At 38.5% G+C, this 72,089-nt stretch overlaps 1 protein-coding gene across 1 annotated transcript; it reads left to right on the top strand.

The window, feature by feature from the left end:
• The first annotated feature begins 13,763 nt into the window (after window positions 1-13,763).
• On the top strand, window positions 13,764-58,749 carry ITGB8 (integrin subunit beta 8). The gene is made up of 14 exons (XM_053467579.1): window positions 13,764-14,408; window positions 27,685-27,770; window positions 33,460-33,634; window positions 40,321-40,567; window positions 41,963-42,128; window positions 43,502-43,660; window positions 44,588-44,683; window positions 44,962-45,051; window positions 46,797-46,931; window positions 50,770-51,172; window positions 51,606-51,828; window positions 53,406-53,509; window positions 57,748-57,911; window positions 58,380-58,749. The coding sequence occupies exons 1-14, from the start codon at window positions 14,123-14,125 to the stop codon at window positions 58,506-58,508; spliced, it is 2,463 nt and encodes an 820-aa protein (XP_053323554.1). The 5' UTR covers window positions 13,764-14,122; the 3' UTR covers window positions 58,509-58,749.
• The last annotated feature ends 13,340 nt before the right edge of the window (window positions 58,750-72,089 follow it).

Below are 72,089 nucleotides of genomic sequence, written 5' to 3' on the forward strand. Positions count from 1 at the left end.
GCCTTAAATTTACTGGGTCAGCCTACTTCTTAACTTAGACTGTGTGATTCCTATGTAGATTTAGAACATTTTATTATGATGTGCCCTTTGTAGTCACAGGAAATATTTCATGGGCAGGAACTCATGTTATATGATGTTTGGGGCAATTTCCTCTTCCACTGGTTTGTTACCAAAATTGTACACGTAACCATTTAAAGACTTGATTACTGGTAAAATTTGTCAGGTTACCATATTGGAGAGCAGAGATACATCTCAGGGGCAGGTGGAAGCAATAACCTGGTTCAGATCATAAGGAAATTGATGTATAACTTAGACTGTGTAAATAAAACATATTATTATTGTCAATATCTTACAAAATTATCCATCAGTAGGTCACAAAGTCACATAAAAAATATTGGTAAAGACCTGGCCCATAAAAAAGAAAAATTGTCCAAAGGGGGGCACGCTAGGGGTCAACCCAACCTTAATTAACACTGGAATGTGTCCCCCATAAAATATAACTTTTAAAGGTAATGTTAATCAATAAAACTTGGCTTAGAAACATCCAAAATTAAGATGAAAATATGTAGAAACATGCAATTGCCCTATACCAAGAGTTCCCAGAAAGGAAAATAAAACATTACTAGCCTCCGCGTGACCTGCTCAAGAAGTTAATATGCTAACGATAGTAGCATTTCCTACTACTGCGGCAGGTCCAGCTCCGGAGCCGACCTTCCTCACTGACGGACATTAGAGGTAGCACGTTAATGACCCAAATGACCCTGTCTGACCTTAATTTCCTAGTTTTTGGCCATGACAGTCTATTAGCACAGGACCTTCAGATTCCAACTGCCCATGGTTGATGTAATAATCTAACATTCATGCGCTATTTTGGTTGACTTTCATGTTTTGACCCAGGCTTAACTTGATCTTGCTCGCGATTTCCTGATTTAGCTTGTTTAAAGTGTTCTTCTGGTTCTGACCCAGCTATGTTTGACCTCAGCTATTCAGTGGAGTTTGGCCCTTGCCTCCCGCTTGCTTCGGTTTCAAGTCCTTGTCCCTTGTGTCCTGGCCTATTCGGCTTCACAGTATCCTCTGCTGTAGTACCATTACAGCTCATTTATCTTAAATATCTGCTGCATATGCAACCCACTTAGACAAAGTGATCTCTTCCTCATGATATTTGAGTGAGTGATGGTGCACTCTATTTCTGCTGCAGTCACATTGTATCCAGTATCATTGAATTCGAATGATGGCTCGCTATTCTAGTCATCTGTTAGCTACTGATCACTTCTAGGTTTTGTATTAGTGAACTGTATTTGGATTCTCTGATGCTGTTGTGGCTGACACATGTCTCTTAGGCCTTCCGGTAAGTGACCACTTGTTGATTATTTGGTAGATTACAGCTACTATGATGTTGAGCCCGCCAAAAAGCTGTTCTTGAGATGGGAGAGAGAAAAAACTGTCTATCCAATTCAGAATAAAAGGTGTGTTCACTGGGAATACATAATCATCTCATTAGGGAAGCAATCAAGACCCAGGATGAATCTTCTCGTTACATGAAGCAGTTCATTATTTGCCCTAAAACACTAATCTCATGTATATAGTACGGGGTCCTAAGCAGCTGATAGTAAAGGAAGTCTTGTAAGTTTATTATTTTGCAAAGAAGATAATTCCTCGAATGATCCCACGACCTCATAGATTTGTGGTCCAATTCCATTGTTCTAAAAAATATTATTTTTGTAAAATGAAGGGCCAATAGTTTAGAAAATCAGAGACCCAGGAATAACCAATGCGAAATGTTTAGCCTAAGGTGCCAAGTCAAAAGTGTTTTAAATAATAATTATTCTAATTATAATATAACAATTTTTAACCATTTTTTCAACCTATTGAGCAACCTGCCCCCATACATTGATAATAGTGAATGAATAATGAATAATAGTGTCACTATAAACTTTTTATTGACCAAAACGGGATCTTGTCTAGCTGAACAGAAAAGCAACTCATTCTATTGAACTACCTTATGTTCCAACAGCTTCTCAGTACAGATCCCAGACCATGGCTTTTAGTTTGTGCTTTCAAGAGGTCAGATTCTTACCCTGGTTTCAGTACGACACGAGCCATATAAGCCGCATAGAAAATATTTTGGGAGACATAGTCTGAGTCTGTTACTTCTACTATATATGGAAATAGGTTTAAACGACGTAGTGAATATTAAGTTGTGAATGTAGCTGAAGGAACAAGCTTTCCACAAATAGGGCAATGCTCTAAGGAGCTGACTAAACACATTACTCGATTTTATTACTCAGAAAAATGCAAAGATTTTAAGATAGAAGTTCCAACAGCTGCCGTCAGAGGAGAAAAAGCTAAATTATACATTAAGTACCATCTAGAAAATACTATCATCTGAGAAAACTATATGACTTTTTCCATTTGGGAATGAAGACTAATGTATTCAAGAAAGAAATCCTTTCCAAAAACGTGTTTTTTTTTTTCTTTTGCAACAGCACATGTAACATATTAAATAGAAAAAGCATAACTTTGCAAGTCACACGCTTTCCATTAAATATTTAATGCACGGAATTTAAATTGCTATTTTCCATGGGTAATAAAGATAGTTGTAAGTGAACTTAATTTTATGTCACAGGTCACAGAGCTAGTGAACACTAAAAGTCTTATTGACAGGTTGAGTTTCTATGGAAATTGTAACCAAAATGCAAGTTTTTTTCTGTATGAAGGAATATTTTCATAAAATGTATACATTTATAACTGTTATTATTATTTATTGTTTTATACATTATACCGCTATCATATTCAGAAGTGCTGTCCAATGGGTAGACAGGACATAACAAGTTGTATATAACATAACAGTTTGACTTACAGAGACAACAGGTGAGGCGGGCCCTGCTCAAACCAGCTTACAATTTAGAGGGAGTTGGGTGTATTACACAATAGGTACAAGTGATGTTGTTAGGGATGGAGCAGCCACACTAGTAAAAGTATTTCAGGAGAGGGACTAGGAAAGGTGAGGTAAAGGAATATTGCCTGTGCCATCTTTGCCATCAAATATCTTCTCAGTGCCCCTAGATTGTATGTACTATATGTGCCACAAAACAGCTTGTCTGTGGCATCTTTGTGGCTAAACAGCTTGTCAGGGCCCCCAACTAGCTTGTCTGTACCATCTTTGCAGCAAACAGCTTTCCTCTGCCATCTTTGCCCTCAAACAGCCTGCATGTGCCGTCTTTGCTACCAAAAATATGAGTAGAAAATCCTAGTTGTGTGGGGAGGGGGTCATTTTGGGAGAGGTAGATAGACCGTTTGTTCTGTAAAAGGGCCCAACATTTTGGATTGGTGGTCCTGGTAGTATTCTCAATAGGTGGTGCCCTAGGCCTAACCCAAGGCAGTACCCCCTCTGTGGATACTGAGTAAAGCACTATGCGTCACCTTGGCACAGTCCTCCATAGTGTAAATCATTGATCTCCCTTGTAATTGACCCACCGAGCAGCCCTAGGCCTATGACAGAATACATTACAGGCTATGGATAGTTAGAAATAAGTAATAATAAATAACAGTGATAAACACATAGTAGTTTTTGAGTTGCAGGTTGTAGAAGATCTACTTACCTTTTGATATTGAGAATTTGGGCAAACAAGAGATAATGATATCTTAGGACAAACCATCTACTGCTGCAAATAGCACAGGTAAAATGATCCCTGCAGAGCTCCGTAAATTACTAATGTTTATAACCTTCTTTGTGATCAGAGTTTATGGAAATGGTATCAACGACTGCCCCTTCTAACAACAGGAAAGGATTATAAATATTATTTATAAGCCTTCAGTTCATACTCAGTTATCTCATTAGTATGCAATATTTCATTTTTAAAAGAGCTCATTAACAGCTTTAACGGTTTAAATGAAACATTGCAACAGAGTTCCAACTGTTGAAAACAGTTTGTAATGCAGTAAAGCTTGGAGGTAATTCTAACAAATACAATGAACTGAGAACCTGAGAACTGATGAAGAAGAAAAGTTTTTTTGGAGCTTGGCTGTTAAAGCTAGTTAATGGGGACCTTTTTGATGAAAGTCTTTCAGAAGGGACTATTGAAATCCCAGAGAATTTCATTTGTAATGGATGTTTGGTAGAGGAAATATTTGGCTCCTTCTTTGCGCCTGTGCTGCTGTTCTCAGACCGTGCAATACTTTGCCCAAATATTTGTAGCGGTAACAAAAACTTTTGTATTTTTCCATGATATTAACCATTATTAACAGGAAATGTTGATTCCCATTTTAAACCTAAACTTGCTTCACAGCATCTGGGCCATTTTTTACCAAAAAAGTATTTTCAATTTTTATATTGTTCTGTGTAGCTGATTTATTTCATCTTATTGCTTTACAAATCAGTTATATTTATCAACAGGAATTAGAGAACATTTCCCACTGCTTGTTAAATATAAACCATGATGTTAAACTATTTCATTGTGTCTACAGAATTCCTCGTTTAATTTATTAGCATGATGATTCCAGAATAATATATAACAATTTTTGTATCTACCATAAGCAGCCATGAACATTCGGGGGAAATTATATTGTTATTATATATTTCCAACTGAGAGTTGTAGAATTGGAGAGATGTGCTTTTGTACTTTCAGGTACCCCGTTACTAACATTTATTTGTTTTCTAGTTCATTTATATTATTTTGTAGATAGCAATAGCTCAAAATCTTGTATTTCTAAGACCCCTATCCATAAAAGAAATCTATGTAAAAATCCAACATAGCTTTTTTTCTTCAAGGGTTTGTCATACCGTACATGAAAAAGGAGCAAAATATCATAATACATGGCCTTAAAGGAATGGTAAACCTTATATTTTCTTTTCAAAGGAAATGATGCAGAACGTTTAAAACACTTGGAAATAAGGAAAGCCTTTGTGATGGATTCAACATTCCATCACAGATAGTACTGGTGTTAACGCTACTCAGTTTACCCAGTCTTATTAGTATTTTTATCTAGCTATAACATACAAGACCTACGAAGCAAGCTATCAAACACCTTCATTTATTTTAGTCTCTGTTCAAAATTATTTTCTACTCACAAATTAAATGATATTTATTAAGACATCATATACAGGCCAGACTTTAGGCAGTCATTGTGCTTGGTGGGGGCTGCTGTTAGTGGCTGGCAAATATGGGTAATCTTTATAATTGTTGCCCCCACTGTAAAATTGTTTATCTGGACAAAAGTTATATTTTTGGCGGGAAGTTTGGGGGCTCTGATAAAGTGACCATATTTCTGTCTGACATTTCTTATTTGCTTCCATTTTTAAGACTACATATCAGGAGTAATATTCACTCTATTTATTTATCAGGAGTCAATTTGACTACTGTATCGATTACTCAATTATTTAGGAAACCGTCTGTAACTAGCAGATATTTCATTCCACTAATTATACGTAAGACACATAACACTTTCTTCATTTACAGGCTGAATATAATAGGAGGACTCCATCTAGTGAATCAAAAAGGGATTTCTTAAATGGTGACGGTAGAAAATATTTTAGCACATTCCATGTTTACTAAGGGTTAAATAGTATTTCTGGTTGAACTATGGTTTGGTTTTCTGATAACTGTATGGCTCCAGTAAAAGGCAAACGTGATGCCGATCAATACCTAACCAAAATATTCACATTTCAAAAAAAAATGAAACAATGTGGATGCATTTAATCACTCTTTTCTTTGTTTGATCAGAAGAAATCATTACCACGTGTACTGAAAATATTCCAACTTGTTTTTTTACTTTTATTTTTTAAAAAGTACAAGACCGAATATAAAAAAAAATCAAAAATGACTGCCAACATTCCGTATGTAATATGCCTTTCATTACATATTTTCACAAGTATCCCATTATGTCATATACGTTTGTAAACCTTGCTTTTGATCAGTAAAAACATAAAATTGGATTATACGTGGGAAAAAACTCATCCAGAAATTTCACTGAATATCTGTAAACTATGGCCAAAATTGGTTGGATGCTTGGCATGCTTTCATAATTACAACATTTTACTGTAAATCACTGAACTGTTTAAATATTAAAATGCTTACTTTGATTTTTTTAATAAAAGGTCACTCAATTTTGGGCCATAAACCAGGGATCTGGCTTATATTCCCTCCCTATTCAATACTATCCTAAAGGGCCAGGCTAAGCAAGCACTGGCTTACAAACAAATGATTGTCCCTGTAGGTGGCATCCCCTATAAGCTTGGCATACTAGGCAGAGCCTTATGTTGCCTTTATCAAAAGGCCAACCCTGAGTCATCATATGTGCATTAAAGTAAATTCCACATGGAAACATATCTTCAACTTAATCTTTTTTGCCAGCCATTCTTTTAAAGGAAACAGGTGGTCAACCTGGCATGACCCTTGTATAAAAAAACCTCAATATATACCTAGGTCTTCTCCATAGTCCAGTATGGTTAAAATCCCAGCTTAAGACTAGTTTTTGGCACCTTACCTGGACTGTTTATTATGACTATAAAAGTTGATGACTTTGGTACTGTGGTGCTACACTGAGAATGTAGACTGTTTCTAGTGTGCAAGGCTGCAGTTCCCTGCAAGTGGGCCCAACTTGGGTGGTCAGACCAGCAAAGTTAGGTTTTGCAGAGTAGCACAGGTGAAAGCTAGGAAGAAAGTCATATGGGTGTAGTTTGCTTTCTGAAAGACTCTATACCTGGTTTCTAGTGATCATGCACTAGTTATTATCGTTAAAATTTAGAGATATAAAAAGATGCTTATTCTTCAATATATAGATTTACTATTAATTCATGCAAAGTAATTGCATACACTAGATGCATCACTCTACTTGAAGCTTCCCAACATCCCAAGAGTAAAAAGAGCGATATGTTATGTTAGTCAACATTTTGGATATTAAGCAACATTAACATGTGTAAAGTACATTATACTTTTATATACTATTATTGTACTTAATGAGGGTAAAAACCTTTGCATAAATTTCTACCCAGAACTTCTGCTGACAATTACCCCACATGAATCATGACCATTATGTCACACAACGCATCCAATGTTTCAGGAAGTAAATAAACCTGTCATGTGCATTGTGATGTCAGCAAGTCAATCTTCCGCATAACACAATACATTCGCTGGAGTGGCATTGGTCGCAGACATGAACAAGCGGAACAGAAGAAACTGGGTTCCAGAGTTGATTTTTGTATGTAAAGTGAATATTTGTTGAGTATATAATTTTTTTCTCCAACAAACATCTTACGCACATTTCAGAGCTGGGGAATTTGGATGCCTATCTTGTTCTCTAATGACCTTCAAACCAATGAGTGGGATTTAGCCTTCTAAATCTGTAACAACAGTAAATAAAGTGTTCAGTGTTCTAATTGGCATTGCAGTTCCTGTTAAATTTTCACTTTCATCTTCTGTGCTTACACATTTTTTAATAAGATTAAATTTGGTCTAGCAGACTCCTAAGAAATTTTGATCTCATGAGTATCCCTCATATATTTAACTATCTAATTAAAGGAAAAAATTCCCTATGCTGCTGCAGTAAGATATTCAAGGCCACTTAATCTTTTACTTTCAGAAGCAGCGTACTTTCCCAAAAAATTAAGCAACTAAGAGGTTTACATACCTAAATGTATGTAATTGGAAACATATAACATACAATTGTGTCTATTAGTTTGCCATATGTCCTATCAGAACATTCATTACATTATACTGTGTAGCTTTTTGTGCCATGTATTACTTGACAGGAGCAGGCTGGCCCCTCAGGCCGTCTCAAAATTCTTCAAACAGGGCCTACTCATAGAGTCAGGAACACGGTCATGTAATGTGACATTTTGTGATTCCACAGTAATAGTGTGCAACTCGAGCGAAGAGAAAAAAAAGACTCCACTGAAGGCAAGGTATGATGATGCTGTGATTTATGTAATAGTGTGAGTGTTAGTGTGTGCATTAGCATGTGTGTTAGGGTGAGTGCATATGTTAGTGTTTGTATAAGTTATCATGAGGGTGTATGCGTTAGCATGATTGTATATGTGAGAGGAGAGAGATGATAGAAACACCTTAATACAAAAAGTGAATTAACAATGAACAGGTGGGACGTTTATTTCAAAGGAGAAGAAATGGAAGGCCATAATTTAAAACTAGAGGGTCAGAGGCTCATGTGTAATGTAAGATAGGTGGAACAGTCTCCCAGCAGGGATGGTATCAGCTAATACAGTGAGGGACTTTATACATGCATGGGATAGGCTTATGGCTACCCTGAATCTTAGATCATACCAAGGACTGAACCTGAGCAGACTAGACAGAACAAATCATTATCTTCTATGTTTCTATAAACCATGCTAAATACATGAATAGAATGAATGAGATATCTGACCACATGCTTCATATGTGCAGGACACATGCTTTGTGTATTTTACATCGTACATATTTTGGCCTGTGTGTATGACTTTAAAATGCATCAACATATTTTAAATGTTTACTTGAATTCTCAATAAAAGAATTTATTAAACTGAAATGGGTCAAAATGACCTTTTGCAATGCCAACATCATATTTATAAAGGCTTTAAATGTGTAGCTGCAGTATAGCTGGAAACATAAGACAATCGCAAGTGTCTGTTTCTGCCATCCAATGTCATTGTGTCATGATGCCCAGAGTTAGTGTTTCTTTAGTCCTATAATTTGTATCAAAATATTTGCACAATGGCATTTCACAAAGAACTAGCTTTATCATACTTCTGAGTTTTGCAGCCCTGCATTGCGGTGCTGATCCCATCCTAAGTGTGTTCAGAAGCATTGGGGCGATGTCACAGAGGAGGATCCCACCAACAGTGTCATCACTCATCCCACAAGAAGAGAATGCCTGAAAAGAGACTGGGCACTTAACTGTTAATCCACTTAACTGTAACAATTCTTTGTGCAGCCCCGCTGTTCTCATTATGATTAGTGATGTTAACCGATGGCTCTTAGAGCTATGATGTTTTTCCTTTTCCACCTAGCCAAAGCCAGCCCTGTCATATAGGTTCTTCTGCCATGAGGTTCTCAACCAGGATTGCTAAACATATCCCAGTTTAGTTAAATACCTGTAAGTGGGGCACATCCACCTTTAGCATTAATGAACTGTGGTGTAGTGAACTGTACACCTATTTAACTACAACTTCTTGTATGTAATAATACATTTGGTCAATTTTCTTAAATATGGCATATTAATGGAGATAATAAACAATGACAGTTAGAAGTGGGACAGCTCTTCAATATGAAAGGCAGGCCTTGAGCCATTCCCTGGTTATTCTATGGAGCCCATTCATCAAAGTGTCTAAACTTTCTCACTATTTAATGGAAAAGTCCTGGGGTCAGGTTCAGGAATTTTAGGGTCCATTATATTGATTGATCGCTTCCATAAATGTTGGCCTGGCACATCACAAATGAGAAGCAGGTTTCAGCAATGCCCATTTGTCTATGTATATAAGGTCACCATTCAATCTGTTAATGCTGCCTAAATTGTTGGCGCTATATAAATAAAAGATAATAATAATAATGAATCTGCTTGTATGGGTACATGCAACCACCATATATCCTCTAGTATAACAATTTCTTAGGTTCCACTGAATGTAGACCACATAGCAACAAAGTAATTCCATGTATAAAATATACCACTGATAAAGCTCCATAGGAAGATATATTAAGACATCATCATCCTTGTCTCACAGGATAAAATGACCTTTGATCACTACACAATGCTTTATACTTGAGGCTCCTATCTCACTAAGCAAAGCATACTTGGTGATAGTATAACAAACCATGTTGTTATCCAGAAGTTTCTGATTCTTTCTTTCAACACCTACCCAAACAATGACCTTGAGTTCCAGATTTTTTTGGTGAGCTGGCATCAATTTAAAATGTCAGAAAGTATGTGAACCTTTACCCTGTAATTTGAGGCTTCCCAACACGTTCCCAGCTTTAAATACATTTTAGCTTATATTACAATACTGAGCTCAGGTTAAATCAGGAATATCAAGGAAGCAAAGATTCCCCAACCACCCTAACAAGAAAAAGTATGAAGAGAGACAAAATGTCAACACCACGGGTTTACTGAATTAACCAATAGTTTAATGAGGCTGAATAAAGAAACAGCATTTTTCAAGAGGATGCTCCTGATTTCTCACCGAGAGATGGTGATGCAATCATAGTTGTTCAGTGACAGCCATTTGAAAGGTATTAGTCAATTTAGCCAAATCCATGTACAGAGTCCCTGTTCACTTCTTCAAAAAGTCCAACTTCAGGGAGTGAGGACCTTATATTATGGGCTGGTAACTACACAACATACTTCTTTCTTTTAGTTATTAGAGTTCTTTTCTGGTTGAATGTATATTTTCTAGTCAGTTATGCTTGCAAAAGGACACATAATGGGTGCCATCATAAGCATCCCTCAAGATTGTAAGCTTGCAAGTGGGGCTTTCTCCACCTAATGTATCGGTTTGTCTTAGCCTGTCAATTTCCATCTTGTCATAACCCTTGAATATATGTATTGTATTAAGCGCTGCATAACTTGTTGGCACTTTATAAATAAAAGATAATAATAATAATAATAATAATAATAATAATAATAATGCTTAATTATGTTTACTAGAAGTAGCATTACTGTGCAAGCCAACACATTTCATCTAAGAGAAGTGTCTAATGCTTCATGACTAATGCTATCAGAATACCGTAAAGTCATTGCCTTTCCAACCATGATGTAAACCAAAATAATAATCTCAACAAATGCAAAGAGTTGCTTTTTCTATTTGTATATCACAGATCATCACCAATTCCTATAACCTTGTTTTAGTTTACGGAATCTTATTTTTCCTGCTTCTTTTCTTTTGGTTTCACTTTCCTTTCAACCTCTTATTTAAATTCCATCCTACCCTTGTCTCACTTTCAATCACATACATCTAGCCCATTATATAATGCACTTAACCCAACAATTATGACATTAATACATGTCTCCTATATACTTTGTTACTTCCCCCCAGGGCTTGACTGAAAATGACTGAAAAAAAAGATATCGGCACTTTAAGGCCATGGCCTCGAAATGCCATATGCCGACTGGATACGTACAGCGTTCTACTCTTCCGCACGGTGTCTGGGCACACATTAGAAAACCTGATAAGGGAAAGTAAGCATAAGTTCGGACCAGCTTTCACCCAATTTTGTATATGTTCTTTGGTTGTTGACCAAAATAATCTTATCTATTTTTTTCAGGCTCCATAGACACCTGAGCAAAATGTCAAGTTTAGCTAGATATAATGTACGTTCTTGGCTTCTTGTTTGATCACGTGTGCCAAAACAAGTGAGTTACTGATACAGTGATAGACAGTATAGCATCAGATAGCAGATCTTGGTGTAAAGCCCAACCAGACTAATTTATATAAGAGAATTATGCCTTCTGCAGAGAATTGTCCGTGTAAATGTTCAGTGAGTTTCTCCTACACTATTCCTTTGTGATAGTAAACTTGTTCCAAGCTATCATGCTCAGATGACCAACAAGAGGTACTGTTATAATCTGCTGGAGACTGTGTATTTTTCTTTGTATTAATATCCATCACAATTGTTGGACATTAAAACACACATTAAATGGAAACTCATGTAAGTGACCTAGATTTTAAATTTGATTAGCTAATCATACCTCTCCATGTTTATGGATAAATGGTGACACCTGTGTTTATTCAGAGACATCAATGTCATCTATGCATCCTGGATTAGCAGAGAGGAATGTCCTAACACTCCTTCTCAGTAGCTGAAATATTAGATATTTACCATTTATTGTGTTAGCTACTCAAGAGTGTACGTTACAGTATTCAGTGTAACATAAACTGTGTTGGTTTTGCAACCTTAGCCAGTTCTGAAAGCGTGTGCATGACCCATAAAACCTAAGGTAGTAGAGTATGCAGGGGCAGGGAATTGATGGAATGAAAGTTGTGTTAAGCGGTCCAGGTCGGAAGGGCCCTTTCTAAACTATTTGGAACTGGTACGAGGAGATAGGAATAAGGGGTCGCACCTAGCCCCCTAGAGAAACGTGAAAAATGTTGGACATGCCTGGGGTGGAATTTCCCCTTCCAGGCCAGCCAGCTTCTGCCCACAGAAGAGGTGGATAAAAATATAAAGTGCGATCAATGGAACACCAGCAGATCTATGTTCATTCCCTTTGGAAAATATGTCTCTGAGTGATATGTCTATCTAAGTCAAGTTCTCATAAAGTCAAACTAATGTTTATTTAACATTCTTCTCCTAGCTGACCAGTTCTACTGACTGGGAGAGTAAGGAGACATAGAAGAGGAATGGTTGAGTGTCACCTTTCGATTAACCCTTTTCCCCCTTGCAGAAGAGATTCATCGAAATCCCATTTTGTGCATTTGCACTGTGACCTAGTCCCCCAACTCCTTGGCTTGCAGGAGATGCGTCTGGCCGAACACGGCTCCAGTGCTAGTTTACACAGGGTTTCCAGGGGGTCTAATAAGCCCCTTCCATGTGCATGTGGATTTCAGTGCTCTTTCCTGACAGTGATTGCAGTACTGGGTACACAATGTATATCATTTAAAACCTGTGGGGATGTTCTGGAGCGTTAAGTCACAGTAAAAAGTTGGACCCTTTTAAGGAAAGCCCGGCAAGGGTTGCAGTTGAAGGACACTAGTGTCTTTTTCTAAAGCCTCATATGAGGAGAATACATCTTGCCTTACAGTAGATGCAACATCAGTGAGCAAGATGGGTACCTAATGAGACCTGGTACAAGAGATGGGCAAAATCTCCAAAATCCCTTTTGCAGGAATTAAAGAGAATTTTTTTTTTTGCCAGCTCCCACTTTACTTCTTGCCGGCTGATGACAAGTGTCATAAGTGTGATAGTGGGTACAAACCGGCTGATGACACTTTCTGCCCATGTTCTGCGAGATGGGCACACTATGAGCCCAGCTTTACTTGAAACCTCTTGTATTAGAGAGCTTGGAGAGCTTGAAGCTCTTCAGTGTATAACTTCATGAGCATCTAAATGTCAAGGCTGCCATTACTGAACATGAGGATAACCTTCTTGCAGTCAAAGAGTGAAATAAAGATTAACTCCTAGAATACCAGCAGTGTGTTCAATGCTTTGCAGGCTCAGCAGAACTCCAAGGAGTCACATGAGTTTGAACACTTTACAATGTATATGAACAAGAACCATTCAGCCACTTCACCGTATATGTATGTATGGTGGGGCATTGCCCAGTAAGCATCCATACCATAGGCATGGGTAACTTAATGTGGAAGGGAAGGTAAGAGCTTGGGCACACTTAAGGGTCACATTATCTGGAAGTGTTAAGTGGAGCCACACACGATGATATTAGGGGAGAAGTATGCCACTGCCCCCCTCTGCGGTGATGAAGGGGTTTCCACGAACAAGAGGCTCAGTGAGAACTAGCCAGAGAGAGACAAAGAAAAGTGGGAGAGCTTTGTGTGACATCATGCTGCACCAATGTCCCGCCTACGCTAACTCAGGCTCTACGGATTTGGACAGATTGCGATCCGGGTCTCTTAGCAACGTCCGAACCCGGAGAGGTAGAGTCGCAATAGGACGAGCGGGTTCTGGAATCCCGAGGACCACTCTGACCAGGACAGTGGTCTCTAGGTGGCAGCGAGACCCAGCGCGGGACAGCCAGGAAACCCCCGATCTAGAGGAAGAAGAGGCTGCTGGAGAAAGAGAACGTCCAGAAAACACTCCAGAAGAGTGCGAGACGTTCGGGACTCGCTGACCTCTTTGTGAATGGACAGGGCGCGTATGCTAATCGCACATGACATTGGCTGGGGTGTTGCGGCATGTGCCCTCCCATTTCTAGGACATGTGTGGGAGATGTTGTTCATGTTCAGGGAAATCCATGCATTCGCCTGCTTTATAAACCCACCTGTGTGATCTGCTAGAGCTCCAGACACAGATCTCCTGCAGCCAGTGCCCCGGGTGAAGCATGCAGCAGCACACACAGCACTGGAGACAAGCGCACAGCTCCTGAATAATAGGCTCTTTGTGTAAAGAGGGCAAGGAATGAAAGCTGGGCTGAGCCGCTTAGCCTAGTACCTACTTCAGATGCACCGGTTACTGAGAGGCAAATGCTGGCCATAGAAGTGCACATCTTGGATACCGATCGTCTTCACGAGGCGATATGCAAGTCGGCTTATCTCCGGAAAATCGTGACTCTGGAGACAGTAACCGGGGACCTTGTTACCGTTATACACATTCTGATTTCCCCCTTCAAACCTTGCTTGATCTGCACTATGCTGAGCTCGGCAAATGTTTCTAATTTTGCTGCTAGCACCAGTTGCCCGTGGAGCAGGACACCCTACAGCCTGCGGGCCCTGTGCTTTCTCTCTCTGCTGCTGGGACTCTGTCAGTCCGGTGAGTTACCGACATCGCTTTATTCTGTACATGGGGCGAGTTAGTATGTGCCAATGGAGCAGGTGCCAAGTGCCAGGCAGCGCATCCCTCCTAGGAATAGTTTGGCTGGGATGATCAGAACTTTGCTTGGGCACCATTTCAATGCTATATATATGTGTAAAGAAATTGGTGTTACTAGAATAGGTTTTCTGATCTGAAATATCTACACGATTTGGGCATCTACAGTAATGCAGATGGAGCAAAAGTCTTTTTCACCATTTAAACAACCCAGATGGGGCACTGGGTAGTCATCACACTCTTCCGAACCTTCATCAGGTGCAGATGTACCAGGTGCCCTACACCTGGAAATGCTGTGTTGGTAACAGAATATAATGTATACATTATGCTAGGGCAGGTATATTAGGTACATCATAGGGTGGAGATCTCTTATTCTGCCCTTACGCAAATATAAACAAGACATTGAAAACCATTAATTATGTTGGAACAAAGGAAGCTACTGTGTTGGAGAAGTGACATTATCCACTTCTGCCACATCACGGTTTTTACTGTAACTTAAGCCTGTGATCTTGTAAGAGCAGCTCTGGATCTTGTTAGCTGGGGTTTTAAAGACTTCTTAGAACTCAGGTGACTGGCCTGGGTCTGCATCACTACCTCTTTTGTTCAGTCTCTTGTGTTAAACCACTGAGTGACAGACAAGTTCGCAGAGTATTTCATGTTGGCACAAGTGGCTCTTAACACCTTACATGTCTCATCTCAATGTGTCTCTCAAGCACCTACAGTCTACCGATAACCTTTATTATTATTACTACCTAAAAGATCCAGTAAGTCTATCGGCCAGCTTAGGTGTATCACTGGGCTACTATGGTCCTTACTGATGCATTTTAACCCTCGTTTTAGTAATCCCGTATGTCCAGGAATATACCTTCTGTGGCATAAAGTTTTCAGCTCTTGCGATAAATAATGTCTGTTCGATGCATATCTAATATTAAGAGGCAAATACAAAAGTACACATACAACCACATCTTACACAGTAGATTCTGCACCTGTTATTGTGCTATTTAGGGTTAACACTAGCAGGGCTCTTTTCAGATGAGCACTGATGGATAAGGAGAGAGATGCTGAGTGCAGTAAAATAATTACAAAGACACTTGCAAATAGTTCACAAGTAATGTATAGATGGCCATTCCACCATTATCTTTATGGCAAAGTTTGTAATCTTCAGATAGACTTTGTGTAGAAGAACAGAGTAGGGTGTACCTAGCTATAGAAGCTATAGTCCATAAAAACTCATTTTTATTTAATCTGTGCTTGAGCTAGCTATGGCCAGAGTCCACCTAGTTGTGTGCAGGTGGTCGTGGATGGACACTCTACCTAACTTTTTCCAGAGTCTCTTAGTCCTGGCAGGACACTCTACCGAGTTCTGTCTGGAGACTGAGTCCTGGCTAGAGACTTTATCCAGTTATATCTAGAGACTGAGTCCTGGCTGGAAAACCTACTTAGTTCTATCTAGAGATTCGGTTCTGACTTGAGACTGTACCTAGGTCTGTCTCGGTAGTACTAGACATAGCATACTGAGTAATATTATAAAATAATAGTATTTTTATACAAATCTTCTTTTGGAAAATGTAAATTTCCTGATGCTTGTCTTTTACATTTTATTTTTTAAAAGCAGTATAACCATATCCATATTTTTGTATCTTAACACAATTGTGAACCGAGTGTATAAGTTACCAAACTTTATTGGAAACATTCAAATGTGTTTTCTTGTTTTGACATGCGAGAATATGTGTACCACTATTATGATGTCATAGCAACTGATAATCATATAGTCAATTTTTGTGGCATCACTGGAGTGTTTTTCTGTTCAGTATACCTTTGACATTTTTTTACATTTACATGTTCAACTATGTAACTAGATGTGATGTGATGTAGCCAAAACCTATTTTATATTGCAAATATTGAATAGGTTGTAGACACGGTCTTGATACCATCTCATATAACTGTTTAAAATGTTCTCAAGAATGATTTTCACACCAGGTAGACAACATCCACCATAACAAAAGCTGAAGTGGTCTTTCCTTGGAAAACCATGTAGAGATCCCCATGTTCTCCTCCATGTGCATTAGACCTTACTGTCTGCATGGGACATCAGTGAGCAAGGTGGAAGCCTAAGTATGCACTACGCGGCTCTGATTGATGGCCCCATGGCAGGCAATATCTTGAGGTTAGCCCTTATTTAAAATATAATCCATTTATATAACCTGATACTTCAGTTTATCTTGGGGCAGATAAAGCCTGATATGCTCTTATATCGTTCCTCTCAGTGGTCCTATACATTCTGATACTCTTATGTAGCTCTAGTCCATGGGCAGATGCCTCCTGTATTGGCACATGTAAACTCTCCCCTGCGCCCCAAACTCCCATATGCCCCTTAATACTTTAGTCACAAATTGTTAAAACATGTAGGTACGTACTCAATGTTTGAGTGTTGATGAATCATAATACAAATTGCAGACACGATAAAAGTGAACACATGAATGCAGCCTGAACTTCCGTGAAGAGCCTGCCAGTAGTTTATTTTTGATTACAACAGATTATGTATCATTTTATAATCGTGGTAGAGATTCATATGCAGCACTAGCCAAACATTCAGTTCTTCCTGTGAAACAAACCCTGTGAGTCTCCATGTGGGGTGGTGTTTGTGGAGAGAGAACATTATTAAAATATCAGGTCATCATGCTGAGAATTTGGCAGCAAATTACCCTCTGTATGTGTGTGAGCCCCTTCTGATTGATACCTCTGGGAAATTTGGGATATGAAGCATCCATGAATACGTGTTACATGCATATCTGGGAAGTCACAGGCTTACATCCTGACTCTTAGGGCTTTTAATCCGGTCTACAGATCTTCTGGTAAATGGGCAGATTTCCAGGGACTAGAAAGTCTATCTCAATGAGACTATAAACCCCATCTCTAGAAGTCTATCTAGAATTTTAATGAGGAGTGTTAAGGGAGGGCAAGAAAACCACAGCCTTTAGACAGACCCTGGTTGGGGATAACAATAAGTGATGATTAAGGAGTCTCGTAATAGAATCTTTGTGATAGGCAGTTAAACGTTAAATATTTTACAGACCTCAGGATAAGGTTTTTTTATGAGTATGGCTATTTGTCCAAAACCCTCAGCTGCGTATAGTCACTTTGCTGTGACCCGGGTTGCAATTATAATAACAGCCACTTGGGAACAGTCCAGACAAGAATGTTTCTAAGAATTTTGTCAGCTGATTGAATAAATATTGCAGCCTGCTGGTCGCAGAACGAACAGGGCAACTTGCTTTGTTCCTCATTTTTATAGGTGATCAGTGTGTATACATCATTTCTAAAAGGATGTTTGCAGGAACAAACAGTATTTAAGTGGAACCACAGCTTTAAAGAGCTATTCGACACCACTTCATAAATAACATTGTTGTTCTTGTAAATACCATCTGTCCGTCAGGTGTGTCGGGAAGGTTGGGTGCTTTCTGTAAGCCGCGGAGAACTTTAATTACTTTAGTAAATGAGGCACATGCATTCATGGCATTTATGATCCGTGTTACTTGTAAATCGTATTTTATGGTTTCATCTTAAATCTCTGTTGGAGTCAAGGGCAGGTTGAAAGGCTGTCTATACGCTTCCGTATTGACCGCAATGTGTCAATACGCAATTTATATAATTGGGTATTGGTTGCTATTGAGATTTTTGTCACATTAGTGTCTCTGGAGCCCAGGGTTATGTAGTTTGCTTTCTCTTTCATTCCTGCTTTTAGGACAATAAAGAAAGAACCAAACACATTACGGAGTTGTGTACACAATATGTTATTTAACATATGAAGTCCAAATCAAATATTATTATTGCGTGATGTTTACACTGTGAACAGAATATTCTTAAATATTTCTGATGACGTGACCCTTACATCCTGGAACTAAAGCAGGTTGAATGCATGTGAGTGGATTTACACTGCATCAGTATTCCTATATCACTTCAGCCCATGTGTTTTAGAATGCTTGTCAGCTTTCTATATGCATCCCCCTTTAACCCGTTTGGGAGCCAATGGGGTGAGCATTTTTAACCCAGGTAAACAGGCATGGATAATTGGTTATTTTATGAGTTGACTTAAGAACGTGAAAACTCAACTGGATTTCAACTTTTGGCAGAGTAGTTGAAAGTAACACCAAAAGATGCTATGTTCTACTGATGTTCTGTAACAGATAACACTTGGCTATTGCTAATCTAAACTCTGCGCTGGCTAAGTGTCGCCAATGAAAGTCAGCAACAGGTTGGGAGCCATTCATTGCCCTTGGTGACACCAGACATCAAGGGTCGTAAGCAAACACAGGGTTGTTCTGTATATGTTTGCAAGTGAACAAGCAGCTTGATGGATTGCAAGCTTTGTCACTAAGCAGCCCTGATTTTAGAACTGGGATGTCCAGCAATCCTGTTTGCAGTCATCGAAGCCTGGAGCCCGACATTTCTTTCCTTAGTTTAAGGTTTGCATTTTGACTTTTTGCTCTTTTGCAAAATGCAGATTAGGCGAGGAATGGCACCACCGAGGAGCTACTATAGAGGCATGGAAATTGTATATTCTACAGTAAAGTTCACAGTGTATTTTTACTCCGGTTACAAGATTGATTTGTGGCAATAAAGGGTTAAATGAGTGTGTGTGTGTGTGCATATATATATATATATATATATATTTATTGTTTAACCCTCTAACGATCCATATAAGTGTTTCACGTTTTCAAGCTACCACAGCGCTCCCTAAAAATAATGATGGATACATAAATGGATGGACAAGCAGAGCAACCTTCTGTTATCTCATGTCCTCCTTGCAGTGAGATTTGCCTTAAAGTATTATGTATTATAATTATACTCACCTTTGATCCCTATCCAAAGGTGAAACCAGCACTAAGGAATTTTGAAGTGAAACCAAAACTGCATGTGATCACTTTATTTTCAGGTAGAAGTCAGCAATGATAAAGCTGTTTGTTCCTTGTGTGATATCACCTGGTGGAAAGTACTATGTTTTCGAAAAGTCCCCACTCTTAGATGCATCACCTTGAGCTTATTACAGAGGGGAAATATATTTCTGGGCATGCCATATTATATAGTCAGAGCCTGAATGCCCATTAAAGGGCCGGAAGAAAAGGACCAGTTTCACCCCAGGAGTTAAAGGGGCAGTTTACAATACATGCAGCATGTTTTACAGTAGATTTTTCTTATTTCAGAACAAGGGCTAATCATGCAGTCCACATCTTCTTTGAAGGATTGCTGGACACCAAGGTCCTACATGTGGATCTGAGAACTTTAATTCCGGTCAATACAGTGTCCACAACAACATCTGTACACATGCTGTCAACACAATGAGCACATGAAATAGAGCACCCAAGGGGTGTGGGCTGGGTAAAGGAAACCATGCCAAGGAAAGACCCCCATGTTAAGCGCTTTAGCCGATTATAAGGATTCTCCAACCCGAAGACATGAGATCCACTTCTCTTCATTAGGTCAAACTGTACCGAGGCTGTTTTTAATATTAGCTAAAAGATAACAATCTGAGAAGTCACGGGGAAAGTTAGGAAAATAGAACAAAATAATGAAATAGAGTAATAAATAACATAAAATGGAGAAGACATAAGGGGGATGCGAGTAGTGGGAGGCTATATAAATATTTGCCAGTGTTTTAAAAATCACAGGCTATATTAAATCTCCCTATATTAACTATTAAAGAGAACAGTCTTTTTAATGCTGTGTAACTTGTGATAACAGACATTAGTAAGTACCTCGGCATGCACAGCCAAAAAAGCATCTATACATTCATCCTGAAAAGGACTCCAGGGGTTAGATATCCTTTAACTATAAATTAGGGGGGGGGCAATGTATTGCGATACAATGCAAGAAGCCACCTGAGCCACTTTACACTCTCCTTATGCGAATAAAAAATATGGTGCTGTCCAGCGATGTGTATTACTAATCATATGCGTCCTTAGGAAAACCCATGATTAATTCATAAATTTCCTTAACTATGAGAAATCCTGAATGGCACTTTTCTTGTATAGGAAATTAAAATAAGTGTTGCCACCTGGCCATTAAGTATTGGCTGTAACTGAAGGCTTTTATGCAATGGACTGGAAGCCCTCTAGCAAATTGAGAGTTCAGTGTCATTTATTGACTCATCAAGTAGCGAGAGTTCCCAGGGATCAGCCCCAATCATGCCTACAAAAAGCTCAGTTGTATTGCCCCATTCATTCATGGTGGACCTGTCATCTGCAGAGACGGATTTACACTTCAGGTGCCACTAAGGTCATTGACCCCATACAGGCTTAAAAAACAGAAAAAAATAACATGTCATGATGTGAAAGGCACAATATCGGGAGGTCAACAAATGTAGTGTCCTTAGGCGCACAGTTCCTTTTAATGCAATCTGCGCTGGCTCAGTGTAAATGGACCGGTTAGGGAGATCAGAGATTAATCCTGTAACCGGCTCATTGAGCAGCAGCATACTGGGAGCCAGATCACCCAAGAGGGTGAAATAGTAGGGACTGCTGCCCCCAGGTACTTAAACTAGGAGGGACTGAAGGTCAAGTAGAGGTGGACAGAGTCAGGACTAAATGAGTGGAGTGAGGAGTGCTCTCACAGCACTCCTAAAACACATCAGTTCCCCTCTACTCTATGATATGGTTGATATAAATCACCAGATCTAACCAGACAAATTGTGAATACAAGTTGAAGATCTGTTGAATATTAAACAAAAAACTTTGTTAAAAGGTGCAGGTAACTTTATTTTTGTTTTAGAAACACAACAGGTACTTGCATTCTATAAAATCACAGATGTTTACCTATTGCTTAAAATATAGCTTTCTGTTAACTTTAATTTAGCTCTTTACAGAAGCTTGGAGATAATTAAAGGGCATCTTTCTTGAAAATTGTGTATAATTATGTTTTCATTTAAATAAAGCATTTAGTTTCACAGAAGTGCCTGTTTATATAAAACTCTGTTTTTGGCCGTTGCTTTCCTGGAACAGAGTTCTTCTGTAAATTTTCAGCTCTAAGCTCTCCATCCCACCACATCATATAATTTATTAACCTCATTTATGTTTAGCATGGTTAACATTATTAATATGGATCATGGATAGGCGAAGTGTCCGTACAACGACTCTAGTGTCAGTGGCAAGGTTTGTGAAGGTCCATGGAACGTCATTAAATTGTCCACCACAGACCCCAGTAATTGTCCTCCATAAGCAATGTTGGTGCCTACCCGTGGATAGATTGATAAATTCTATACTTTTGGGCACTTTCGTATTGTATAATGGATATCTTCTATATATTTTTTCCACTTCCCTCATTTTGTGACCCAGTGTGCTCACTTAATGTGTGAAATGGTCATTCAAATATGCAGTAATTACAAAGCCACCTTCTGTCTTAAATTAATTGGCTAGTCACCTTTTACAAAATCTGTGATACAGATGTTAAATAGGCATGCAAATTAAAGTGCTATCCCTGTAAATTTCGCAGAATCCGTGCCTCCCAAGAGGATAGTCCTGATTTTTGGGCACTGTCCCACCAAGCTGCCTCACTGGCCTAGTTTAGTAGGCATTGGGGATCATGGGCCATTAAGGAGATCAGAAGACTTCCCCTGACTGCACACTGAACTATGAAATCTATCAAGGAGTGTGATGTTGTAGTAAAGACTGCTGGGATATCATATAATATACCAGTGCTCTGCTTCGCAACATCGCACGCGTCCTTTCTAGATTTCTGCCTCTACGTGTCTGTAGTCCTGCGCCCAATGAAGGTGTCCCAAAGAATGTTAGGTATTATAGCAGCCAATATTCCTTCTCTTCTTGTAGCTCAACAGACAGCACATATGAGTTACAACGACATTTTTAGAATAAATTTCAAAGATGGCCACAGCTAGGAGTAGGCTGCCCTATATGCATCAATAACGACACTTTACCTATCCAGGGCTTTCAAGCTACAGGTAGTTTCCAGCTGCTAACGAGCAGCAATCTCTGCTCCTCCACCATAATATTCAGCAGCATATACTATAAAATTCTAAAACGTAAGGAACTTTTGGAATTGTTTACATCAGCTTCAAGTCACTATAATTGAAGGGTGTCTGGTACGTATTGAAGTTTGCAGTGCATCAGTTCTGAGCCATTTGGTTTTCCGCATAATACAGGCTCTGCATTGTTCACTAAAAATGTGCTATTTAGAGAGGGGGCTTATGTTACAAGTGGAAGGGTCTGTTTATAAAACTGCACTTATTTATTTTACGTATGCCATTGCAGATATGAATCAGCCACCCACCAGCTCCCAATAGTATCTTTCAGGCTTCTGGCTAAAAATAATCTCCTTCTTTTTAAAAGAAATGGAAAAAATGGTCTGTTTATATGTATTTCATTTTTTTTTAAAAGCTCATCTTTTTTTCTCACACATATTTTTTTTAATCATAGGGTTTTTGAGCCAGGCAGATATGGTTATCTTCAGAAAAAGTAAGAGGAGAAAAGCTGAGATCACAGCAATAAATATTTCTGCCTCCCATGTTCACCCGCATTTATTTCACCGTTCTATCATTTCTTTTTCATTGTAACTCACTCCTCCTTTCAGTTTGGCCTTTCTTGATCAACGAAGCAACCAGTCACTGCCTGGACAAAAATATTTTATTATATTTTACTCACATTAATGATATATAATATGATTTTTTATTTAATTAGAAATATACAAAAATACTTAAAACCCCCCTTGTCCTTAAAGTATAGAATAATATGTGTGGGTATGCCAGATAAGAACAGGGGAAATTACAGTTGAGCAAAGACAAGACAAAAGTGTGAAATTGCTCTTGTCCTCCAGCGTAAAATAACCTTCTTTCCGAAAAAGGTTAAGCATGATGAGAAAGACTGTTACAGTAATGAAAAATACATTGAAATCCTTTTTCCCACTGCGATTATGTATCAAATATAGAGAAGATTTAATAAGTGCTGCCTGGGCTAACAATTCGGAGAGTTTAATTTTCTTCTTACAGCTTGATAAGCCCAGGCTTTACATTTAATAAAACAAGAAATGCTATATAAAATCAATCTTTTTTGTAAGCTGTTTCTGAAAAGTCTTTTTTTTTTAATATATAAAAAATAGTCTATATACGTGCGCAGCTGGCAAAATAGTTGACAATTCACTCTTTACAAATCAGCATCTAGTGCATATGAGATAAATTACTGCTTTCAGTTACTGGGGGTTTTAATGTGGTTTAATAGAGCGGTGGATAGTTGCTATGGTTACTTTATTTGGTTGAGATATAAAAACCCCATATACAATAAACCTAAAGTAAATGAATGCGTAGCCGATTGGTTGGATCATGTTAAATCGTCGTCGATGTATCTTATTTTTGCCATATATCCTGAAGGATCTTTCTTTCCTTACTCAGGTTTTATTGCGCCCTCTGTAGAGTGACAGGGGTGTTGTATTATCTTCCTCTTGGGAATAATCATTGATTTTATTCTGCTATAATAGTATATACTATTTGCAGTAAACTTTATAGCTTTTAGGTCACTTAAGGCAAACTGCTGCCCTTTAGGTGTAGTTGAATTATAAACCCCTTAAATTTCAACCAGCCTCCAAGATTGGCGGCCAGTCCGAAGCACTTAAAGGCGAAAACGTGTCTCGGCTTGGTTCTCTTGTGTGGAAGAAATCTGCTTTGCATAAATCTCAGCAAAAATGGATCTTAAAAGCAGGATGATAATATAGACTTTTTTTCTCCAGTTCTGTCACAAGCAAGCCTAAAAAAATGTCAGATACCGTAGGACGAGACCTTAAGTTTGCCTGACCTTCTGCCCTGGGAGAAGGGGGGGGAGTGAGTGGGACTCAGTGGATTGTGTCTTTTTGACCTTCATAGACACGTATTTATTTTTTCAAGCATTGAGATCAAGTCCGCATTGACTTGCCCAAATATAGTGTCTGGAATATACATGTCTTAACTTTATGTGTGGGATCAGTGTGAAATATTTCTCTGTAATGATATAAGCAACAGTAAACATGTCCAGACCAGAGTGTTTCTTAGTAGGACCTCACCGAAGAGCAAGCTTTGTCCATTCGATAAACATGTTATCACTATATATTGTCACCATACTTTTAACTAACATCGGGAAATGAGGACAGCATTGTGCTAGATGCCAAAACGCTAGTAATAATTATGATAATGGCAATTTAACCTTTGGCTGCAGTATGGTACATGCAGTTAAATAGAGTCACCATGTGTTTTTTATATGTGATATGTGAAATGTCAGGCCTCTAGAAAAGACCTTTAAAAATAAATGTCATTTAAAAAAAAGTTTCCATATTTCTCAAATATTTATTATTTTGTTTTGTTCAAGTGGAAACTGATTTCCATGCAGCAATATTTCATTTTGCAATGTAGGTGGGACTTCCCACATTCCACAAATTATATGGTAACTGCTTTCCACTTGTTTTTCCACATCAAACATATATTACAATGTTAAAAGTTCCATGGATACTCTAATACTGTGTGAACGAAAAAAAGATATTTACCCCCTGAAAACGCCATGTTTTTTTTTATAACCAACCCTGAAAATATTAGAGGGACAGTCTACAGTCCCAAACAGCTTCTCCAACCTTTGTGTAAGGACAGTGGCTTTATTTTTTCTTACAGGTAAAGAATGCATATTAAAGTATTTAATAAGGACTTTAATATGCATTTTTTACTGAATGTACTGTATAGGACCCTAGACTATATCTTTAATCATCAGAAAAAGCCATGACCCCCAACATCTCAGGTGTCCAAATGGAGACCCTTGTGTTGGGGTGTGTGGTAGGTAGGAAGCTGGAGTCATAGCCAACTGCCCACCTTTTCTTGATATCCACCTCATGAGACCACGTGGGAGCGGCAGTGAAGCACAGTTCTCCATTGACTTCACAGCTCTCTGGGCTGGTCAAGGGAAATCAGAGGATCTCCCCAATCTACTGCCCGCTAAAGTGGGATGGTATGTGGGCCAGTGGGACAATGTCTGGAAATCTGGGAATGTTGCCTACATCGCATGAATACCATGACAGGCAAGCAAATACTGGGGTATTTTCATAATATCTGACTGTTTTCCCAAGTGTCATGTTCAAGGCCTAAGAAACTGATATATTCCTGGCAGATAACATCTGGTAAAATACATTATTATGATAAGGCATCTGGCAGCACTTACCCTTCTCCTGAGCACCATTTCTTGTTACTGAAAATGTGTGCTGCATGATATCCCCAGTGAACGTTTTAGCAGAACTATTCTAGAACAAGCACACATCAGGCCATGTAACAATACTAGTACTATATCCACGTTATGACATCACCGTATTCTGGTGACTCCCATTTAATTATTTTATTCTAAATTATCTAAACAATAATGTAATAATGAACATAAAGGGACAGTCTAAGCTTCCATATAGCCCAACCACAGACCACAGAATACATATCAAAGTACTTACCTGTTGAAAATGGTGCAACTTCTCCACCACCTCCACTGTCCACGTTTTACTCCAGTTTTAGTTTCTTGAAGCAATCAATCAATATCAGGAAAGCTACCCCTTTGAAATCATTGAGAGCATTTTCTGCGCATGTACGTTGAGGGATCTCATTAGACAGCCTAGCTGCCGTTGAGTTTGTATGCATGCTGAAATGTAAATAGCTGAGGGGCATCGAAAGAAAGCAAATCTGTAGAGGGATTCTCATGAAAACATGCAAAAAGTGTTATTTTAAGGCGACGCTCAGCTGCCATATGAACTAAAACTCATGTGTTCCATGGAGTGTCTCCTTAATAGTTTGGTCCATTACAAGGTCTCATACAAAAGCAAGCTGGCTGCACTATATCACTTTCTGTACTCTACAACAGAATTTTAGCATAGCATTTTGGTCTCAGTGTGCAGTTCTTTAATCTGCATTGTACATAGTCCCCAATGCTGAGATAACGCTTGTAACACCAAAAACTATATTGAGGACAAGAATTTTCCATGATCAGTGCACTTATTGTCCAGTCTCACTATGTGTCCCATTTAATACCAGACATGGAGTAGCAGAGTAGTGACGATTGTGATGGCATATGTGGACACTTTGGACTATGTGAGCAATATTGTCATTAAAGCCCAGTCTTTTGTGAGTAGACAACTGTAGACAACCAATTTTTATCCAGTAGTGGTAAATCACACGGGTGGTGACCCAGGCCTGACCCATTGCACCACCCCCAGCCAACCCCTCCAGAGCTATGAGGTCATATCCCGTGCTGTGCCCCTAAAGCATGTGCATCATTGGATTAAGCATTTAAGACTAAGCCAGAAAACGTCATTGCTCAAGCCAGCAGAGATTCCAGTAGTAGGTTGTCTAGGGCAACGGAACTAAGGTAAGTTGATGTGGCCGTGATCGGGCTCCCAGATGGGCTGTAGCCCAATCGACTTGTTTGGGAAGATCAGAGATTTAAGTAAAAGTAGCCTTCTCATTTTCCTATCTCACACAACCTTCTCAGGCAGTTTACTGGGTTATTACATTTCATCCCCACCAAGTAGGATGCATAGCATGAGCCAGTTATATTTTATAGATAACAATTACCATATAGGACAAGGCAATTATAATGGATACAGGTGGATAGTTATCCATGTGAAATAGGCGAGATGTGGTAGTACCCAGGCCTGGACTGGCCTCAGTGGGCAGTGTACTTTTTGACTCTCATCACACTTACCATAAGCGCTGCTTTGCAACTGATCAAGTGGTTTAGTGCGTGGCCTCCCTCAAATAAATGCAATAGTCTAGCCAGGCGTGTAAGACTGTAGTGCCTGGCGGGTGTATGTACATGTTTAATTGGCCACTGGCTTTAAAGTGCCAAGGTTTTTTCCATTCCTTTACCAGCTGCAGTATTTAATAGAAATGCTGCAGCCACTTGCCTCAAATTTCATTCAGTGTTCCTTTAAAAACTTAATAAAACTTTCATGCTGCCAAAATACCATTGTACTTTCACTGCTCTATTTTTAGAATATTACAATACTTTTCTTTCCTTTATACCTTTTATATTCTGTTAATTGGATCCTCAAGCACCCATTTGCTTGGTTAATTGCAATTTTGGAGTATATTTTTGGAAGGACTTTAGTGGCAGCTGGAAAGTTGCTTCATGTGACTCTTACATCACTTGTGTATAAATGTTTTATAATGCTGTGTATTTGTCTAAAGCTCTGCTTAACTGGTTCACTTTCTATCTTGCAGCGGAGAACAGGTGTTCCTCTTCGAATGCAGCTACGTGTACAAAATGCCTTGCTCTTGGCCCAGAATGTGGATGGTGTACTCAAGAGGTGCGCACTTTTATGTCTCTTGGCTGAAACATACGTTATGCTGTGTATGATCATGTACTTTCCAATAGTGTTGTCGTTTTACCTAACTACACAATTAAAATGGTACTATAATACGTCTTCTAAGGGAGAGACTTCTTGTGGGGATGGGGCTATCACCAGAGTGTCGTTGTGGGAGGAAATCTTGGCAGCATCAGGGAAAGTGGGAGTTGAGTATCCTGGACATAGATAGATGGGTGGGCATGGTCACACACAACGCTGTCCTGGCCAGAGAAAGAAGAATCTGGAGACTCCAGGTCAGACCTGGAGGATGGGGCAATAAGGCCCATCTATCACGCACCCCTTTCACACATTTGAAGCCAGATCCATCTCCTCACCTTTATCAGCTGCTATATTCAGAAGCAAGTGTACTCCTTGCAGCCAGCATATTCAGGAAGCTTCCAAGTGCGATTCTACCTTATCTCTTACAGTAGTAAGCCCTCCCCAGGTCCTGCAAGGATGGTCTTCTGGGTAGACGTAGCCCAAAAATTCCCAGGTATGGTTATGGTGATTGCAGGAGAAACTGTAAAAGAGCCATGAGATGTAAGGTTATCAGGTTGATGGCGTACATACAACTCGCAGGCTTTTGAATCATAAAAATGTAAGCGTAATGAATATGTGCTGCATATTTCCACTAAAGAAAACTGTTGAAATGATTGTTCTTTTGATTCTAATCACAGTTTAGCTCCGGTTCTCTTACATATTATTTCTTCCATCTCGTGGAAAAAATTCTGCTATTTTTTGGCCACATAACACCACTTTTTGTATGTGTGCTATCTTCTAATTTAAGAATTCGTTGGTAATCTTTTTTTAAAAAGTGATGTCATGTTTTGGAACGTTTTCACCACTTGAAATGTTGTTACTGATCATGTATCATTAGCAGTGTTTTAAAGCCAGTCAACCTATTACGTAATGGGCCTAGCTGTCTATGCTTTGTTAAGTACACTTCCTAGGAACTTTGTTTTTTTTTTATTTTAGGTCCATTCTTTTTGGGGTTCTGCAGTTAATTATATTGCATTCAGCAACATGTCAACCTCCACTACCTCTTAGTTGTTATTCGTCCAAAGCACAAACATAAAACTTTGGGGCCCATTTCTCTAGAAGCTGAGATTGTTTACTGCATATAAGTGTATCACAAGGTTCTACAGCCATAAAAGTCACAATGTGTATAGAAACAGTAAAAATTGGCTTTATAGATTTTATTAAATAACAAAACTACACGGTTCTTGTTCAAGATGCTGTCATTGCGTCATGATGTCACATAAAGCCCTGCTTCCATGGTAATGCTTCTAACCACATCCCTTGAAATAAGTACCCTTTCTTGGCCAATACCAGGAGGTATGGTACAAATGCTTGCATATAAACATTCACTATTTGGACACCAACAGGGACTTTATTGGCATTGCATTCTAAATACATACACCTTAAAATGCAGTTGGTCCCCCCTTTGCAGCTATAACAGCTTCCACCCTTCTGGGAGGGCTCTCCACAAGATTTTGGAGTATTTCTGTGGAAATGTCCCCCCATTCATCCAGTAGTGAAGGCCTGGCTCACAATCTCCGTTCCAGTTCATCCTAAATGTGTTCGATGGGATTGAGGTCAGGGCTCTGTGTGGCCAGTCCACACCAGACTCATCCAAATGTGTCTTTACGGACCTTGCTTTGTACACCACTATATGGACAAACGTAATCGGGCACACTTCTTGTTTATTGAAATCAGGGTTTGGGCTAGGCCCCTTACTTCTAGTGGAGGAAAATCTTAATGCTTCAGCATTCCATGATTCCAAGAAATGCTATGCTTCCAGTTTGAGGAAGGCCCTTTTCTATTCCAACATGACTGTGATTACTGCGTACAGTTCTGGAGACCCCATCTTCAGAAGGATATTGACGCATTGAGGAGAGTTCAGGGGAGAGATACACAAATACTAAGTGGTGTGCAGGACAGAAATTATCAGGAAAAGTTAAAGCATCTTAATATGTATAACTTGGAGGAAAGAGGAGAGTGGGGGATGCTATAGAAACATTTAAACACTTAAAGGGATTTAACAAATGACAGGAGGCAAGCTTATTTGAAAGGAGGAGCAATGGTCAAAACTAGAGGATGAGATGCTTAGATGTAATATTAGGAAGTTGTACTTTACTCAGATGGTAGTAGATAAATGTAACGGGTTCCCACCAGACATGGTGGAGGGTAATACAGTGAGGGAATTTAAAGAGGCATGGCATAAACACAAAAGCTATCCTGACCAAAGACTGATAAGGGTTTGATCCACTTACATCAGGAAGAAATGTAAGTAGCTGTGGAGTAGATAGTAGTGGGTTTGGTGTCGCTGGGAAGTAGACAAAATATGAGAAGGGAGTGCATTATCCCATTCCCAGGGATTGAAGAAAGTCCCAGGTCTGGTGATCACCCTAATGTGAAGTCATTTCCAGATTAATTTACCCCAAAAATCTTCACTTTCACTTTGAAAACCTGGCATTGTTGCAACAACTGTGAGAGTTATATTAAAGCTTTTAGCCTGAGTTTGGAGTTAGTTCAAGAACTTGCCTATTACAAAATCCCAGCTCCCAGTATCCTAAAAAAGAAAGGACTCTTCAAGTCTTAGTTCTTGGACTGCATGATTTTGAGACTTGAACTCCCAGTAAGTATGATAATAATGAGTGTTATATTCCAGCAACAACTGGACAGCTGCAGGTTGACCAACCCTACATTAAGGCATTTATTTAAATAGATGTTTTTTTCACACCTTTCAGTTTCTGAAAATTCCCATATGGCCCTTTCTCATGGATGGCCTGTCACTCGTACTGTGCTGCTGTGGATGGAGTATCGCTAGTTAAATACAACCACAAAACCGGGAAGCGGTTTAAAAAAGGACGCACAGAGGCCAGTCCTGTAATTATACTTAACAGCTGTTTACATCATAACTTGACTTTCAGATGGTCAAATGTGAAGCAGGTGTAAAATCTGGAAACGCTTCCACTTATTGTCTATCCAGACCTTGTTTTAAAAAAAAAAAAATTGTGCTTAATATTATATAGGGGTTTTTTTTGTTATTTATTGTTTTTTCAAAAATCTGGATTGCATTATTTTCAAACCTCTATGATTTCTAAGTCACAATCGTTCTGTAAAGTATAGTTCGTGAAAACTCTTTTTGTGGTTATATATGTATCTGATTCACATATGTACACCCTCACATACACATAAAATACATTTTCTATTATATATATATGTATTTAGGTATATATATCACATATACACTGATTCACGTATGTACACCCTCACATACACATAAAATACATTTTATATTTATATATCACATACACATTGATTCACATACACACACCCTCACATACACATAAAATAAATTTTATATAATATATATATGTTTTTAGATATATATATCACATATACACTGATTCACGGATGTACACCTTCACATACACATAAAATACATTTTATATTTATATATCACATACACATTGATTCACATACACACACCCTCACATACACATAAAATACATTTTATATAATATATATATAATTGGGATGAAGGAGGGACGCAGCCAATCAGGAACTGAGGCAACCTCAGGCAATCAGGGGATTTGAGAAGTCTCTCCTGATTGGCTGAGACCGCCTTCACTCAGACTACTCATTATGGGACAATGCATTGTCCCGGATTGAGGCTGCCTGGGAATTAAAAGTCTCATTGAGGGACTGTTCCGTGCAATCCGGGACATTCGGTCACCCTATACATGTCCCTATCTCCTTTTCTGCAGCTCCAGTCCTTGTTCTTCTGTCTTCTTTCATTGTCCGCTTCTCCGTAGTGTCAGAGAGTACGTGTGTTAGACAGAGTGAGTAGAAGAGCAGTGAAAGCAAATAAAAATTCAAAGCTCCCTGTTAATTTTTGTTTGTTTCGTTGGGGTCCCTCTTCATTTTCATACATTAGTACGAATTAACAAAATTGGCAAATTTTATTAAAATTAAAATTCGTACAAATCTAAATGCACAACTCTACAGCACACACACATACTGGTGCCTGAAAAACATTGCTTGGGGCAACAAATTGGCACCCTTGTCAAGGTGCCGCCTGGGTCTCATGGACCCACCAGAACCCATGTAAGGGCCGGTTCTGGATTGGATGTTCATACAGATGCATCGCTGTCCCGCTGAGTGTAACTCCGCTGCTGGATTTATGGTGTGTTCTGTCTCAGGTTCAGGTGAACTCGGCAATGTAGAGAACAGCTCAGTGAAGTAGAAGTTCATCCAGGTATCATTCGTACTTAAGAGGAGTCATCTGGTCGCAGGCAATAAGTGCTTAGCTGAATACATAAGTCACATTTTATTGCATAGATCTTATAGGTACTTAGGTTACTTCTGTCATCCCTCGCTGGATCTTACAACCTAATTCAAGACAGTGAGATATTAATCTTGGGTCAAACACAGTTCTTATACGATGTGAACAAGAGCAGTTAACTAACAAAATGCTGATTCCTTGCAATACTTTGCTTTACTATTATCCGAGCTACACCCTTGTAGGTTTTCTTTGGATCTCAGTTGCAGTACTTTGTGTGGATTCCTGGAACATGGCATTATTATAATAGAAAATACTCTGTTCATCTGAAATGTCAGGGCTATGCTTGTTCTCAGCGTGCCTTCACATATCTGTTCTTTTCCATGTGAGCTAAAATTTTTTCTTAGATTTTTTTAAGAGTACGGCTAACCTGAACTCACAGCTCCTTCCTGTAACTGTTTATTCAATGGGCAACCCTATAGTTCAAAGCTCTCCCAACGCTCTTTAACTAAGGGTTTATTAGAAGCATAATTCTTGGTACTGTTGAATGCCCAACCCGTTCCCAGAAAAAAATGTGTAATCTTGTAACGTTTACCCCATTTATTATTTTTTCCCTGGAATTCTTAATTATCATGTGACACAAAAGCAGATGCTAATAGGTTGCCGCAATAGTTACCCTTCTTAGTGGTTTTGTTATGCGGTTACATATTTAAGAGGACAGAATAAAATTGCATATCTTTTTTTAGATTGTTCTGAGAGAATGTATTAGAAAGTAAATCACCAAACACCAATCTATAGTTTTTTAAGGCCGGTAATTCATTAAATATACATGGATCTGCGGCATATTCCCGTAAACCAGGGGCAGATGGCCTTGTCTGGAGAACAGGTCCCCCCGTGTGCTGCTACTCAGTGGGCAAGTTACAAAGGATCTCCCCAACCAGCCCATTTGTACGATGGAGAACTGTGCCTAACCAGCACGTCCTCCATACCATGCTGTACCTGGCACTGTACATTACTTCTGTAGCAGCATACCTTGGCACCTGGAAAGGATGGTGGCCATGGAGATCAGGCCTCGATCAGCACCAAACATGAATACATTGCTACATGCATTTTATGTAAATGTCACATTGTCGCAGGCAAAGCAGGTAATGAGAGATACAGAGAAACACAGAATAGTAAAAGGAAGCGCATTTGAAATGGGAAAAACATATTGCCTTCTTGTTTTGGTTTCCTCTGATCAGAAGACATCTAGGACTAAAGAGTTGGCTACCAGATAGAAGAGACTCAGATAGGAATTAGCTAATTGTGGCCCTTCTTGTTATACTGGGGACAAATAAAAAGTATGCTTCTCTCTCTTCTCAGGATTTTATGGTGGAATCAACAGAGAATGAAAGGTGTGACACCGTACCGAATCTGAAATCCAAAGGGTGCAGACAAGAGTCAATAGAACATCCTTCAGTTCAAGTGCAGGTTCTCAGCACCAAGGACACAAGCAGCCAGGTCACTCCGTCAGAGGTTTCTGTTCACCTAAGACCAGGTTAGTGGTGGAATATTTGGAATCGCACACAATAAAGTGTTTTGTCTGTGTATGTCACATTTTGGTTTATTGTGCAATAATTATTCTATATTAGGGGTCTCCAAACTTCTCAGTGCGAGGGCCACATCCTATATTTCACACATTTCCTTGGTGGCAAAGAAAAAAAAATAGTTTTATAAATAAATACATTTTATTTGGGACTTTTTGGAGTAATCAGCATGTTATGATTAAGAAGAAAAGAGAAATGTGACAATTACAAAAAGAAAAGATGCTGTGCTCACACCTACTCATCTGGAAACAGTGATCAACTGAATATGACATGCAAAGTTTTCACTAGTAGACAAGTTAAAGGGGTATGAGGGGTTAGAACACTTTTTTTCTGACATTTATTATTATTAATATTATTAGTATTAATAGCAACTTTTCCAACTCTTCAGAGAGCAGCATGACATGATTATAGAATCAGAGATCCTCTGGGATCTCTTTTGTAATCAGACAGAACCACAGATGAGGTTGTGGTGACATCACTGAAGTCAGTATATGTATTTTTATATTGGGGGGAGGGATTATATATATATATATATATATATATATATATATATATATATATATACACGGTATTATTTGACATGGGAGAAAACCGATTTCTCTATTAACTCAGAGATCGCAGTGTTGGATAGTGTAACCTCTCAGCAGGATGTACTATTACGTCCTATGGTTGTTCTGACCATTTTTTCCGGATGTAATAGTATACCCTAAGGTTGTTAATGGGATAATGGCCCACGAAAGCTGCATTCTGCTCTGTTTTGGCACCTGCAGACACAGCCTCATACCATGTTAAAATTAGCCACCAGGGTAGTTATTACCAGTCATTTCTAAAGATAATAACTGAATATTATTTTAATAGCGATGACTCATTACTAATTCAGCTGAATGCTGTGTACTAAAAAAAAAGGCCCCCGGGGGTTTGCAGTCACACAGCTGCAGGCAAATTAGTATAATAGTAGCCCAATATTGCATTATGGCATTATATTTATATATCAGTATGTGTCTATTTTATCTTTATGCTTGTATAATCATACCAATATGGCCCAGTAAGCAGAGATGTCTTAGCTAGAGAGAACAGATGTCCGCTTTTTATATTCCGATTCTGTTTTGATATTACAAATTATCCACCAATTGTAATAAAAAAATGTATTGCAAATACCAATTTGGATTTTATTTATGACGTGTGTAATCTAAATAATCACACTATTATTCTTATTAATACTCTGTTAACTACTAACATATTACGTAGTTCTCTTCAACTTAAACATGGGGTGGAGTGGAGGACCCTGTCCGTGCGATCTAGCCTGATGGTGCTTTCATACAAAGTTCCTGGCAAGAGTGGTGGGCTTTTGAGTGCCCTGCTCATGGTTCATTTTGTCTCAAGACCACTTTTAAAACAGGATAGACACCACAAACACAAAAGTTTTGAAAATCCTTTCTTATTTTTTTGAAGGAACCCCATCCAGCACTGAGTGCTAACAATGCATTGATCAGATTCCTCAGACAGACACTTTAGCCATTTTCCAATGCAGGTTTTAGCAGCTGTCACTTACAGAACAATCTGATCTCCTTGGCAGGGGAATATGACTTTCCCATTAATTAGTAAATGCAAGAAAGTGAAATTTGAGAATGTAGGAAATCCTGGAACTGGAATCCTCACCTTCTATAAGTAACTTGAAAACTGTGGAAACGGAGAAACAGCCCACCCTACTCTCCAAATAATCCACCTAAAAGAACTCAAATTAGATATTTTCACAGCATCTTTTTGGGGCTAATACTTCGACTGCCAAGGGAAGTCATCCTACAGAACATATGAAGGTCTATATATATATATATATATATATATATATATATATATATATATATATATGTGTGTGTGTGTGTATAGGTGTTTGTATAGGTTTGTGTGTGTTTTTGTTATTTATATTTATAGCACATAAACTGGTATTTTACGGTATTTCAATACGCGCTTATGTGCTGCATGACCTTGTTCTTGTTAGGTTCCAATTTTTCTCTTTAATGAGCCAATCATGGCACTGCCCAATTAGCGCTTTACACTTTTTCTTCACAAATTGCCTAAGGAATATGAGATCATAAAAAACAACCCTTTAAGAAGTCTTTAAAATAACACGTCAATGAAATAATGGAAAATATTCACTCAAAGTACTGCTGTTAAGTTTTAAACGGCTGAAAATACTGTGTACTTTAGGTAATGAAAAGTCTAGACTTTTTGGGGCCGAATTATAAAACGCTTGGCCCGGCGCTACTGAAACACATGAATGGTCATGTTGGCACAAGCGAGCTGACGTGATTTTCTTTGTGAATGTGTGTTTTTTCCTTTAATTTTTGCTAGCCTTCTGTTTAATTCTTTAATTTTTATTCATTGTAAACGGTCAGTTATTGGCATAATTCAACCGGAACCGATAAATACGTAAAAACCATACAGTAACCAAACCATATAATTATCTGCATTGGCAGTAATATGAAGTAGTCAGGTGCTTGTGATGTAATAGAATCGCTATGCTCAAATAATGTCATTTTGCCAGCCAGATCTAAATTGATCTGCCGTGAGACGCCCAGCTCAGAATTCCTCTACCTTCTTAATACCGAAAGCAGAAGTGCAGCGGGGAAGAATTCAATTGAAATACAAATACATATGAAAATTATTTTATATTTGTTTTATCCTGTTCTCTTGATGGAATCCACAGCATGTCAACCAGATACAACTTTACAAATGGTAACCAGCTGGTTCTACGAGAATTTCCTCCGATTTAACTGTACATTATGCAGAGCCAACAGCCTTTCTTAAAAGGTGTTCATGTGGTTGGCCTTTTAGAATTAAGGAAGTTTTACTGTACTAAGAGGGTAGTAGATAAGTGGAACAGCCTCCTGGCAAAAGTTAAATGCATATGATGATCCTGATTTGGTGTAAAAGGACCAAATAAAGCTTTACAGCAAGAAAAATGTGCAGACTATTAAGACTTCCGTCAGCCACCCTTAAAGGGATAGTGCGATCTTAAGGCTGTTGCAGAAAATTGAAGGGACTTTGGGGCATACCTCTGCCTGGTTCTTTTAAATGTGACCATTTTGCTTGTTTTCAGAGAAATCTAAGATTGTATATTAAATATCAACTAACCGCACGCTATATATACATGGCAAAAACTAGAACTCAAGCCAAGGATATTCTTGTACTCAGAGTTTTGTACTTTTTTTAGGCATTACGCGTCTCATTGCCAAATATTTGAACCTATTAAATTAAGAAATTACTCCTCCCAGGAGTCATTTTCTGGGTAGCTGCAGATGTTGCGAAGGAGGATCACAGTTTAAATATAATAATATTTAATCTGTATGTAATAATATTATGGGTTTGGGAATTGCATACATTAATTCACTGCCTGTTTATCCAGCTGGATTTATAATTTAATTTACATTTTGCTGATATTATGATTTATTACATTTAATTAAGCCAGATTTTCAACATCATGGCTCTTCTCGTATGCTTGCTACCAGCCCCGGTTTCGTAATATTCTTAAAAATGATGATTTCAATTTAGAGAAGCCTACGTTTTTTCTCCTTTTGCTTCCTCCTCCACACCAGAAAACTTACATATTGTACATGTTAAATGCATATGTGTCCTGATTTGTTTGCAATTAAACGGGAACTATACAGAGCTTTCCTTGCTGATCACTCCTGGATAATGTATAGTGAGAAGAAACTGAAATGGAATCTTTAAAATAAAAAATAAATAAATATATATATATATATATATATATATATATATATATATATAAAAAAAAAGTGACATTAAAAATACAATATATGGACCTCTGTACACTTTCATTATTTTAAGTTTTAGAATAGGATCAGTTTGATGCAGATTTTCTAGCCGCATCCATCAAGTGAGGACCATGGCAGTTCTGGGTTGAGCTGGATATAGACATTGTATTCCTGAATACTGCAAAGGTCTGTCCCTAACACGTAAAAGGTTGTCCAGACATGATGATCTTGCATACGTTGCACAGAGTCATCTCAGTACCAAGGATTTATTTGCCTTTTACATGTGTATTAACTGCAAAAACTTAGACATCTGATCTTGTTAGAGGCTTTGTTGGTTGAAAGCCTGAAGAATCCACCGCTAGTTGGGTTGGGGCAGAATGGTCCCCCTGAACTCACAAGGTCATAGGGTCTACTGAGCCAGAAATCCTTCCTAGGCAAGAAAAGAAGACTGGGACACGTTGTGGGATGTGGCACGTGGTACGATCATAGTTTTTCCCTACGTTGGAGCCGTGTGCCTTGGCAATATGGAGATTAAAGTGCTGGGGCCATTCAGAAGAGACCTGAAGAAGAAATGTTAGAGGCGGCATGCAAAAAAACATATAATGCCATCTATCACTCTGCATCTGTTGCCAAACTTCCAACACTCTCTTTTATGCATATTCGGCGAGTGTGTTGAAAAAAATTGTGGCTAGTTAAGCCTGATGGGAGTTATATGTAGAAATAGCTGGCCACTCAATGCTACTTTGTGCCTTATGGTATAAAACATGGGTAGTTTATTGCTAAAAATAATAGATCATTTATCCAAGCTTTATTGTTTAGTTTAAAATCATTCCCAGACCGCCTCTATAAGATATGGCCTTAATAAACCTCGACATATGTGGAAAATCTAACTTCAGTGACATTTTAGGAGAAAAGCCATGCAGCTAATTGATTTTTACAATAACTGTTACATACTTCCTAGCCAGCTATATTTATGATTAAAGGCAAAATCTGAGTTTGTTTTTATTTTGTTACTTTCTATTTCCTTTAATTTAACTTGGTTCTCTGTCATGCTTATTCCACTATTCCACCGTGTTCTATGCATTTGGCCTGTGATCTGTTACTGATAATGGCCTCACTGATTTAATCAAGGAACTTTCTCATAGAGTTGAAAGATGAAGAAAAGACATAAGGGGTTTCTTGCTAAACATTTGTCAAAATAGTTACAGTGAGAAGAAAAATCTAATTTCACTTCATTAACAAGAAATTACGGAGGAACAACTCAACCCTGCTTTGCGGAAGGAACTGTAGACAATAAATAATCCGAGATAACTGTCTATATGCTAATCCATAAAAATGGACTGATCCATCAGCTGCCAACAAGTTCATTAGCAAACCAACCACTCTGGAACTTTGATAAATCTTGTTTTCTATGGAGTTCCATATCTGAAAGATATTGGAGATAGAGAAGGCTAAGAGGTTTTAAACCACCCCAACCAAAAATAAGCAAATCTTAGATCTGGAACACTCCAGCCCTCACATTTACCCTTAAATTGTCCATAAGAGAGTAATCCCGGTAGTCTTGGAATAAACCATGTACCCTCCTCAACACCAGGTGGTTCCTGACAAACCCTAAAGCATCCTTTAGACCATAGTAATTATACAATAGTGAATTACAGTATATGACCAAAAGTATGAGGGCATCCCTCCTTTTATTGAGCTTAGGCGCATTGCTAACATCAATCACATAGGTGTATAACATCCACACATAGGCAGCCATCTCCATAGATTAACACTGACAGTAAAATGGGTCGTACTGAAGAGCTCAGTGACTTTAAATGTGGCACTTCCATAGCATGCCAACTTCCCACAAGTCAGTTTGTGAAATTTGTGCCCTGCTAGATCTATCCCGTTCCACGAGTCCAAGCACACTCACAGAGCGCGGCTGTTGAAAATTAAAGTGCGTACAAATTGCCAGTCCTCTGTAGCATCACTCTCAACAGACCTCCAAACTGTCTCTGGAAGCAACATCAGCACAAGCAATGTGTGTGTCAGCCGCTTCATGAAATGGATTTCTATGGCCAAGCAGCTGCACAAAAGCCGAGCATGAGTATGTGCAATGCCAAGCATCGTCTGAAGTAATGTAAAGCACACCGCCTCTGGACTGGAGAAGTGGAAAAGTGTTCTCTGGAGGGCTGAATCAAGCTTCTTCTGTAAATCTGATGGATGATTCTGGGTTTGAGGGATGTCAGGAGAACACTACCTACCGGAATACATCGTGGAGGAGGGATAACGGTTTGGGGCTGTTTTTCCGGATTTGGGCCCCTTAGTTCCAGTGAAGGCTAATATTAATCCAGCATATCAAGACATTTGGCACCAGTTTGGGGAAGGTGCTTTCCTGTTCCATCATGACTGCGCCCCTGTTCACCAAGCAAGGCCCATAAAGACATGGCTTGACAAGTTTGATTTGGAGAAACCTGCACAGAGCCCTGACCTTAACCCCACTGAACACCCTTGCGTGACCTTGTCATCCAAAACCAAATAAAGCGCATGGTTTTGGAATGGGATGTCCAACATGCTCATATAGGTGTAATGGCCAGGTGTCCACATACTTTCAGTCATATAGTGTCTCTCTATTAAACAGTCTGCTGGATGGAAATCAATGACACGTAACTAAATATCAATAATATAACTTCAATTGCAATGGGAAAAATAGATAGAATTGATTACATTGTGTATTAATGTGTTACAATTCTTATCATATGTTACTCAGTTCTTTAACCCTTCATTATTCACCAGTACCATGTAAGATTTCTGTTGAAACACTGTGTACATTGTATTAATAATAATAATCTTCCCAAACTGTTTTGGGTTTTTTTTAGGTGCAAAAGCAAATTTCATGTTACAAGTTCGCCATCTAGAGAAATACCCAGTAGATCTTTATTATTTGGTTGATGTCTCGGCTTCAATGCGCAAAAGTATTGAAAAACTCAATTCCATAGGATTTGACTTGTCTCAAAAAATGGCAAATTTCACGAACGACATCAGGTTTGGATTTGGGTCATTTGTGGATAAACCTCTGTCGCCTTATATAAGTATCCACCCACTAAGGATTAAAAATCAGTGCAGGTAAGTAAAACACCTTGAGCATGCTTGATATTTCCTTCATCCAAAACTTCTTATTCATCCTTATTTCCATGTCTGTCGAATCTGTATTCAGGTGGGTATAATACTGTTTTCCCTGCATTCCAGGCAGTCTTTCGGCCATGTATATTTTTACAAGGGTTTTTTTTAAAAAAAAAAACTTGTGATGGGTCATGTTTGGAAATTGTCAAAAAATGAAAGTTCCCAGACATTGCAACTTTATTATTGATTAACCCGCCGTGAAGTGTTATGTGATACAAGTGTTTACATTGTATTAAAAAAAGAAGGGAATAAATAAAAGGTTAATCATGTCTTAGACAGCCATCCGATTTACAAAAAATGGGCTAAATAAATAATTTTTTTACAGTGAAGGTAGAGAGTTTGCATACATTATTTATTATTCCATCTACTGAGTAATAAAGCTGAGGACTGCACATATATTACATTGCGTGTGCGAAGGTTATTTTAGATTCAAAGAAGGTTAGTTAAACAAATAACATCATCTAAGACCAATGTGTTGATTGTCTTACTTATCTGTCAGTCCGGGGCTGGGCAGCTAAAAATATCTATTTTACCAGCTACACAATAAAATGCAAATAATGCGCAAGATAAGTGGACCTGTAACAACATATTTTTGATTAAGCTGGAATGCGAGATTACAAAGGTTACTAAAAATGTGTTATAGCCTTTACGGACGTAGGAAACATTACAAAGGAATAGGAATGCCGGAATAGGAATCAAAGCTAATCTTAAGTAGCCCTCTCGCGCTAGCTGGAATTTAGTCTGGTAGCATCTCCACTGCGTCCACTGTTCCTGTAGCCAAAGGTCTGGTTGGGCTGTCTCATTGTTCAAAGTAGACCCTAAAAAGGCTGTTTCACTTGGGCAAAATTTTAATTGCACTCTCTAGTGTGTTAAGCGCATAAACCTACACAGACCCTTTTAAAGGTTTAATCATAGAAACTTTTATTTCTGTGGCAACAATCTATCACTGCCTTTTTTTGATTCACATGACAATTAAGTGTTCTTGGCAAAAATATACATGGTTCAATAATTATTTCTGGAAATGGTTTGGGCATAGATCAATGCTAGGAATAACATATTTGGGATTCATCTAAGCATTTCAAATGTGAATGAAAGAGAATTTAATGGTTCTGCACCCTGGAACTGAGCAACAACACATGAAGCATTGCAGCAATCTGAGTGGGTAGCGGACACAAAAAAAGTAACGTCCAGATCCGCGTCTACTCTAGACAAAGAATTGTAAACATGTCAAACTAGGAGCTTCTGGGCCATTTCTGGAAGAAATACTTGTGTCTGTATGAACGCACTTACCTATCTCAGAGATGTCGATATATAATAACTTGCCTTCTTTCTATCTAGTGATTTTCATCTGCATTGCATGCCTCCTCATGGATTTATCCACGTGCTGCCCTTAACAGACAATATTACCGAATTCAAAAATATTGTTGGGAAGCAGAAAATTTCCGGGAATATCGATACGCCAGAAGGTGCGTTTGATGCAATGCTGCAGGCAGCTGTTTGCCATGTAAGTGTCCCCCTGAAAATGAGTTTTGCAATGTGAAATGAGTTCTGGGACCCATAAGAACTGATGGCATTTGAATGTTTTCTCACACACACATAAGATAAATGTGCAAAACCGTGTGATATAACTGAAGAAGACTTAAGTTGTCTTGAAAGCTTACACTCTTATCCTACTCAGTCAACCATAAATGTATCACTTTGACTTTTTTCAAGTTGGTTTATTCAAGATTGAGTGAAGTGAGAAATAGATCTCTTCTTTTTGTTAAATAGGCTTGTCGTTTTGTAGTACACTTACCTATTTGGGTACTTGCTGCTTTAACTTAGCAGCTACATTATCGTCTGTGCATCAGCTTTCGGGACTAACACAACAAAAAGTACTGTATTTCCCCAAGTAAAAGACGCTCCCGAAATTTTAAAAATATATATTACATAAAGTTATTGTACTGGCTGCCTGGGCATGATATGAGTGTGATTGATGCTAGCTGCTAGCAATTGCACTCCTATCATGCTCAGGCAGCCAGTACATGCACATCACTTTCAGCCTCCCTGTGCCCCCTCTCTGTGCCCCCTACACACGGATCCATGATATCACACACACACACATATATTCCTTAATTTACTCCCCCACCTTACCTGAACTCCAGATCTTCTGGTGCCGCTCGCAGACTTCCGTGGGGGGCGCTGTTTCCCTCTGCGTTGCTCTAGCAGGAACAGGAACTGAGCGGAGTCATGTGATGCAATGTGCAGTCACGTGACTCCACTGGGTTCCTGTGTCGCCGTGACGGATCAAGAGACGCTGCTGAGCAAAACAGGTAAGCAGCAGGTCCCCTTTCCGGTCCCCTTTTCTAGTAAAAAAATATTTTTTAAATCTACCACCACTGTATAAAACGCACCCAATTTTTAGACCCCAAATTTTTATCAAAATGGTGCGTCTTATTCATGGGTAAATACGGTAAGTGCTCATAAAATAAGGTCAATATTCTAGAAAAAACACTTGTGTGTTCCAAGAGTTCCAGGCTTGGGTTCCTCGCTTGTTTGCTGACAGGCTAAGGTCTACAATGGTGTAATGTCCCACATCTAACTGGGGCAAGAGAGGGCATACTTTTTTTTAAATCAAACCTAGTGGCATTAACATGATGAACCACCACAAGGAAGAAGCCCAGGAGCCAACTTCATATTGGGATTGCAAGTTGTTGATGACAATCTTGATTGCTACAGTGTTAATAATCAATACTATGTATGACTCGAAGGTAAATTATAATTGTAACACTAACATTTTCGGCATATCTCTTGTAGTTTTGAAATAACCCATGTCAGTGTATTTGACGTTGATTAAAACGTAGAATAATTAAATGCTGACTTGTTTTGATGTTTCAGAAAGATATTGGCTGGCGGAAAGAAGCGAAGCGTTTGCTTATCGTTATGACGGATCAAACTTCTCACTTAGCACTTGATAGCAAATTAGCAGGCATAGTGCTTCCTAACGATGGAAAGTGCCACCTTAAAGACAATGTTTACACAAGATCTACAGATATGGTAAGATAAATTTAAATCAGTTGATTTAGTACTGAAAATGAATTTTTTTTTCCTTTGACATTTTTCTTTACTTTTATATTTTTTTGTATCTATGCATTTTAGTATTTTTACTAGATTTTTCATAATAAATTTAAAATAATTTTAAATGAATACAATGTATTTCTGTTTGATATTATACATTTCCTCTCGATTTTTTGACAGTGTAAATAGGGTTATTTTTTTTACTGACATGTAACGTTTCATTTCGAATGTGCGTATACATTCCTCATTTATATGTATATATTCCAGATCTTCGGCAGGTTTCACACATTCATTGACCTTGACATTCTGTGTTTTTTTGTAAATTGCTTTTCCCTAATTTGACTTCTCCCCCAGGCAGTGAGCTTTGGAGGGAGGGTGGGAGGAGGAGGAATCGCCAGTGACCCTTGCTCACTTCAGTGTCTTGTAGTTTATTTTAGAAAAGGTCTACAGAGACCATACAATCTTTTATTTGTTTTTGTAAGGCAAGAATTCCTGTTAAATTATCCAGCTGCCCTCTGGACAGGTAGTAGGTTACTGCTCATATAAGTGATAGTATCAGAAAAGATTGCTGCTGATAGCCCGTTAGCGCTTCTGATGATGTCACCGGGGGGATTAATATTACATCGTATTTTATTTATAGAGCGCCGGCAAATTCTGTAACGCTTCTACAGTAGCGGAGAATGAAAACTATTAATAACACAGTGCAAGATTTTGTGCCACAATTAAATAATCCTGGACAAATGTTGCTTGAGTAAGGGTTTAGGCTTATAACAGTACTAGAGGTGATCCGTGCTACTTTTTGTTACAAAAGTGTTAAATTTAACCAAACAGGTAGAACAGCACCGTTTTAAAACCGTGTCCCTTATGGCTACCATCTCAGTTTGTTTCTTTCCTCTTTTTCCGCAGGAGCACCCATCTTTAGGGTTACTTGGACAAAAATTAGCCGACAACCATGTCTTAGGGGTTTTTGCTGTGCAAGGAAGTCAGTACCACTGGTATAAGGTAATGTTTTTCTAAATGTTTGGCAAAAAACATCATTCGTAGGTAGATGTTTACTTTAATTGGCAATGGATCTGCTAATTAACATGACTTCACTAGAGTCAAGAAGTCTTTTATTTCACTCTTATATGGGCTAAACTGCCATTATCTTTAGGGGGATCTGCCATCATCTGGGTCGATGCAGTCTGAGATATCTTGAAAAGGTGTATCTTGAAGGACTTGTGTTACCGCGTTATTTCATACTATATGTTTCCATTCCAATTTAAATTCTATCTTTACAGGGTTTGTTGCCATTGCTGCCAGGAACAATAGCCAAGCAATTGGACTCAACAGCATCTAATATGAAGGAGTTGGTAGTCGATGCATATCAGGTTAGCACAGTCAACAGCTACAAGTTTCATCTCATTGTTTTATTTAATCATTTGACTTGTAGAATCCCCGGCTCAATAATTAAATTGGTTCTGGATTATGGTGGTGGAAGCATGGAGCATAGAGCTTCTAGGGCAGGAGGAGATTAGATGCAAATATATTTCAACAAAAGTTCTAGTGCAATAGCATATTGTGGTTTTATCACTTTTACAGAGAAAGATATTATTTTGACATGAAGCTGTATCCAGAACACAGTACAGGCCCTGTTATGGTGAACCGTGTTTTAATAAGATTTATTACACACAGTTTAAAAACAGGCTTACGTGATCTACTTGGGAACTCTCAGGATCCTATTGTGTGCCTTTGGGTTCTATCTTTACTCAGAGTCATTTTATTATTATATATGTTATCTCTCCAACCTGCTGCCCTCCTGCTGCTGCAGGACTACATCTCCCATCCTCCTCAGCCAGCCCCTTAGCTGAAAGAGCATTATGGGAGATGTAGTCCCGCAGCAGCTGGAGGGCCGCAGGTTGGACGCCCCTGTAATAGAAGCATGTTGGTATTTTAAAGTTGCGCACCATCCATAAACCCAGGCGGTTCAAGTATATCTCTATCACCCCTTCCTTTTTAGTGTTGGCTGCCCAGAGCTCCCCTCTCCTGAGAGTGTGATAATGTGACAGGGCTAGCCCCAGTTCACCTTGAGGATTAGGGTAGGTGGGAGTGAGTGGAACTGGACGAGCAGTGAGTGTGACCAAATACCACACCCCTGCCCGACCTTGGGGAAGCAGCACTTCACTCCTAACAAGTCCTCAGTGTGTGAGACAGACACTGGAATTGGGGAAGTTCTGGTACCTTAAAGCCCCGCACATAACTAACACACCTACAGACAGTAAAACACAGAATAACACACACACTCACTCTAACACACAAACACACTCACTCTTCTAGCACAAACCCAGTCTGTCTTCAGGGCAGCTGGCACATGGTTCGCTCGCTACTACCGCGGGGCCACATTACTCGGTTGAGCCCTCCTCTGTGGGTAGACCAGCCTGCCCCTGACTGGGTATGCAGTGTGATATGGTGGGACATTAAGGCCCCACTTGGGACAATGCCTATGAGCCAACGACAGCTGCAGTTTATGAGTTCACTGCTTATCACATATTAGCGTTTTACATATTTCTTTCCATTTAGCTTCTCCTTAATGCTCTGTTATTCAGTCAAATCTGCTAATCCTTGGCAAAAGTCTTTACAATCCACATTAATTCCTCTGTGATGTCAGTTTCAGCCTTTCCTTTTTTTCCTTTGAATTAATATTCTATTTCTTTGTAAATATAAATGGATTTGAGATCTACAAAACAAAAAAACAATTGTTTGCTGCAAAATCCTGAAAAAAAATGTGCATCAAAACATATTTTATCCGTTTCGCTATCGAACAATAACAGTAAAGTGTTATTTTTTCAGTAAGTCAGCACAAATTGTGCCTCATGAGAGGACAACGCTGGATAGATAATAAAGCATTGTAACGTAACCTGTTTCTGCACTTTCTTTTATTTGCTTTATAGAACACAGTAAATGTCCACAAAAAAAGACATTGTGCTGTTTGACCGGTATTTGGTTCGTGGCGACCGCCGAGCAGATATCACAGTGCTTTCTTTATGTCCGACACTGATTCTATTCAGAATCATTCAAACAATCAAGCTTTTCAAATCAGTAAAAAAATACTGAATCGGCTTATGTCTTGTTGCAGAAGCTACTTTCAGAAGTTCAGATTCAAGTGGATAATCCTCTCCGAGGAGTGCACGTTAATATCACTGCTATATGTCCTGATGGAAGCAGACACTCAGGAGCGGAAGGTTGTCATGATGTCAAAAGCAACGATAAGGTACAGTGAGGTATAGCTTGTTATTCTATGTATCATCATGAAGCCCAACAGGAGGCAAAACACATGATGGGCATGGAAATGTATCAGTATTATCATTAATGGCCCAGAACGAGATATTTGTAGCATTACACAATGGGGCTAGTAGTTAAATGTTTTTGTTAGTCTGGATGTGATTTATCTGTTACATATAATTTTTTTTCCAGATAAGGCAAAAATAGCCATTGGTGGATTAATTCTAGAATCACTAGAATCTATGTTTTAACTAAGCAATTGTAAGAGATAGATTCTAGAGGGCTTTTCAAATTCTGGAACACAACACCCCATCAATGAGTATTACATATTAGTACTTTGAAAGTACCGGTACTTCAATATGCATTCTTTACCTGTAAATGTACCTATGTCCAGGAAGGCAATTAACCACTTTGTTACCTGTACCTGTATATCCCGTATTTTTCACAGCGGCAGAGGTATCTCTCTGCTGCTGCATGGCAGATCAGGCTGTTAATAGACTCCTGACCCCCTGTCAGAAGAAGCTTCCTGCTGACTTATCATGTGTAACATTGCACTGTGCGATCAGGCATTCTCTTCCGGTAAGTGTTACTTATGAAACCCACCGGAAGGTCACTGCTGGACAGGAGAGACTCCGTAGCCTCAGCAATGGAAGGCTATGGAGCCCTGCTTGCTGATCCCAGTGTGATCAGTGTAGGAGAAATCGGAGTGAAGAGTGAGGAACAATGTTTCTCCCTGTTCCCACAAAGGTAAAAATAGGTAGCATTTTTTTCATGAAATATATAAAAAAAATAAGTAAATAAACAATAGTGAGATCAGTGCAAAGAAAGAAACAAAAAGAATAATAATAAATATCCAATATTAATACATATTAAAAATACCCTGACATTCCACTGTCCTAACAATTATACCCCCACCCCTGTTCACTACCCACAAGCCTCTTAAGTCAGAAGTATTACAAATACTATGTAAGGGATGGATGTGGCCCTCTAGAACATAAAAATATGGGGTATGTCTGTGTGGAAGAAATTCTAAGCAAAATTTCAAACAAAATTGTTTTAATTTTAGTATAGGTTTTTTTACATACTAGCACAATTATTATTTTTTCATAATAATGAAAGCCCTATTTGTTCTGAAAAATGGATGGTAAGGAAAGGAATACAAAAAAGTAACCGAATTCCCCCCTACATACAGTGCTGTTCTTGTGCTTTTTCTAAAGAGAATATTGCTGACCGTTTAGCGAGAACAGTTGTAATATTTTGCCTCACCTTAGTAAATTTAACCTTTGTTTGACCCGCACATCTGCTATGGGAAATGATTGCACAAACTGTAGATTAAATGTGTCAAACTATTCCATCTGCACTTTCCACCTTGATTTAAATTATTCAGCATTGCAAACTGCTGCCAAATTCTTATCCCAACTCCAGTGTTAGACGCGCTCTAAAGGTCATGTCATTAATCTATGCAGTGGAAAGATATTGTTAAAATAGCCCGACTCTTAAATTCTGGATTAAAAAATAACAAAAATAAAAAAAAAGTTGGTCTCTATTAGTTTTAATAAAGAACAGGCGCATTTGATGGTTCAAAGGGAACATACCGCAAAGAGTAAGTTAGCAGTAATATCAGAAAGCCTCTGTTTCATGTGACTCGAATATTAAAACTATTTTTCCCACTCATCCATCTATGATATATTGGTTTTAATTGTTTCAAATATATTCAACCTTAAAGTATATTACAGGGATTTACTGGGGCCTATTCACTAAAGTGAGAGTTTGCTGGACCATTGGAGTTTCCACTCAGCTTAATGATGCATTACGATAGGCCACCCCTAGCCAGTATCTCATGCCTTAGGAGCCGAGCTGGCTCTCTCCAGCAAACTCATGTTTTTGTGAATAAATCCTATTGTGTTTCTTAGTTGCGTGCTACTAGCAACATTTTCCATATGAGAAAAAAATATATTTTTTGCCCTTTTTGGCAAGTAGTAAGCAGCTTAGTTTTGAGATGCTGCAGAGCCTTTAAATAAAAGGACAAAGAGAATACGAAGAGAATGGAAGCAATAAATAATTGTTACAGATGCTCAATAAAATAAATGTACAAATCCCAAGAACCTGCTAAAATATAGCAGTGGCTGTGATTTGAATAATTTAGGACAGTCCACTTTTATAGGTTTTTCATGAACTATATGTAGTCTCCCTGTGGTGCATTGTGTTGTGCAGTATTTGACTGAGAACAGACTTTATAGCCTTCCCTACCGTGCATCCCGCAAAGCTTTAGCTATCTCGTGTTGTTAACACAAGAAAAAAAAATTCTCCCTCGTCATATCAGTTTGGTCCTGCCCCTGCAATCAGTCCAAAAGAGGCACATTTCTTATACATGATAGAATCAACAACCCCAAACATATTCGTTAACCTTCATAGGCCGCATCAGGTGGTACAGTTGTTACCCCTCTAGTGATCAAAGAGGTCCATGTCTGGCCTTCTCACAGTAGCGGAGATCAAGAGATGAAATGACATACAAAAAAGTTTGGAAACAGCCTGCCTTCAGTGCGTCCCTGCTCGAGTGTCTGAAAATTTAGCTCACTTGTGCCATCACTAGAGCTTTTTCCTTTGCTATAGCATAAGTGAGTTAACTCCTGAACAGACACTCCTGGACAGACACACACTGTTGGGCCATTAAGTGGTTGTCCTTCGTTGAGTTGTATATGTCATTTTTATCTTGCTGCTCTCCTCTGGTCTCTTTCCCTACAATCAATAGCCGTATGCACATGGGGTCCCCAGAACTGTACACAATACTGTAGAGATCTGTAAAGTGGAAAAACCATCTCCCTCTTCCTGCTACAAACCTTCTGTCACTCAACCATCATTTTATCCATTCAACTATTTTAACACCCAAACCAAAACAGTGCTATTTATTTTCTATGAGGAACAGTGTCAAATTACTGAAATCCAGATAGGATATATATACTGCTTCTCCCCAATCTACCCAGTTAAAAAATTATTTCGTTTTATGAGTAACCCCGTTGCCGACCCGGCTACATTTGACCTCACCGGCTGTTGACCCTGGCCTGACCCTCGCTTCGCCCTGGAGCTGCTTTGGCTATTGCTGTCAGTGCCTGTCGCCACAGCTGGCTCGCCTGTCTCTGCACCGGGGTTCCCACTTACTCATTCCTTACACACCCTTTAACATGGTTTCCATTAATCTCTCAGCTGCTGACCTAAGACTTACTGGGCTGTAGTTGGCTGAGTGTTCCCTGCTACCTTTTTTGAAAAGTGGTAGTAAAATCGCCAACTTCCAATCTACTGGATCTACTCCTGCCAGTAGTAACTGGTTAATAAGTCTGCTAATGGTTTTTCCAGGCCGCTCTTTTAATAACTTGGAGTGTATTCCATCAGATTATGTTTTTACTTCAGAGAGTTCCAGTAGAACCTATTCCTATTTCTCTTTTTTTAACAAAGGTCCCTTCGTTTCACAAGTATTTATCTAAGCAGTCGACTAGATCTTTGTCCTCATTTATATAACGCTTCATTTGCCTTTAACCCCTTAATGACAAAGCCCGTACATGTATGGGCTCAAAATGCATTATTTTCAATGGGTTTAGGGACCACCCATTGTGCTTAAGGGGTTAATCTAACATTTTTTTGTTTGCATTTTCTTCTTCCACTTATATATTTAATGGTTAACACCCTTTTTTTCCCATTTTCTCCTCCGTGCGTGTCTTGGCGCATCTAATAATGCATTTTGCCACTTGTAACATAAATGATGACTTTCGTGGGTTATGTAAATATCACGCTATTAATAAAAATATTGTGTCTGTTTCTTCATCATATAGGTGCTTTTTAATGTAACCATTACGATGGAAACATGTGATGTAGTCGAGGGACATAACTACATTGTGCTTAAACCTATTGGTTTCAATGAAACCGTCCATGTAAGGATACAAAAAACATGTACCTGTCAGTGCAACGACATGTCGAAGGCCAAAGGACGATGTGTCACGGAGGTTCCACCAGACTGTCACACGATGCCATGCATTGAAGGCAACTGTACCCAGGATGAGACGTATCCCTCCGAAAGCTGCCGAGCATCCCCGTCTCTGCCGGCGTGCAGTGGCCGAGGTGTATGCTCGTGTGGAAAATGCTTCTGCCACAAAACCAAACTGGGAAAAATTTATGGGAAATACTGTGAAATGGATGACTTCTCCTGCCCATACCATTATGGCAAATTATGTGCCGGTAAGTGGATAACTTTAAAGCTCTAAAGTTTTTTTGTTTGTTTGTTCTTTTGTTAATGTGAAATGGTTTCTTTCTTTTAACTGATTTGGGGGGTTTTAATTGATTTTGCTGAAAAATGTTCACTGAGCTCTCTAGTATGTTTAGAAAATAAACCGTAGATTAACGGTCATGTAAGTATTTCCTCTAAATTCCATTCACCTGCCAAGCTGCCCCACTCTCCTACTTTTGGGCCAAAGAAGCACCAGCAGACCTGTGAGTGCTTTATAAATTCCAAGTATATGGAGAATAAATATATCATGTATACAGATCCACAGCTGGATTTTATTTGATTCTCCGTCTTGATTGGTTACATATATATATATAAATATATATATATGAATAATTTGAATATTGGCGTAACAGAACTAAAGCACTGTTCTGATTCTTTCGGTAGGTAACGGGGAATGTGAAGATGGCAATTGTAGATGCTTCGGTGGTTGGGAAGGTGATCGCTGCCAATGCACTACATCAAAGAAACACTGTATGGATTCGAATGGGCAGATATGCAGCGGAAGAGGGACATGCACGTGTGGAAAATGCGACTGCACAGACAGCAGAAGCTTCGGCAATTTATGTCAACACTGCTCTAGATGTGGCAACACCTGCACTGACAACTGGTATGGCGTTTTCTTAACTTTTATTATTAAATAGTTTTGCAAAGATCAGTATACAAAGTATTTATCAAAATTGCTATTATGCTTTGTGCCAATGTAAAAACAAACAGAACACTGGTTTTCCCTAGTTCATATATTGCAGCGTTTAGGGTGTCCAAAGTGAGACATCTTCTTGGGGTATATGGCTAGATGAAAGGCAGGGGTATGTTTAGAGGTTGGGCTGGGTGCAGGACCTTACCCATCCACAGCCACCTTGCAATGTATCTGTGCAAAAATGGGACCATTCAGTAGGACAGCAGGACATTTGTCTGAAAATCGGGACTGTCCTGCATAAAACATGACACTTGGGAGAAATGCTGCTTTCAGTGGACAATGAGTTTTTCTTAAAAAATGCATTACACCATTCTTATTACATATATTTCTAAACTGGAGTTTCTCGAGTGATTATTTAAAGAAGTCCCAGGAGTGCCAGTAACTATCTTTGGATGTTATATGATTTACTGTTGCAGCTACTTGGCACCGGGCAAAGAAAGTGGTGATTGGAGTGCAACTGTTAATTTTGGACTGATATATATATATATATATATATATATATATATATATATATACTCATTTATATGGTAAACATTTTAGGACAAAAAAATCTGATGGATTTTATTGAAGTAATCAGTAGTATTTCTCAAATTGAACTTTTTCGGGTTTCTTCCCTAATTAAAGAAGCATCAGAATCTGCCGGTGCACCTCTGAAGAAAATTGTGTGACATTATGTAGTATAATTATGAAGGAATCAGCTGATTAGTTAAAGGGTGTAGTTGCCATAGCAGCAGAAAACATGGTTATAGTGTGCATGGTGGCCAAGTCTCACTTTTTTGCTGGTGTCAGACAGCTATACATGTCGTCATTAATGAAGCCAAGAGCAAAACAAAATGCCCTTGGAACGTGTGTATGCAGGCATCTGGTCCCTGTGCATGCACGCTTGGTGACGTTTCATGCATATCATGTAAGTTCCAGTTGAGCAGACATGCAGAGCTTCATGTTATACGCTATTCATAGACCATGGCTTTCTACCTTGATCCTTGAATAAAGCGTGACTCCCCTTTAGAAATTCTCTGCTGCTTCATGTTTTGGCACTAATGAAAAATGAATAAAATGAAGGATCTGTAAGGTTGCTTCGCACACTGGAACACTCAGTTTAAACATACAAGCAGCATATCCTGTTTTCCTAAATACTCAGAACTGCGTGTTACAAACGCTAATCTTCCAACTGTTTACTTCAGTCCTCTCTCCAGTCCGTTATATGCAGAAAGTATATCACTAGTACCATCAATGCTTTCAAATCCATCCCAAGTTCAACGTAACAGCTTATTCACTTTAAGTTTTGATTTTTTTTATTGTCATCAGCAATTTGGGAATTTTGGTTGAGTTAATTGTACCGGCTGTTAAAAACCAAGTTAAAAAAAAAGTAATTTAAATGACCTATTTACCTGCTGATTGTGATATTTACCTAAATCACCCTCATATTGTACATTTTTAATTTATGTTTCATGGAGTTTTACAACACCGTTTTTTTAAATCCCTAGGAATTACGAGAGCACCCAGGGAGCTTCCAATGTTACAGCAGCTGCAAGAATACAGTGCAAAACCAAATGTAACACGTTGTTATACTACATAAACCAGACAACAGGTAGGTCCTGAATCAAGTGAATATCACTGTGTAGCCTTATTTGTTTGGCAGATTTCAAGACAAGATTAAATTCGTTGTCAACAGACCACATGTATCCCCTACCACCACACAGATAGCCCACCCTACAATGAGTCCCTACTCAGGAGTGTCTCAAGTGTTACCAAACAAGCCGTCCAGAACAGAATTGCGAATTTCCTTTGCAGGAGGGAACCAACAACCCCAGACATACATTTCAGCCTTCATGGGCCTCAGCAGTGGGGCCAGGTTGGTATCCCTTTAGGCTGTGTGAGCAGGATCAGACTGATAATTTGATGGAGATTTTTCCTCTGTATTGCCACAAGGAGGCTAAAACTTGAGACGTTCCAAAGCGGGGATGCACCCTAGGGTAGGCTATTAAGCAGCCATCCCTTCTCAGTTTAGGTCTCAATCATTTTGGTATGTGATATCTCTTGGAGGATCTCCCTTTGGGGATCTCTTGTGAACGGGAGTCCAGATGTAGATCTCTTTGGTGGCTTGAGCATAGAGGGATACAAACTGCATTCCGAGTGGTTGGTTCCCTTGTGGCGAGGGCATTTTGGTTCTGGACTCACACTTTGGTTCTGGAAGTCCATCAAGTTCAACACAGCCGTTTATCCAGAAGAAGGCAAAAAACCCACATTGCGGCAGTTTTCAATCGTGCCTCAAAAAGGGAAACAAACTCCTTTAGTAGGAACGATTAAATAATCTAGGAGTATCTGCACCTTCTGCACTTCTCGGATCCCTCTTGGGGCTCAAATCCCTCTGCCTTTACTTTATGTGCCTGTTTGTAGCAGCTCAGAATGTTTGCTGCTTATGAGGGTATTACAGTGTTTACTACAGCCGGGAAAGCCAAAATAATGTTTACAGGAACAGAAGAGTATAAACTGTGTAAATAAAATACATTCTTCTTGTAAGTGCCTCCCGTAATGACATAAATAGTTAACGAAAAGTCACATAAAAAGCCCAACCCCAGCTCTGCCACCAACCACTTTCCCTAAACATTGCACAACATTATAATTTCTGTTTTGCTTGTTAGATGATCTAATTGCTCAATGCAGTTTTACTATATAATACAGCACTGCAGATGATGATGGGGGTTGATGATGATGGGGGTTGATGATGATGGGGGATGATGATACAGTATATAAATTGCTGTTTAAGTTTTAGTTGGAGATTGTATGAGGGCATCAGCCTTTTTCCGGCAAACATCTGCTAAATGTTGTATTCAATCCAGAACCGCATTTATCAGAAGTCAGAATCAGTTAAAAGCCGTCCGACATGTCCAAATGTAATAATTGCAGTAATGGAAAGGAAAAAGGCTTCTGTTTTGGACACAGGAGACTATTCAGTAATCCCTACGGCTTTTCCTAGGGGAAAAGGATACAAGGCATATGGTGTTAGCACCAGGGCAGTTGTGTGGCCTAAAAAATGATTATGTCTAGATGAATTCCAGACATCGTGGGCACACTTCAAAGTGAGATAAGGTCATCTTCAATGGCAAGGTCATGCAGTCTGATAAAACGAAAGTCATGGCAATTTGTTGCCTTACAAAAACATAATATTTCATTATTCCAAATATGTTAAGGTTATCAAAAGGTCCTACGGTATCAGGTACAGACTGTACCCCTTGGGGGCTATTAACAACACTCTGTTATATTTAGGAAGTCAGTGAGATTTCAAGAAGTAATTAGAGGCTTGCAGGATGATGAGTGAGGAGTTCCAGCCACCTGGTATCACCAGGCGAATGTTACCAATATCTACCGCGATCTACCCACAGAACTAGTGAAAGTATGAAGGGTCTAGCGTGAACTTTTGTGCAATAAGATCTTCTTACTAATTTCCCAGCACAGAGCCAGAGACACATCCCAAAAAGTACATGTAAACATGGAATTGGTTTTTACAGTGTTTATTATACAATTATAGTAGTACATCTGGCGATTTTTATATTTCTTAGAAATTAAAATATCAGCAAGTAGTTATTTTATATCTGACAGCTGGTGGACAAACTTGTTTTTAGTTGCGTTCTATTTATATATATTTTTTTATTATTATTATTATTTTTTTATAATTTTTTTTCTAAAGATTTAGTCAAAGTGAATTAAACTGGACGTTCAAAAACTGCTTCCTCCGCTGGAACTCAGTATGTCGAAAGTAACATATTGTGGTGGAAAAGTTAAGCTCTAAATCGTCGTAATAAGCAGAATAGCATTTGGTACAAGATGGAAGTCGGTATAACCAAATCTGTTTCTTCCGTGCAAAAGTTATTTTTAAAGCAGAGTTTCTGGAAATAATTTCCTGGCTAGCTTAGGAGGTATCTGTGGTTCCTCAAGGTGAGCCTGTCACATGAAAATAAACCCTTTACATTAATCAACAAAGCATAAAACTGTCTATGTGTAAATATTTTATGCTCTGCTGAATAATAAAAAAAAGTTTTTGTTCATGTAGTGGTGGTAGATATACTTTTTCGGATATATTTGCTATAATTAGTGCATTCCTGCGACTTCACTCCACATTCTGGTTAACAGTATTGATGCCTAAGTGTAGACATGGTATCAAGGCAGTATTGTTCAATTATAGCATGGTCGACATATGATATACATCACCTGGTCGCTAAGTAATGATGCAGTAGTCATTTCTTTTAACAGTTGATTGTATTATTTGTTCAATTTATTCTTTGCTTGGAAATGTTCTTTTTATTTCTTTGTGCCAGTTAAATTATGAATTCACTATTATTATTATTATATTTGATTTATATAGCGCCAACAGTTTACGCAGTGCTTAATACAATACATATGTTCAAGGGGGATGACAAGACAAGAATTGACAGAATAAGACAAACCGATACATTAGGTGGAGAGAGCCCTGCTCGCATGCTTACAATACAATATATGTAAAATGTGAATTTTAGAGACGACAGCAATATGTAATTGAATCCATATATGGATGTTCCTGCTTACATCATTTGTAAATTCATTGCAAACCACATGTCCATTTTATTTACATTACAAAGTACACTTCGCCGCACACCATTTCCTCTGTACTTTTTAAAGCATGCCTTTATGCAGAGTCACACATACAACAATTCTGTGGCTTTCTTTGCTATCACGTTCTCATAACCTTACAGATTGTTACACAGTGGTGCTGTAAATGCTATCCCTGAAAGCCAGCACATGCCTGAGATTTCTTCTCTGTAAGCTAATAAAATATTGGGATCCAACTCAAAACCCATGCTAAATAATACATTCCTAAATTAAAAATATATATGTATATATATATTTCTGCCTTTTATAATGCAAATAACGTTAACACTAGGATCTGACCCTCCAAAATTGCTCAACTGAGCAGATGATTGATGACAATGCTAGTAAAGTCTGTTCCTCTATATACTTTAATTAGTCAGAATGTCAGTGTCTGGGTGATTAAGACTGAGACATACTATTGTTCACCAAAAGGCAATATTGTAAGGAGTCAGAGTCATTGTCTGGTGGTAAATAGTTTGGTCATCTTCTAAATTAGTACATATTATTTGTAAAGTATATGATTGGGGACCCCAAATGTTGGAAAGCAGCTGAATGATCACAGCGATCCTTTGTTTTTGTTAGAATGTTACGATATATATATATATATATATATATATATAATAGAAGTATTACTAAACACTCATCTATAGACACCAGACAGCTTGTTTTTCACTCAGAAATCTCACGGTGCTGCCACAACCACAAGGAATTCTGGGTAGAAGCATGCAAAATAAGGTTAATAATTATCACCTTTGCCTCTATATCCACTTTATACATGGATTCCTTGAAAGTAATTGCCTGTTGTACAGGACAGCATTTAGACAAAACTCAGGAAGAGGCACAATGGCGAGCTGTTTCATCCTTCATACAACTCATGGGCATGAGGTTGTGAACCTGGTTTAATAGTGGAGGCTTGGGGTAGCTAAGAAATACCATTACATAAGTTATGGTGTGCAAAGGTGATGGAAACCCTTCCATTTAAATTTAAAGGGTAATAGAAGCATTATTAAAGACTCATCTACAGACACCAGACAAGCCAGAAGGCTTGTTTTTCCCTCAGAAATCTCATGGTGCAGCCACAACCACAGGGGATTCTGGGTAGGGGAACGCAAATAAGGTCAACAATAATCTATTGTTCAAACTCATTGTCATTTTTTTGTCTTCATGCTTGTTAACCGACTTCATTTTGTTTCTTCTCAGAATGCTTCTCAGATCCATGGATCATCAAGATTTTTCTTATCATCTTTGTTGTGACATTTTTACTTGGCTTTATCACTGTCCTCATAATTAGACAAGTACTTCTACAATGCAATAAAACCATAGACAAGTCCTCTTCTGATTACAGGGTTTCCAGAGTTAAGAAGGTAACCAGTTGTTACTGATATTTATTTCTTTGTTTTTAAGAACTGTCACATCATAATTGAATCCAGCACTGAAAACCATCCATCATTTGTATTTTTTTTTTTTTTTTTTATTTAATGCTCTTTTTAAGTCATTTAGATTTATATTTTCCAGCTTTTCACATTTACTAGAGTCATAGCCAGGACATGCCATATAAATTCTGATGACCCCTCATTGTAAAACATTGTAACACATCCCCGGATTTCCAGAATCTCTTTACAACCATGTTGTTCCCTTGCATACGTTATATTTTAGGATATTAGGTAATTTCAGTATTTCTGCTGGAATAAGTGAAAAAGATAAGAATTATTTGTGTGTTATATGTAGGTAAAACAGTTCAGGATTAGTAATAATCTGGAATGTGACAGTTCTCTTGTGTAGCCTTCCAGAATAAAATGACTTTTCATGATAACTGTTGTTTTTTCCCCAAGGATAAGCGAGTATTGCACAGCATCTATGAAAAGACTGTTACATATACAAGCGAAAAACCTGAAGATATTCATATTCACATCAATAAACTGGGAGCACACGAAACGTACGAAACACACTACAAGTTTTAAAGAAGATGCATCACTCAACAGACCCCGCCAGCCGTCGGCCATCACATGGTTGGATATTACATGTTACCATTTTACTTTGGGGTCATCGTTTATAATCTAGTAGCTGCTGTGACAGATTCAGGTGCGATATACTACTGTTTGGTACCACTTTTGAATGTAGCACTTTATTTTTAGATATTTTTTTTTACTGTTTTTTGTATGTAAATAACAAAGCACTGGTTACACTTTAGTTAGAATGTCTGTGCGCTCAAAGGTGAACTCTGTGAACATGGATAACCTGAAACGAAGTACACATGGAGTGCTAGAAATGTTACATTAGGTGTTAGGTATCGTCTGGGTTTTTTTGTGATATATTGTGTAAATATATGTTCCAGTGATTCACTGTTACCCTTCAAGTACTAAGAGTTGTATATGCATTGTTAAAATGTATATATTGTGTGTTACACATTCTATTTATATACATGTTAATATTAATTGCAATTCATTTTGGTATTTAAATTGGGATGACACACTGCCAAATCTGTACATATTCAGTGAATTACACATTATATATATAATTATATATTATATATATATTATAAAGCCTTGCTTATTGAAGACGGTTGTGGATAATCTGGTAACGTGAAGAGAACCGAATGGTGATTCAATCACTAGAATAGAACATTTCACCCAATGTTAATATTTAGTGAAGTTATGGGTAATTTGCCAATTTACTCCTCTGCTTACAAAACAAAGATGAGTGTTGAGTCGTACAAAACGGGTGAAGATGTCATTCTAGTGCAGAATTACACAACTCACAAAGTAGAAATGGGCAGAAAGCAGGGCAGGACGCAGCGCTATACACTATTTTCATTTTTCTAATAGAAAAGACAACAGGAGAAACTTAGACCAGAAGGGTAACTCTGTGAATGTCTTTCCACAATTACTGGAGTCAAAAACTCTCTTGTGACTTAACTCAACAGCTTTGGCCAAAATATACTCCTAAACTCCCCTTTTCATATATTTTGCAACTCGCCAACTTATGAAAGTCTAACCCTAAAAGTCTTCTGCAAGAGCTGAGCTGGCCCTGTATAAGGCATAATGAATTAAATAATGGAGTCTGTGAGATGTTTTTGAAATCTGACTAACATAACTGTGTATTATACTGTGTCATCCAGGCACTTATTGATGCTGAATCTTACCGGGATTGGGCATTCATAATGAACATTGAAATCATGTTACCGAGTTGAAACTCCACTGCAAGCGCTCGCCCATAAGGGCCAGTTTGGCTCTCTGTTATGCAGCAGAGGGGCTTCTGCCCGTCATACCTGCCATCCTAGGCCTAGTTGGTTTGGGCCTAAATATATGCTTAGAAGGATCTTATTTAAGGAAGCCATGAGAGACAGAATGGGTTGTAGCCTTATCCTATTCACACCTATGCTCCTATCCACTTGTTTTCTCTCAATTAGTTTCAGCTTCAAAGATCTAGAATGTGTTTTGTTGCCAATGTTAGGCTGCCGAGCAGCCCGATGTGCCGTCGGTAACAACAGGTCCCAGCAGAATTCAATCCTGAACCCTTTCGCTAGTGGAGAACGCATTTGTAGCATGCCCCATGCCCGTGGATGGCGGAAACACTATTATCATTGCTGATGACTGGAAAAAAGTACCCAAGGGAATACCTAGTCTTATTGGTATATTAATACATGTTTTTTTTGCCTCCAATTCTGCTTATTAACATTGGACACCTTGCTGAGTCCGCTACTTGCCACAGGTTGCATTGTTTCGATGCATCATTTGGTGTTGTCAGTCTTGTGTGCTGGATTTAGAAATGTCATGTATGTATACCTGTCTCCAGAAGTTATGTAATACTCATTACCTCATAATCGTTCCTAACAAGAAAAGAATTGTGTCCAGGCTTGCTTCAGTTAATTGATTGTAGCCCTTCAATAAGCATCTCTATATTTTTTATTTTTTTCTGATGCAAAATATTCTTTGCGGCTGAAGTATTCCATCAAGACTTTGTACATTAATAATACTCCTCATAACTAAATTCATCCTTAAATACATGACACTATGTTGTGCATTGCCAGTCTGAAGACCTCTTTCCCATGTCTGGGGTCATTCCCACATTAGAGGGAGCGATATATTGGTACTAACACCAATCTGAACCATACACACGAGGATGTTGTTTTCTTGCTATTTGCATCATAATTTATTGTGTATGTTTTTTTATGCAGTATACACAAGATATTATACAGTCAGTGTTGGCATCATTTTTAGAAATTTGATATAATTTGATATTATCTGTCTTTTTGTACATTGTTGACAGCCTACAACTCACAAAAAACACACAAAGTAGCGATAACCCTAGCGACACTACATTCATGTATATTTAAAATAATAAACACCCAGGCCAATGTCTGCTAAAGCCAAGAAAAGTATTTGTGTCCTTGTGCTAGCCTGCCGTTGGTCTGAATTATAGCTTTCTTCACCCATGAATATGGTCATATAACATTATATATATGTCTGTGTGTATATATACACTCTATCTATCTATCTATCTATCTATCTATCTATCTATCTATCTATCTATCTATCTATCTATCTATCTATCTATCTATCTAATCTATCTATATATATATATATATATATATATATATACCCATCCAATCCTGAAATTTTATTTTCATCCCGACTTGATTAATTGCCCTGGGATTCGCATATTGATCTGGACATTCTTCCTCTCTATGTTCCTGATTTGGGGTTTTAATAACATTTCAGTATGTTAGATTTAGGTTCTATGTCTAAAGAGATATGCCTTTTTTACATTTAACCTGACCTGGCGATATTATCTGTTTTACCCACCCATCCTGCCCTTTTCACACCATTATTTGTGCACATCTATCTGTACAATTTCTTACATCTTTAAACTTTATTATTTGCCATTTACTGTTTTATATAGCGCTATCATATTCCACAGCGCTGTACAATGAATAAGCGGGACATAACAAGTAGTATATAACATGACAATTACAGAAGCAACGGGTAAGGAGGGCCCTGCTCAAACGAGTTTACACATTTATGCTGTTCTCTGTATTACCCCATTTTCCTGCCCTGGCTCCTTTTCTCTACCGATCCTTTCTCCTTTTAACCTGTCATTTGCTTATAATTTGGTCATTAAAAATATCAAAACCTTTAGGCTGTTCCCGCTATTGTTACTGATGGGCCAGTATACCATATTTTAACTTGAAAAGGGAACTGATGCCCACATTTTTCATTCAAAAGTGGTCTGCCTTCTGCTAGGCAGTGCCGTCAGGTCCACGCGCATCGGAACAGACGTTTGCGCCGTCATACTTAAAGGGGCAGAGACATTCAGCCCTGCGGAGTAAGGGACGAGTGCCGTGACATGTTAAGTTTCAGTAAATCACATATTATAACAAAAAAATGTATTTAGGAAAACTCATTTTGTTTCCCCCCCTGCCCAAATAATCAGCATCTCTCCAGCAACAGCTAGGTTTTATTAAATGTAATTCTTAATCTTAAAAAAAGAATGAAAAAAATGCATTAAATACAAAATGTAATAAACATTGTTTGTGCAGAATTGGCCAGATTGTAAAATTGCATGTAGGGAGTAGTTTATATGTTGTCATGTTTAGCAATGCTTTGTTAACTTGAAATGAAACACTTTGTATGTTTGGTTGTGAAACAACATCTGGGGCTATTTAAGGACAATTTTCCCATATAGGGCAATATAGGCATTTGTCACAATCCAGAGTACCGAATGCAGTCGCACCTAAAATTGTGATGATCTCTTCTTTGGGAGCTTTACATAGATTCAAATACTTATATATTTTTATTAATATCCCCAAGGTATTGAGCAGATGCTGTCTTAAAGGGACAGTGAATTTACAAAACCCATTGTTAGCGTATGGAAAACTTATATGCGTTGAAGGATCATCCAATGTTGATATCTGAACAAGTTTGGGCTTCATAGGTACCCTGAAAACCAGCATCTTACTCCCTCCGGACATATAGCCCGGCCGTAAAGCTTTATTATGACTGGACATTTGGTATTTATCCTGATCTATTTATGATGGTTTTCAACATGCTTCTGGACATGATATATTTTTTTGCTGTTTGTATATAATGAGACATTGCGCTATTAGATCAAAAATATCTGCTGCTAAGCAAGCACTTTCTAACTATAAGACGTCCCGTTCAGCATCCACGCTCCTTGTATGCCAAAAATCTGATCTAATGCAGGCTTTGAGTTTGTTTGACACAGAAATATTTTCGTTAGTGGGGTTTTTTTTCGGTTTGTTTTCACTTCTCTTGGTGTGGAAGAAGGTACTGCTTTTATTTATCTACACTTTTAAATTTATTGTTTCTAGCAGTGAGAATTTCATGTACTGGGATTGAACCCGGCATTCAGCTTGGGTGTTGAATCTAGAGAGCGTGATAATGGCGTTCCTCTCACATACATCAATTTATTCCGCATGTGACTGCTAGTCAAATAACAAAGCTACTATGACATGAAGGATGGAATTCTTCGAGAGTGACGAATAGTGATATCTGGTCTGTGTTAAAAGCTTTTCTCACAGTCGTGGTATAACCAAATCAGTGGCAGCCCATTCAGAGCCAAACATACTTATCACCTATCTCCAGATCTGTTTAATCTATGTTTTATGAATACAGAAAAAAAAATGTTTGGTTAAAACAAAAATAGGCATTTAGCTGTCTGCATGGCTACTAACATCTCTGTTTTCATTACAACATTCCTTTCCTACATCATAGGCCAGTAGCGGCATGAAGCGGGCTAAGAAAAGTCAGTATCGCCAATGAAAAGCAGATATTTCAACTCCTCGATATCATTATGCATTACATAACCCCAGTGAACTTTTCCTGCAAGATGGGCTGTGCTGGCCCTGCGTAATGTGTAAACATAAGTTAGTAGTTTTAAGAAATGTTCCAAATTACTTATACAGCATACAGGGCTGACTCAGACCTTCTTTTATATAAAGCTCCCTGTGTTTGTCCTTGATAATGTATAGTGATGTCAGGTTGTTCAAATGTTCAGCTCTCCTGAGAACTCGAAATCATGGTGTATAAATGTCCAGTGATTGCTAATGTAAGAATACAGGTCACAGAAATATAACTTACTCCCAGAATTAAAATTCATTAACGTTAACATTATTTTGCCGGGAACGCATAATTATCACGTGACAAAAAAAAGGCCACTGATAGGATGTTTCCATTGAACTGAAAAAGTCTCGTAAAAGTTTCTGGATTGGTGTTATGTGATTTAACCTTGAAAGGAAAAAATAAAATAGAATTTTGAAGGTTTATTTGCTTAACTGAAGACCTAGCCTGCTGACTTGTGGGCTAAAAGTTTGCACCTCTGGAAGTAAAATATTTTTATCACTATCACCATATCATTATGGTTAAAAAAAAACCCACAAATCAATTCAAGCCATTTTTTAATGGATATTTATAATATGTTTTAAATCCTAACTGGAACAAGGAACAATTAAAACTTGACCTATTCTAATATTTTCTTATAAGTCATTACACACGCTTAGCCTATTTTTGTATTATTATTATATTTATAATGGCATTATTCTGCAATCTGAAAATAAAAACTACAAATTTTCTTGACCGAAAACACAAAAGTAGCACAATTTAATTTGCTTCTGTAGCTTATTAGTTTAAGAAGCTCTTGCAAGTGATCACATCCCGTTTTTTATGTATTACCTTACTTTATGAGGCTTCATTTATTATAAGATTAAAAAGTAGTATTTCCTCAACTGGCCAAAATGTAATTACATGTACTTTTTGACATATACCTAAGATATGTTGAAGAATAACCTCTTTGCTGTGCTGGGGATCATGAGTATTTTATTACTCCTGTAGTAGAGACCCAACGCGATTTATTTATTCAAGAGTAATGTTGTCTTTAAAATCAGGGGTGGTTCGGCACAGCGGGGGCAGTTTGAAGATTTTAGGCCACTAACTGATGTTTTTCTTGTGTTGTGTTTTATAGCTATACTACATATAGCAATCAGGACGTGTAGAGTAAATGAGGTGCCATTTCTACAGTGACTGGATCCGTTTTCTGTTCCTTTATAGGTTGTCTGTGCATGTCATGTAAATATGCTTTAAACAGTGATGGCTGGTGTGCACAGCATGTTCTTTGCCAGATGTGTGTTGGGCTGCCATATTACTGGGCAGCTGTGCTAGACTATTACCCCTCAGGCTGAATGTTGTCAATTTTGCCCTATTTAAAATCCTTAATAACATTAAAAGCAATTGTTTTTTTTATTTTAGAAAATAACACTATAAATGCCTAGTACAGTCGAAGAAAGGCAACATATCATTGAGTTCAAACTGTCCAAAATATCACTTTTTTCCACTGATTGAGATTTTTTGTTTAAGCCTCTTTAAAGCAAAATACCAATGTTACACAGAATGTGAATAAAAAAAAATCATTAGTGACTCCATGGGATATTATCACTTGAACCTATAGTTTTTAAGTTATGTGTACCAAAAAGCAAGTTTATTAACTCTAAACCTGTATAATGTATATGTTTAATAAATGAAACGCAAATTCTGTCTGATATAGCCAAATGATTTGTAAAAATACTGTAAAGATATGTATATTGTTGGTAGAAGTTTGTTAACACATTGGTAGTTGTGTTGATTGTCAGATTTATGCATTGTTTTCAAATATACCCTAAAACTTTTTTTGTTATTTTTGTTAAAATAAAAATTTTTACTTTTCTATTTTGTTTTATATATATAAATATTACCTGGAATTTTAGGGGTGTTCATCTGTTTATTATGTACAAAATATTTCTTGTGTTTGTTAATTTAATGACTACTAAATTGTATGTGAATATATTTATTAATGAACTGACACTGTAGAACATAGTGTTTATTTTTCTAATAAACATACTGTTTTAACTGACAAGCGTTGTAATTTCATTTGATTAGCAGCATTGAATGAAAAAGAAATCATGAACAGCCACTAGGTGTCAGTATATCCTCTCCATGAATCCATACATTTACCAGTAAATTTAAAGGGACAGTCCAATGTTTCTTTTTTTTTTCTTTTTTATCTTCATTTTTTTTTCCTTGTCAAAAAAAGAGCAAATTTAAAACATATAACATTCTTGAATTTAGTTACAATACAGTATGTACAGTCCAATGTTTCATATAGCAGCATCACCACCAACAAGAATGCATGTCAAAGTACTTTGCGATAAAGTACTACATAAATCAGCGATGGAGCGTCTGCCCTGGTAAGAAGGCATTGTGTTTAGCTGATCGTCTACAAGCCAAGGATGTATAGAGAGGATTCTATTGAAACCCTCTAGGAATTTGGATGCAAAAAAACAATATAAACAATATGATATTAGGTGACACTTATATATAATATATCCAACAAAGTGGATAGCTGGAGAGTCTCTTTAAAGAACACTTAGCCAACATATACAGGTTATTACTATATTTTTGAGTAGTGAATGTGAGTAGATGTTAGAATTAAAATAACTAGACTATGAAAAACTGGCTAGTTTGTAATTCAAAACATAGAGTATGTTTAAGTTGAAACATTTCGTTAGTTATGCATTGTTCGTGGCCCATTGAACCCTAGAAGTAACAGGCTTTGGTTTCAATGAGAAAGGTTTCCTGCTAGTGATTGGCTGCTTCTAAGATCAAATCACAGAGAGGCAGTGTTGTATCATAAGTGTTGTGTTTTTTGTGTAGGTAAAGAATATAAAAAGGGCTTAAGTACTTTATTATGTATTCATCAAAGGCAAGAATGCATTCTTACACAAAATTCTTGTTAGAGAAAGTTCTCATCTGTAAGGAATTTTTCTAATGTGCAAAGAGATTATTAAAATATTTTCAATAGATGGATAAAACAACTATGGAAGTAATTATGGTTGATTGGAAAGATGATTTAATTAAGTATAAGAAACAGGAAGTTCCAGAGATTAAATATCTATTTCAGTGGCATTCTGTATAGAGTTCAATAAATTGTTACTCAAATTAAACCAATACTTCAAAAACAAATTATTGGAACACATTAAAATGAAGAAAAAAAGATGATTTTTTTTTCTGGGCATAAAATCCATTGCAAACCACAAATATTTTTTTTTTAATGATGTAAATAAAAATAATAATAATAGCATTCAAAATCCAAAAATGTCATCAAACATTTTAAACAAGCTAGTTAAAAGAGAACCAAAGTGTTCCCATAGATGGGCTATGTACACGGACTTAATAGGCAATATTATTAATTAACTTCCAGACAACGTAAAAAATATGCAACAATTCTTTACTTTTGTTTTTTTTTTTTTTTTCATATTCAATAGCATTATAACCAATAATACTATTTGTGCAGAATATACTTTACACACTGAACAACCTTTGTTATCACATTGAACAAGAAGAAAAAGATGAAAAGTGTTTTGGGATTTTAAGCTGGAACATTAGTCCATTGGGAGTCTAAGAAATGTAAACAAATTCTGGAGAACAGGAAAGGATGACGCACGTTTATCAGTGCCCAGCCAGGATACAGAGCTCAAAGCCCTACTGATGGACAGGAAGTTATAGTGTCAAAATACAGTGTGTGGTTCAAAGCAAAAGTAAATGTTCAATAAAGGATTAAGAAAATCAACTAAAACTGTCACATTGGGGTAAATATATATGGGGCGTAAAAACTACAATTGTCTGAACCAGGTTTGGCCTTGAACTTGGACCCTTATAAATTTTCCATGCAGTAAATTCTTCTCAGTTATTTAGGTTGAAAAACCCACATGCAGGCCATCAAGTTCATCTGAAGTTCATCTGAAGTAGCCATATCTGTTGATCCTGAAGGAGGTCAAAAGGGCAATTAGACCTTTATAAAATATAGTACCAAATAGGTAAAAAAAAAAAAAGTTAACTTAATAGGCAACCTGGATCATCATTACATAAGTTAAAGGTAAATTATTATGGCTTTAGATCCCTGTGTTCATTAGAATGACATACAGCCTTTGAAAAGTATTAACTGAGCCTGCTAACACTCCACCTGGTAGAGCATTCTCCAACTTAACTGCCCTGACTGTAAAATATATTTCTGCTGATTAACATGAACTCGTTTTCCCCTCTGAGCTTGGAACCCCAGATATGTCTTTGTATTGCCCTTGTATATGGGAATTATATCAAGACCTGGGAACTTCTGCCAATAGGGTGGACATGCCTAACCAGCGTTCCTCCAACCTAGAGATTGAACACTGTGACCCAGTGTTATCTAATGCTTCACCTGCACTTCCCAGGTATGAGCATATCCCGGTGTAATGATTGTGTTCTCCAACGTAAGCAAGCCTAAACGTCATTGAATATACCCGAACCGTTACCATTTCTATGATTTTTTTATGAACTGAATCTGAAAATTATACTGCATGCTGTTATACTCGTCTAACCACTGATATATAAACAGCGCTACGGAATTTGATGGCGCTATATAAAACAATAAATAATAACATAAAGAGGCAATTCGCATCCCACAGACTTATTCTCAGCAGTCACCGACTACACTTACATCCTGCGCATATGAGGGAATTTCCCAGATGTGAACCCCCAGCTCGACCTCTTCTCTTGGGGTGGGAAAAGTGAGGCCAACCCCATTGTGTGGCCAAGGAGCAGAATAGATGGAGCTGAGGCATAGTTAGTACCAAACACCACTCATCTATCTGGACATCAAAGGATTTCATGGAGGCAGGGCCGTAGGAAGGGTGAAGCTGCCCGATCAGCAGCTGCGGTCTACAGGACTGGTTGGGGAGATCACAGATGTCTCTAACCAGGCCAGCATTAAGGGTTGTGGGCAGTGCGCGCCCGATGAGCAAGGCTGGATGGGGAGATCACAATCCCCCTCTAACAGGCCCAACATTAGGAAGCTACCTAATCACTGCGCGCAGGGACATTGTGCAGAGCACCGGGATATGATGTCAACCCTGCGCTCTGCAACAATAGCCGGCGCATAGTGATGAGGGAGCACTAAAGCAGAGGCCTGGAGTCACAGACCTTGCAGCTCCTGTGACAGGATGGAAAATGATGGATGATGATGGAAGATGAGAAAATTAAGAGATGGGGAGAAAGGGGTGTAAGGGCTGTGTTTATATGTGTGTTTGTAAACTTGTATGTGTATGGGCAGTGTGTGTGTATATGTGGGCAGTGTGTGTGTGTATGGGAAGTGTGTGTGTGAGAACAGTGTAGGTATTTGTGTTTGTAAGCTGGTGTGTGTATATCTGTGTGTAAAGGCAGGGGAGTATAAAGGCAATGTATGTGTATATGTGTGTTTATGGGCATGTGTGTGTAAGGGCAGTGTATGTGTATATACCGTATTGGCTCGAATATAGGCCGCACTTTTTTCCCCCACTTTAAGACTTTAAAGTGGGGGTGCGGCCTATATTTGGGGTCTAGTGCCCGACGCCCGTGACATGCAGTCCCGGGCGCCGGGCAGGCAGCGGGGTTAGGATACAGATCCCCCGCAACGGTGCAGGGGACCTGCATCCTACTCTCGGATGTCCTCAGACAGCCTCCCCTGCCAGCACTTTCCACGGGGGGGGTGCCGGCACGGGAGGTTGTCTAAGCGCATCGTCTGGACGGTCACCGGCTGCAGCGATGCGGGTAAACAGCCTCCGGGTTGTTTACCCGCATCGCCGCAGCCGGTGACCGTCCACACGATGCGTTTTACCTCTGCCCCCAAGACTTACCGGAGCAGACTCCCGGGTGTCTTGCGGGGCGCCGACGGGGGACATCTACGCAATACGCGTATACAACTTCCGGTTGTATACGCGTATTGCGTAGATGCCCCCCGCCGGCCCCGCAAGACACCCGGGAGTCTGCTCCGGTAAGTCGGGGGGGAGGAGGAGGACAGTGGCAGCATATCTCGGGGGGGGACAGTGGCAGTATATCTCGGGGAGGGAGGACAGTGGCAGTATATCTCGGGGAGGGAGGACAGTGGCAGCATATCTCGGGGGGAGGACAGTGGTAGCATATCTCGGGGGGAGGACAGTGGTAGCATATCTCGGGGGGAGGACAGTGGTAGCATATCTCGGGGGGGGAGGCAGGGTGGCAGAATGTTTTTTGTTTTTTTTTGGTGCTTTTTAAAGAAAAAAACTTTTTCTTTAAAAAAGCACCAAACTTTTAGGGTGCGGCCTATATACGGGGGCGGCCTATATCCGAGCCAATACGGTATGTGTTTGTAAGCTGTGTGTGTCTGGACAGTGTATGTGTGTAAGAGCAGTATAGGTATTTGTATGTTTGTAAGCTGGTGTGTATGTATATGTGTGTTAATTGGCAGGTGTGTGTAAAGGCAGCGTGTAAGGCAGTGTATGTGTATATGTGTGTTTATGGGCAGTCATGTGTAAGGACAGTGTATGCGTATATGCATGTTAATGGGCAGAGGTATGTAAAGGCAGCGTGTATATGTGTGTTTATGGACAGGTGTGGGGGCACAATTTTCCATTCTTGCCTCAGGCACAAAAGGAGCTAGCTACAGCTCTGCATTTTCTCACATTGACTGACACTGACAATCACGTGGGTGCTAGGAAGAATATTGTACCACCATTTTTAGCGATCACGAAGAAAATTTGAAAACAAACATACACTGGAGTCAAGTCGCTGTGGGCCTTGTACCCCTAGGAACCGCTCTGCCTCCAGGGCAAATCCAGAGAGTTACCAGGTATCATCTGTTGCACTTGTTAATACAATTCTAATCTATATACAGACAGCCATGTGCACGTAATATAGCAATGAGTAAGTAATGAAAAGTGACATACTCAACCTTGTGTCATTGTTCTCATTCATTTGCATGTCTCTTTAAAGCACATTAGAAAATGTGCAAGTTTTGCATTCAGGGATGGCCTGATTTGGCCTGAAGTGTATTGTGTTGTGATTGCAGTACACTGCACAATGGAGGCTTTTGTTACTTTTGTTCCAATCATAAGTTTGCTAAATATCAGGAGCCATTCTTGATTCAAGTTGACAATAGTATCCCTCAGAGTGCTAGAGGAGCCTCCATACAAAAATGTTTCTATCACAAATTTCAAGAGGTTTTCTTTCTTTCTTTCTTTAAGCTCGTTCAGCTAATTGGCAGACTGCATTTCTCCATTTCCGATCAAGGCTTTTTAATGCCATGTTCCCATATTTGATTTACCCACACAAATTATTCATCCTTGTTGTCAGACAAATTGGGACAAAATTCATTTGAAAGCATATAAACATCAAAAGAAATTATATATATATATATATATATATATATATATATACAAACAGGGCCCAGCAGCTCCCCCTTAAACTTCTGTGGGGGACTGCCCAGAACCTGCCAGAAAGCCAGGGCCCAGCAGTCCCCCTTGAACTGTATAGATTGCTAATGCAAAAATCCTGACAGTTTTTTTTTTTTTTTTTGGAAAATAACAATAAAGCCTATCTGCAAACCAAAGCATTATCGTCAACTACGTTCAACAGTATGCCTCAATGACCATAGATTTCATTGATTATTCATCCAATTGCCAGCTGTAATGCCCTTACAGTAACTCATCAACATGATATTACAATACTTGCTTAATTAGCTGAGGCTTGAGGTAGCTAAGAAATACCATTACATAAGTTATGGTGGGTAAAGGTGATAAACCCTTACATTTAAATTTAAGGGGTAGTAGAGGTATTATTAAACACTCATCTACAGACACCAGACAAGCCAGAAGGCTTGTATTTCCCTCAGAAATCTCATGGTGCTGCCACAACCACAAGGGATTCTGGGTAGGGGAATGCAAATGCAAAACACGGGTAAAAGGTACAATAGCCAGATCACCACTCATGGACAGCTGTTTTATCCTTAATGGGACTCGTCAGCATAAGGTTGGGATACTGGCTTAGTAGTGAAGCTTGTGGTTGTGGCAGCACCATGAAATTTCTGAGGGAAAAACAAGCCTTCTGTCTGGTGTCTGTAGATGAGTGTTTAATAATACTTCTACTACCCCTTAAATTTAAATTGAAGGGTTTCCATCACTTTTACACACCATAACGTATGTATGTATGTATCCCTTAAATAGTTACATGATATGAAAAATAACTCACCATAAGTGAAATAAAAAAGTGAAATGGCACCACCTAGTGACTTAAAGTTCATTGGCAAAATGTTCAAAGTATGATGAATTCTATTGAAGAATAGCAATTAATTTTTTGCATCTGAGAGCCCTGGGTGTTATAGTGCCTCCTAGCATTGATCCACTGGGGCGCTCTGCACTGTGATGGATTTGCGGAGGCTGGTAAGCACATTGTATCCATCTTGGATCCCCTCTTGATGCACTTTTTATGTTTTATATAAGCACCATTTGGTCAACTGAAGCTACAGCGGAGCTGGGCCCCTAAAGACTCCGTAAAAAATTGTTTCAGTCTGCTATTACGCCAGAAACAATCCCCATATCGAACCAACAAGGAAGCCCAGAATCAAAAGAAATAACCACCAACCCAAGACGTACGTTTCCACATTGGTAAGCATTGTTATTGAGATACAGTTGTTATTACAGTAGGCAGACGAGAGCAAGGAGG

This window comes from Spea bombifrons, chromosome 5, assembly GCF_027358695.1.
Source record: "Spea bombifrons isolate aSpeBom1 chromosome 5, aSpeBom1.2.pri, whole genome shotgun sequence".
In the NCBI taxonomy this organism is placed as follows: Eukaryota; Metazoa; Chordata; class Amphibia; order Anura; family Pelobatidae; genus Spea; species Spea bombifrons.

Excerpts from the sequence above, each read along its gene's own strand:
- ITGB8 (XM_053467579.1), top strand. The coding sequence starts at position 14,123 with ATGCTGGCCATAGAAGTGCACATCTTGGATACCGATCGTCTTCACGAG. Across the intron at positions 33,635-40,320 it reads TTCTGTTCACCTAAGACCAG|GTGCAAAAGCAAATTTCATG; the intron begins GTTAGTGGTGGA and ends GGTTTTTTTTAG. Across the intron at positions 51,829-53,405 it reads AACACCTGCACTGACAACTG|GAATTACGAGAGCACCCAGG; the intron begins GTATGGCGTTTT and ends TTAAATCCCTAG.